Source organism: Calliphora vicina, chromosome 3 (genome assembly GCF_958450345.1).
Source record: "Calliphora vicina chromosome 3, idCalVici1.1, whole genome shotgun sequence".
Classification (NCBI taxonomy): domain Eukaryota; kingdom Metazoa; phylum Arthropoda; class Insecta; order Diptera; family Calliphoridae; genus Calliphora; species Calliphora vicina.
Genome location: NC_088782.1, coordinates 76,433,947 through 76,506,035, shown reverse-complemented (window position 1 = coordinate 76,506,035; position 72,089 = coordinate 76,433,947). Strand labels below are relative to the sequence as shown.

General features: G+C 30.9%; 2 pseudogenes; both read right to left on the bottom strand.

The window, feature by feature from the left end:
* The window catches only part of LOC135955544 (putative nuclease HARBI1), a 1,382-nt pseudogene extending 671 nt beyond the window's left edge, over positions 1 to 711 (bottom strand).
* Positions 712 to 39,251: 38,540 nt separating this feature from the next.
* On the bottom strand, positions 39,252 to 64,658 carry LOC135955543 (putative nuclease HARBI1; annotated as a pseudogene).
* Positions 64,659 to 72,089: the final 7,431 nt, after the last annotated feature.

The following is a 72,089-nucleotide window of genomic DNA, read 5'->3' as shown; positions in this document are numbered from 1 at the left end:
GATGGTCGCATATCTGGAAATATTTAGGTTACAAACATAAAAAGTAGCGTTATTAATGTCTACTTACTATCATTGAATTTAGACTATGAAAGCCTTTCCTGTTAAAAAACATATGCTCGTTGCGAGGTTTCTGCAATCCAAAATGGGTCCCATCAATACAGCCAATAACTGCCAAATAAATAAAAATTAATTTCTACACGTCCATGTTATTTTTACATACCACCTGGAATATTATATTTTGACATGAAGTTCTCTTTGCATTCGTCACTATTTCTGCAATTGAACTTTATAAATTTTGGACAAAGTTTTCGCTCCATTTCATCCACCACACGCTTTGTAATTTTACAGATGGAACTTTGACTAATGCCTATTAAAAAGTCATTCCCCACTGAATGTTGGAAACCTCCAGAAGCTAAAAGGGATAAGGTAGCAGCTAATTGTATTTTTGGTGGAACTGTGGTAGAAAGTTGCCCTTCAAATACTAATTCGTCAAGAAGAAAATTGAATGCTTCCTTCGATAGCCTAAATCGTTTTTTAAATCTATAAAAGAATTAGTAGTTTATATAGGTTTTTTTAATTTAAGATCACTTACTCATTATTTTGCAAACTTAAGGGGTCACTAGTATTCCGTATTTTTTTCCTAATAGCATTGATATTTTGATACTCATCAGAATCCGAGCTTGATGAATATAGGAAAAAAATTGGTTCCATATTTATATTTATCTTTATTTTGGTTTGTATTTTATTTTGGTTTAATTTTTTTGATTTTGAACAAACATATGACTTTTGTTTACATTTCGTTCAGTGTTGTAAAGCATACCACGAAAGTTTTTACAACACTGAAACAACAATTCGTTTCGTATCGAGTAACATCATTACAAAATTACGCACTATCGAAATTTACTTCGATTCGAATTTTATTTCCATCACGACTACGAGAATCACCCCCCTGATTTTCAAGCAAAAATACAACAAATCATATGTCTGCTACAAGAACAAAATATGTACATTAGCGGTATTCACTGTTAAGTGCGAATGGTCTAGCATCATTGCAAATGCAAAATTTTACCGTAATCCAATAACAAAATACACACAAAAACATTTACAATTTTGCATTGGCAATGATGCAATACCATTCGCACTTAATACTGAACTCCGCTATTGAATTACATGTATTTTGTTGTTGCAAGAGATAGGTTTTTGACAACAGATTAATAGTGCATTTACACCTACGCCATAAACATGTTATAAGTTGTTTATGGTGATACTCTAGTTTGAGAAACTTGCTTATCCATACAAAACAAAAACCGGTTTGTAACTAGCTTTTGAGATAAAATAGTTATAAACAACGAGTTTTTGCTAATGCAACTCTGTTTTTCAAAATTTTTCTGGCAACACTGGTAACATTTGACATTTGCTCAAAAATAAAAAAACAGTTTTCTTTAAAAAAAAGCCAAACTGTAAGAAAAAGGTTTAAAAAATTGATTAAAAAGTGTTTTTTATATAATACTAGATGCCCGGCCCGGCTTCGACCGGTAGCTATTTACTAATGTTAGTTCTTCAAGAAGTGAAAAGAAGACAATATATTAAAAATCAAAATTTTCGAATTTTTTTTCTTTACAAACCATCTCCTGAAAATTCGATTCGAATAAAAAAAAGTCAGCCAAATCGCTCCCGTTCTCGTTCTCACGTGATGTCATTATATACATGGACCATTTCATTTTTATATACATATGTATATAAATAGATGGACAACGAAAATGCAGGGTATGTTTATATGTACAGTAGCCCTATAAAGTCTACATACAGGAATTCAAATTAAATTTCTTTCGTTGAATGCTGTATTTGTAAGTTAAAAGTAGTGAAATATATTTGTTAAAAAAATAAATTCACACTAAAAAAAATTAAAACAACATCACTTAAGTCGGGTTTAGCAACATTTCCTATCATTTCCAAAATTTCACCGTTATTAAATTTTTTGATTCTGAGTCAAATAACGAAATTTTTTTTGGGTTTTTTTGGCTTTAATGTTTAAAATATTATGAAACTTAATAGTCCCGCCCACCCAAAAGTAGGCGTGACCGAGAATAAATTTTTCGTTATTTTACTCAGAATCAATAACTCTAATAACGGTGAACTTTTGGGCGTTATTTGAATTTTTTTTTTGCTAAAATCGACATAAGACATTTATTATTATATATCTCATACAAAAAAAACTGCTTTAAATTAAAGTAACATAATAATTTTTCCTGTATGTAGACTTTCTTGGGCTACTGTACATATATATGTACGAGCAGCAAGGTTTTTTCTTAACAACGTCCATATTTTTATTAAATTTCTTTATATTGAAGTCAGCTGTTTTATGACTTGTCAAAAATAAAACACTTAACTGTCTAAAATGCTGATGTAAACGGTATAGTTTATGAAAGTAGCTTATGATCATAAACTAGTTTGAAAATTACAAGTGTAAATGCACTATTAGGTTTTTGACAATTACGTCTCGTCTTTATGTTACTCTATGCTTCCAAGTTTAACCTATTAAAAACCCAAAATTTAGTTTTCCAAACTGTATATTATCAGTTATAAGTAGGTTGTTGCATTATTGGGTTCTAATCAGTGATGTTAATTTTTTTTTTTTAATGAAAAAAATTTAACACAATTTTTATTCCATCTCTTATCTCAATTCTCCACAACTCAAAAATTTAAAAAAAATTGTACTCAATTAAATTTTCTTTAAATTAAAATAATTTCAACATTTATTAAATTGAAAATTAAAAACAAATAATAATATTTAAACAAATTAAAATGTTCAATGTTACTGCCATGAATAAATTTTTAGCAACAAAGAATCAAATCAAAATTTTAAAATAAAAATATTATATATCAAAAACAACTTACATATTATACCCTCGATATGTACATATCAGCAGCATATTTAAAATAATATTTTTTTTTCAAAATTTTACAAAAATAGAATTAATTTAAGTTAAATTTAAATATTTTCGATCGAAAATCGAGACAAAATGAAAGTTAAATCTGTATCGATTTAATTTCGATTTGACTTGAAATCGAATTCGACTTCATTTTCCATTTTGTTCTAAGGAAATATAGATAATAAAGAGTGTGATAGAAAACGAAATTTGAATTTATTTCCGTTTTCAAATCCAGTAGTTGGTTAGCGATTTAAAAAAAATGCATTTCTGCTGAAATTTATTTGCATAAATTTTTATTAAAACATATGTATTTATTTAGAAATTTTCAGGGGAAAGCGCATGAACAGTCTACAAGAAAAAATGATCTTCAAATTTATAGAAACCCATCCTCAATTGGCCAAGGGTTTCAACTAAGGCGATAGAATCGAAATCGAGAAACTTTGGCAAATCCTTGCAGAAGAGTTCAAAGTAGTGGTTCACCATGAAAGAAACCAAAAGCAACGTTGCTGCCAACTGGATGGCCAAAGAAATCGATGTGAATATAAAATGTGGACCAATTTTATCTATTATCCACAAAGCTTTTTTATTAACGCGAAAACATTCTATAAAACTTAAAACATTTATTAGTGCAATATAATAATGGTAATAGTTATCTTTAACTTACACTTTTTCTGGCAAATCTAATGGGTTGGATGAGTCCCGCAACTTTTTTCTTTTAAAATTTTCATATATTCCTTTAATATAAAATTAATGAAATTAATATTAAAACAAATGTCATTTAAAAAAAGATTGTTTAAAAGCAAAACTTCAAAATGTTAAATAAAAAATTGTGGGTGTAATTACAACAAAAACGTTGAGTTGTTTTTTTTAAAGAGATGCATGAAATTGAAACAAATGTGAGAAATAAAATCGATACGATTTCCATCACACATAAAACGAATCGATTTGTATCACATACCTGATTAAAAGAAAAAAACACAACAAATCGAAATTACATTTATATTTAGAAATTACATTTATAATAAAAAAAAACAATTAATTAAATATTTTCCTATTACTATTTCGTCCCAATTAATTCATCCATTAAAACTTAAAGAATGTTGACAAGTCACTGCAGCATTTTACATGCGATTAATGTTCAAAATTTAAAAACGTTTTCAAAACTTAATGATGAATGTTTTATTTGTCATTGTTTATTTTGATATGACACAAATTTTCATTTAAATTAAATTTCAAGAATTATTAAATTTATTTAAAAAAAAAACTTCACAATATTTTCTTCATATTTAAAATTTTTTACAATTTTAAGTTTTTTATTTTATTTTGATTTTCTTTTATATAAAATTCTTTTATTCAAAAATATGCAAAGTTTTAAGTTTTATTTCATTTTAACTTTTTTTTTTTATAAATTTTCTTTAAATACGAAATATTTAAAATTTTACGTCTTTATTTTTTTTCCTTTTAAAATCAAATTGCATTTTTTCACAAATAATGCGTTTAAACTTTCACATTTTCTTATACCCTTCACCTTGGTGAGAATAGGGTGGGTCAATTGGTTCTAAAATCAAAATCGAGCTTCCGGTTTTTTACGAGAAGATTTGGAGCTCAAGACCTCTTTTGCTAGGAGACCTCGGGTATGTTCAATTTTAAAAATAATATTTCTTCGTTTGTAGTACTCGACGAGAAGATTCTATATATATGTAATTTTTTTGAAATCGGAACACAAACGAAGAAATATTATTATTTTTAAAATTGAACATACCCGAGGTCTCCTAGCAAAAGAGGTCTTGAACTCCAAATCTTCTCGTAAAAACCGGAAGCTCGATTTTGATTTTAGAACCATGGTTTCTTCTGAAAAAGTTCATAGAATTTTCCGTAGATTATGAATTTGCTATACGCTTTACCACGTTTTTTGGGCCCGAACAAATTGACCCACCCTAATATATAAGTTTGTCATTCCGTTTGTAATTTCTACATTTTTCATTTCCGACTCTATAAAGTATATATATTCTGGATCCTTATAGATAGCGGAGTCGATTAAGCCATGTCCGTCTGTCTGTCTGTTGAAATCAATATTCTGAAGGTCCCAGATATCTCCGGGATCCAAATCTTCAACAATTCTGTCACACATGCTTTCGAGAATTTTGCTATTTAAAATCAGCAAAATCCGTCCATAAATAACGGAGATATGAGCAAAAATCGGAGACAACCTCTGAAAATTTTATCAAAAAAACACAATTTATTGCATGCTTTGACAAAAAAGCAACAAAACGTATGTTTGGATGTGTATTGGATTCATTGTTTTTTTTGTGTTTTGTTTCTTTTGGCGTTGTTGTTGTTTTTTATACAACTAAACGTATGTTTGGTTGTGTGTTGGTTTTATTGTTTTGCGTATGTTGGTTTTGTTTTGACAAAAAAGCAACGAAACGTATGTTTGGATGTGTGTTGGTTTCATTGCCTTGCGTATTTTTTCTTTTGTTTTTTCTTTTGGTGTTTTGTTTCGTTTGGCGTTGTTGTTGTTTTTTATACAACAAAACGTATGTTTGGATGTGTGTTGGTTTTATTGCTTGGTTTTTTGGTGTTTTGTTTCGTTTGTAACTTCTACAATTTTTAAAAGTGTTCTTGATAAATTTAGGATGCTGTACGCTGTAAGTGGGCAATGTACATACATATATACTAATTATAAAAAATAAAAATGCATACACAACAAAGGTGAAGGGTATATAAGATTCGGCATAGCCGAATATAGCACTCTTACATGTTTTATATCATTTTCTTTCAATCATGTTTTTATTTAAATTTTCACTAAGTATCCTTGGTATAATATCATATTCTTTTAGTTAATATTCTTGAGTAATCCTTTTAAATTTCTCCTTTTTTTTCTAGTCAATTTTCTATTACTATTTATTTTATTTTCCGTTTCAATATTTAATTTTTATTTTATTCAAACATCAAAGACACTGTTTATGGGTCGAGTGTCCATAAATAAAATACACGGTTCTTTTATTTTTGTTTGTTTAATATGTTTCTATTTAACTTAAATTTTTATGTTGTTATTATACCCTTCATCATGAGTGGCAAGGGTATATATAAGTTTGCCATTCCGTTTGTAATTTCCACATTTTTCATTTGCGACCCCATAAAGTGTATATATTCTGGATCGTTATAGATAGCGGAATCGATATATCTATGTCCGTCTGTGTGTTGAAATCAACTTTCCGAAGCCCCCAAATAACTTACATACACGATTCATACATCAATATCTCCGAAATTCTTCCGGCTCGGTCACTATTTAAAATCGAGAAAATCGGTCCACAAATGGCTGAGATATAACTAGGACAACCTATATCTGGATTACTAAGTCATTAATATAGACAATATGGATATCTAATGATAGATATTTATTTTAAAGACCTTTGACGACGTATATAAGACCAAAGTAAGTTGGACATACAATGGGTCAAAATCGGAAATAAATATTTTTTAACCCGAATTTTTTTTTTCATCAAAAATTTTTTTTTGTCATAAATTTTTCAAAAAAAATTAATTAAAGAAATTAAAAAAAAAAATTTGAAAAAACGTGTTTTATGAACGCACCTTTTCAATTTTGTGCAAGTTTATACAGAAAATTTATATTTGATAAAAATGTCAAATAAAAATAAATTCAACAACAGCTTTAACATTTTGTTTTTTTTTTCAAATTTTATAACTTTTAATTTGAAAAATTTTGAATGAAAGTTAAATCTTTGGAACAAACTGTGATATACATACTAGTTTGGAAGATTTTGTTTATATTCTAGCTGTTGGTTAATGTTTTCATACACAATGCCATTTAATCCAGACTTGGGCGTTGCCAATTATTTTTCAATTACCAATTACATTACATGTAATTGGTAATTGAAAAATACAAATTACTAGCAATTAGTAATTGAAATTTGCCAATTACAAATCCAATTACATTTTGTAATTGGCAACCAACAAATACCAATTACAATTACAAGTAATTGATAATTGGCTTTTATCAATTACCAATTACTGTAATTAGTAATTGGTAAATGGCAATTACCAATTACATATAATTGGTAATTGGTAAAGTAATTGCAAGTAATTGATAAAAAAGTAATTCTAATTACATAAAAGGTAATTACATTTAAATTTTTTTTCTAAATTTCTAAACAACATTAAATAATAACACTGCTACAAAATAACACTTTTTATCAGAACTTGAAAATCGGCCTAATGGGGGTTGTTAGGGCTAAGTTAGGACATACTAAAACCGTTTTAAAAGATTTTGAAACACCCTCAAAATTTTGAGTTATTTTGAAAAAAACTGTTTAGGTTAGATCCTAGTACTTTAGTACCTAAAGGCAAAGAATTAAGATTTCATAAATTGTATATTTTATATAACACAGGCAACAAAATCGAAAAAAAATTAGAGGCTTTTAAAACCACTACACAATTTTGATGTATTGTGGTTCCAGTAGTTATGGTCCAAACTTTAAATTCTATGGAAAAGTTTTTTTTGTAAAATTGTGAATTTTTTTAGACGTTTCTCCACATAATTTATGATAACTCAAAAAGTATTAGTCCGATATTATAAAAATAAACTTAGAAACGTTTAAAGTTACATAACCTTTAATCCGCTATTTATTGCGTTTTAATCGGCTCAGTAGTTTAGGAGTTATTTATTTAGCAAATTAGTTTATTTTAAAAAAAATCGAAAACGGCAGAAATTGTTTAGATTTATTACCTTATCGCAAAGCCTCAATTAAGAGAATACACTTATTTTCAGAAAATTGTATTTTAAAATCGTCAATATTTTGATCGAGCTGAAAGTAATAACCCAGCAGTTAAGAAAGTAGTAAATCTATCCCTTATAGACTAATGTTTGATGACTTGATTTACTCCAATTGATATATTTTGGGTCATTTGACACGTATGTGCTATTTGTATTGCAGAGAGATGTCAATTAGTTACTTTATGCATCCCATGTAATCTAGCGTAAAGACAATTGTCACTTAAGTGCATCTAAGTAATCTAAGTATTGCATTCATCTCTATGTAATACAAAGGATCAATTAACCCTCCGCTAGTTATGTAACTAGTTGTCACCCTAAATGATAGGTAAAATTACTAGTCTCATAGAACTGCTGGGAAATGACTGCGGTAAAACTTTGTATCTATGTGAAGTTACAAAATCGTTCAATAACGAAATCTTTTAAAAATTGAAATTGCAAATTGTAATGAAACAATATAACTCTAAACTTTTTTGAAGCGAAATGTTTTGAAATGATAATTTTCAATTGTTCATAGAAATGAAGAAGTTAGTCGACAACGTTTGGAGTTATTTCTATAACAAATTCGACAAATACGCCCATTGACGAAAAAAATTCTATTTTTATTAAAAACTTGGATAATATGCACATAAATATGCAGTTTGAAATTAAATATAACTAAATAACCAAAAATATGCACTAACAAATCAATGCCATTTTACAGCAAAATATGCGATTCTAATAGATAATTAGTCTACATTTTATTTGGACGTTATAGAAAAAACATGCATTTACATATTAATCCGCACCCTAATAATAATATGTTTGGATTCTATTATTTTGTTTTTTATTTTTTGTATATTGTGTAATGTACGAGTTATTTAATAATTACATTTTTGGTAATAAATACTTTAAAAGTAATCATTACACATTTTTTATCAATTACTTTCTATTTCAATTAATTTTTACCCATTACATGTAATTTGTAATTGACAATAACCAAATACCAATTACATGTAATTAGTAATTGGCAATAACCAACTACCAATTATATGTAATTGGTAATTGGCATTCACCAATTACAAATTACATTTAATTGGCAATTGGCATTTGCCAATTACAAATTACTTATAATTGGTAATTGGTTATTGCCAATTACGAATTACACGTAATTGGTAATTGGTCCTGTAATTAATTACAAAATGTAATTGGTAGTGCCCAAGTCTGATTTAATCCAATCATTCTGTTCCAAAGTTATACAATTTTCACAATCACAAAATTTTTATACTACATATTTTATTTGATTTTTATTTCTTATAAATGAAAGTAAACAAAAGCAGCTGATTCATCAAATGCACAATAAATTCAAGTTTGCGAGTCTAAATTGTAGCTCAAACTTATCGGAGTTGTGCAACGAATTTCCATACATTTTTTGACAGTTCATTTGCGAGAGTGTAAAAATTCACAGATTGCACAGTTTACGAGACATTTAAGCGTTTACATGAGGACCCTTAATATTTTTTGTTTAAATAATATTTAACAAGGCGAATTTATACAAGGTGGAGTCAGTCAAACAGCTTATAATTTTTTTTTTCACTTTTTGGTTCTAACAACTGTCAAAGCTTGTTTTTATATTTAAATATCTACATATTCTAAGCTTATTAACCAAATATTTATTGTTTACATAAATAAGTAAAGCCCACACTATTCAATTATCTACACTATATTAAGTTTAAATACTTATTTGTTTAATTTTTCATTTTGGTGTTTGACATTTGTTAGTTAAGACCAATTGTTGTTTTTGTAGAATTGACACCCCCTTGTATGAATTCGCCTTGATATTTAATGTACAATAATTTGTTTTTGTTTTAGAGTCAATTTTTGTGCTATGTTTTTTGCTGAGTCTTGTTCACAGATGTTGTAGTTATCCACTCGCACTTGTTTATCGTTTAAAGATCAAAATTACAATGATTTTATATAGCCAAGGCGAATTTATGCAATAACACATTCAAAGGGTAAAATTGGCACACAATGATAAATTTTTAAGGTTTAAATTTTTAATTAAATTATTTAGTTTATTATTTACAGGAGTAAACAAAACCTTAAAATAAAATAACAATTCAATAAAAAACAAGTAAGAAAGTATGGTCGGTCAAGCCCGACCATATAATACCCTACACTAAGTAAATGAGCAAAATCATTTTTCTTTTAAAATTATATTTTCGAGTGATTTTCGGAAGTGGGCCTTATATGGGGGCTATGACCAATTATTTACCAATCACTATGAAATTAGGTCGTGTGATTTATGTCTATACGAAAGTTAGTTATGTTGAATTTTATGTCCATACCAAGATTTTTAAGAGACTTATGCACGTTAAAGAGATTTTCGGAAACGGGTCTATATGGGAGCTATGACCAATTATGGACCGATCACCATGAAATTAGGTCGTGTGACTTATGTCTATATGAAAGTTTACTATGTTGAATTTTGTGAGTATAGTATTTTTAAGCGATTTATGCACGTTAAAGTGATTTTCGGAAGCGGGTCTATATGGGAGTCTATTATGGACCGATCGTAACAAAATTTGGTGATTTTTGTATACATAAAACTTATTTGGAGCGCAATTTGTGGAGATACATTTATAAATTAAACATTTATGACCGATAAAATCCAATTTCGGCTGACTGTCCATGTAAACCTTGTGCGCAGAGTACCGGTCGCAATTTTGAAGATATTTGGATAAAATTTTGTACATATAATTGTTTTGGCCTAAGGACGAAGCCTATTGAAACTGGCAGAAATCGGTCCATTATTTCACCTAGCCCCCATACAAATATCCTCCCGAAATTGGACTTGATCGGTCATAAATGTTTAATTTATATACAGTGAGTGTCACTCAAAATCGTACAACATATTTTTTTTTAAATATTATGAAATTATACAGGCAATAATAGGTGATTATATAAAAAATTAAAAGTCATTTTATTAATTGGAACAAAAAGTATGTATTTCAACAAAAAAGTTAACAAAACCTCAATTCGTTAAAAAAATATTGATGAAAATTAAAGAACATCACAAAATTCATATTTCACTTAAATTCGTACAATTATATTAAATTATAATTAAAACTTTAAAAATTAAAAAAAATGTTAATATTAAATAATCCTAATACTTTGTAGGGTATCATTTGCTATTTTTTAGTGCCTTTAGGATTTTAAATGAAGCGTTGATATTCTGGGCACTGACAGTCTTACCCAATTTTTTTATTTGTGGATAAGGGCAATTAAAATTATACCCAATTTTCTGATAGGTAATAGCACACACAATATAAAAATAGCATTTTAAAATATTTCCAAAACGTCAACTTTCTAAAACTAATGAATAAAATTTGACTACGATAGTGTACGATTTTAAGTGACATTCACTGTAGGTATCTACACAAATTTTGCTCAATTTGTTATTAGCGAATTTAGATATTTTGAGTTTTTATATAAAAAGCGATTTTTGGTCAGAAATATAAGTGATCACAGATCGAGCTCCTTTTCTTGATTAAACGCTTATTGGCCATGTTATTAGCGAATTTAGATATTTTGAGTCTGGAATTTAATTGGAAATTTCATAGTAAAAAAAAATAAATTCATATTAAAAAATATAAATTATTATTTCATGTAAAATAAAAAGTATAAAATAAAAAAGTAAAAATACAAAATAAATGTTTATTAGTTTCCTCTCGGTAGAGGCGGAGGAGGGGCAGAATATTGCCGCTTCTTTATTGTTGCCTCAAGTGGTTGAGGTGTTTGTTGTTGTGGAGTTGGTGGTGCTTGTTGCTGTTGTTGAGGAGTTGGTGGTCTTGGAGTTTGTTGCTGTTGTTGTGGAGTTGGTGGTCTTTGCGTTTATTGCTTTGTTTGTGGTGGAGCTGCTGCTGTTCCTGGTGCTGCATGTTTAGGTGCTCGTTGAGACGCTGGCTTTTTTTTTGTAAATAGAGCCTGCGTTTGGCCTTCTTTTTTTAAGGACTGATGGCTTGACAGATGGAGCGTCTTGCTCCACCGTAATTTTAAATATTATAGGAATAATTATACTCTGAACATAAAAAAATTATAAAATCATAAAAAAAAATTTAATTATCGATTACTTACCATTTTTCTTGCTTTTCTCCTGAAAATAAAAGAAATTTTTTTAATATTAATCTGGTTTAAATTAATTTGGAATTTTAAATAATAATTATTTAGGCCTAGCCCAAATAATTTTTATTTAAAATTCAAAATTAAATTTATAAATTAAAAATATGACACTACTTTTTTTTTTATTTCGTTGTCTGTCATCAATGACAGGGTTGATCGAGTATTTTGTGGATACTCATATACCAGGGCTGGTTATCACACGAAGAGTGTGTATTTTTAAAAACAATTACTTGTGTGTGTACATTTTAATTCTATTAGTTTGTGTGGCAAGTGTTATAGTTTTATGTTGGCAACATCAATGAATTTTAGTAGGTCAATTAAGTCATTAATTACAAGTTTCGATAAAATTTGATACATATTGTTATGTTTTTGGAATAATTTAAATTGTAATCTGATTGCATTGTACAAGTAAAAATAACATGATTAGCATCTTCAACTACATTGTATGAATCACAGATGTCCGATGGTTCAATTGACATGCGTTTCAGAAATACTTTGGATTTAGTGTGTCCAGTTTAGCAGTTTAGCAGTTTGATTTTGTATGGGGGTAGATATAGATTATTAAAACATGGTTTTTTTGGTGGAATAGGGAAAATGCTGGCAAAAAAATTACCTGTTCTCTGCGACATTTTTCTGTAGTCATCAATCCATTCATCCCATAAGATATTATAAATTGATCTTGAGCAATATTTTAATGATGCAATTGTTGTTATATTCATCCCGGCGGTGCACACTGGTCGATCCCATAGGCCAAAAATAAAAAAACAAAGTGAAAAATTTTTCACCAAATGTGTCATCACTATTTCTTATAAAAACAAGGTTTTAAAATTTATAGTTGCCTTTGTTTTATTCCAACTATACTCTTCAGGAATAGCTTCAAAAGTGAGAGCATGTTGACAATTGGTTTTTGCAGAGTGAAAAATTGGAAAATTAAGCGCAACTTTAAATTAATTAAAACCATACAAAAAAATGTTTTTTTGAAATAAATCAAAATGAATATTGAATTGGAAGGTATTAACTAGGGTATTCAATCGATTAACCGTTAATCGGTTAACCGATTAATTTTGGACGGTTAACTGTTCGAATAATTTAAAATTGCCGATTTTCAAATAACAAATAAACCGATTAATTTGTGTCGATTAACCGATTAACCGAAATTCCTTTTTTTTACACTTCAACATATTTTTTTGCATTTATTTTTCCATTTCAATTCAAATACAAATTTCAAATTAAAATTAGATATTTTTTCGAACATCCAAGAAAAATTTTTAGTGAGAATAACAACTGACTGATTTACATGTATTTGAAACTTTCCCAGTCGGACTTTGAGTTAACTTAAAACTAACTAATGGCTAGCTAAAAACTAGTTCATTTCCCTTGTAAATCCCTATTCAGTTTTTCCATGTAGTGTCATCACAGCGAGTCAGTACTCACTCACTATGCATAAGATTCAGCTAACCACAAGCTAACTCATTATGAGTTAGCTTGTGGCACATAAAGTATGATTGCACTATAAGTTAGCTACGAATTGACTAATTAATGATTAGGTTTTACAAGTTAACTTATAGTTAATTTAAATAAGTCATTCTACATAAGTTTCAGCTAACCACAAGCTAACTCACAATGAGCTAGCTTGTGGTTAGCTGAAATTTTTTTTATCATTGTTTTATTTTATATTTTAATATTAATTTGGTTGGTTTTAATTTTTTTGCTGAATATATAGAAAAATCTAAGTACCCAGAAATTTTGGTTGAAATCGGTCAACCCGTTTCCGCAGTTTGTGTTAACATCAAAGTGTACACTTCTTTTTATATATTACTTTCGAGTGACTACGTTAATTTTCTACTTATCGTATAATTTAATAGATGCAGTTCGAGATAATGGAGAAGAAACCAGACAAAGTAATTAGAAATGTGCTGAAATTAATAAAAAGCGACATTTTTAAACCGATTGCGTATGTGGTCTTCCTCAAATTTCTAGACAAACTGATTAAAAATATAAACAAAACAAATATATACAGTTTTAACTGTCATGATCATGAAGAAAAAAAATATAGAACTTATTTTTTCTTATTTGCTTTTTACTCTCTTTAATGCTTGTTTATTTCTGCATCAGCTTTGAGTGGGTCAAAAGTTAGCTTAATACTTATCGAGATGAAGTCAGTTGTTATAATAAAATAGCTCATCTATGCACAATTTTGCAGTTATGTTGCTATTTAATCTCGCTACTCTCTTTAATGTTTGTTGATTTCTGCATCAGCTTTGAGGGAGTCAAAAGTTAGTTGAATACTTATCGAGAAGAAGTCAGATGTTTTAAAAAACAAATAGCTCATCTCTGCATCAATATTGAGTTACTTCAGAAGTTAGTTGTAAATGAGTTAGCAATAAGTCAACTTGATTTTGAGTCAGCTCATAAAAGTCCGACAGGGTTGTTTGCATTTACATGTACATGTACATAACTTAACGAAACTAAACTAAAATATCAAAAGTATTCAATATATAAAACAATCCAAAAAGGACACCAATGGTATAACGAAAGATTTGATATGCTAGAAAAAACTAAAAAAAAACTGAGATATTGGATATTCTTTATCATGCTTTCGATTTCTCCAACATCTACAACCAGCGCGAGAGTTTTTTCTAAGTAGTTTTATTAAATCTAAAGAAAAAAATCGTTTAAAAGGAAAAAATTAAATTATATTCTTTTTTAAAAAGATTATTTCAGAAGATCTCACTAAAATCCTAAAAAATCAAATGTGTATACAAAAAGGATCTAAATTATCATATTTGATATTATTTTTTGGTTGAATTGTTATGTTTTGTTTGTTTTTTTATGTTTTTGTACACAAAATTCGTTTTATTTTCAATTTAAAATTATAATAGACATTATTCGGTTAATCGAATAATTTTAAATTAACCGATTATTAACCGAATAAATCTAGAACCCGATTAATTATTTGCTCGATTAACCGATTAAACCAGAAACCCGATTAATTGAATACCCTAGTATTAACTTAATTTTAAGATAATTACAATGTGTTTAGCTTCTTGTGTATTTTTTATAAAATTAATATTTGCCCAGTGTCATTTTTAGTGTTCGTTCGACCATATATTTCAATTTCAACTAGAGTTTTAGTTGTGTTTCCCCCTGATGTCTCCAATGGGATTTTTTCTGGTTTATTAGTTAATATTCCAAGATTCTAAAATGGGAAATTTCAGCTGCATCCTTTTGCATCTCTTTGATTTATGTCCCATACACCAAAGCGGCCTCGTTGTTTTCGATGTCCAACTTTGAATTTTTGTGAGGTGTTTTGTTAGTTTATGTTCGCGTTGCTTTGTTATTGTTATGAATGTAAAGAATTGTGTTTGTTTTTTTCTTTTCCACGGACTTTTAATATTTTTACTTTATGAATTTGGTCCTTATTATAAATTGTTTTTGCAATAGTCACATCATACAATTGCAAACTTTCGCGCTCACATATTTTTGATATTTGGTGCTTAAAATGCTGAAAAAGCTCGAAAAGTGAAGGATGTCGTGAAAAACAATATTAAAAATGAGGGCTACACATTTGAAGAAAGTAATTTAGAAACACGCTTAAATTATAATTGCAAAAAAATTTCAAAATTTTGTCAAAAATGCAATCGTATAAAAACAAAAGTTCAAAATACATATTCTGATTGGCTTGCCTAAAAGGAGTCGATTTTATTAAACTCACATGAGCGGGCTGGCCACACCCAGATTTAGTTTGCAATTTTTTTAGTAAGAATTCTTATTGATTTTTAATTTTTTATCAATTTTAAAAAGTTTATAGTTTCACTTATATGGGGAGTGGGTGTGGCAGCTGTACAATTACGCCCATTTTTGAAAAAAATTTGTGTAATATCCTTATTATATATTGTACCAAAAATTATAAATGTACTATTATTTATTACCGAGATATGGAATTTTGATTAACTAGAATGTCATAACCTCGCACTGAGCGTTGTGGTGAATTTGGATGCTAAGGTATGGTAGGGGGTGGGTATGAGTCATCAAACACTCCCATTTTATCATTAAACAGTTCTGACATATTTATAAAGCCGTGACCGAAATTACAAGTTGATACCTAATTTTTGGCCGCCGACTCCATACAGCACCGACCACTGTGCGGTGGTAGCAGCTTTTGCGAAGTAGTCCGCTGTTTCATTTGGTTTAATGCCAACATGTGAGGGAGTCCAGATTAAACAGATTTCCGAAATAAAGGCATTATCGATTTTATTGAGAATTGTGTTAACTAACTCATTTTGGGACGTATTTTTTTTTTCAGAAGTAAACAAGCATTACGGCTGTCTGTAAGAATTGCAGCCTTATCCATACCTTCCTCAATTATAATGTCAATGGCTTTATCAATAGCGTGAAGTTCGCCCGTGAGTGATGAAACTTTCTTTTTTTAAATTCATAGTAAAAAAAATAAATTATTATTTCATGTAAATAAAAAAGTAAAAATACAAAATAAGTGTTTATTAGCTTCTTTATTGTTGTCTCAAATGGTTGAGGTGTTTGTTGTTGTGGAGTTGGTGGTGCTTGTTGCTGTTGTTGTGGAGTTGGTGGTCATGGTGTTTGTTGCTGTTGTTGTGGAGTTGGTGGTCTTTGCATTTATTGCTTTGTTTGTGGTGGAGCTGCTGCTGTTCCTGGTGCTGCATGTTTAGGTGCTCGTTGAGGCGCTGGCTTTTTTTTGTAAATAGAGCCTGCGTCTTGCTCCACCGTAATTTTAAATATTATAGGAATAATTATACTCTGAAAATAAAAAAATTATAAAATCATAAAAAAAAATTTAATTATCGATTACTTACCATTTTTCTTGCTTTTCTCCTGAAAATAAAAGAATTTTTTTTAATATTAATCTGGTTTAAATTAATTTGGAATTTAAATAATAATTATTTAGGCTTAGCCCAAATAATTTTTATTTAAAATTCAAAATTAAATTTATAAATTAAAAATATGACACTACTTACCAAGTTTTTCTTCTATAATGATGCCACAGATTTTTTCACAAGCTTAAATTTACCGTTATTGTTGCAGTGTTGTAAAACGTATAAATAATATATGTATGTTGGTACTACTGATTGCGATCGAAGTAAAAACGTGATGGCGACTTTTTGGAAAATGGCAGACTTGTACAGTCAGCGTCTAAAGAAAGTGTACAACTTGTTTTTACATTTAAAACATTTTATTTACATATTAAAAAACTATTTGTTCTCCAGTTCTAGTATATTTAACAAAACATTTAATTGTTCTCTTGCAATATATAAACAAAACTAGTTCAACTGCAACAAAAACAACAAAACCAAAAATACTCCATTTTTAACGCGTCAAAAGAAAGTGTACTGTTTAGGGAAATTAGAAGAAAAAACGTGTTTAGTATTTTATTTGACATCTTTTGGGTTTTAAAACAGTTTCAAGCCTCCACCGATGTTGGGATGTTGAACCACTCTTCCTGCAGGATTTCGTGTAGATAGTCATTGCTGGTAATATTTAATTTTCTGATTTGTCTGTCCAAATGCAACCACAGATGTTCAATGGGATTACTGTTCGGTGACTGTGGGGGTTGTTTCAGTTGTTTCGGTGTATGATACAACAACCATTCTTTAACAAGTTAAGAAGTATGCTTCGGATAGTTGTCCTGTTGGAAGATCCAGGTTCGGTCTAGATTTAATTTTCTAATGATGGGTTCCATATTTTCTATAAGAATGTTTAGGTAATCGGTTTTGCTCATCAAACTATCAATAAATATGAGTTTTCCCATGCCACTTGCCGCCATACACCCCCACACCATCACCTAACCACCACCATGCTTTACGGTGGATAGTAAATTTTTTGGTCGAACTCTTGATTTTTGCTTCTCCAAATTTTACTTCTTTTTTTACTTCCGAAAATCTCAAACTTGCTTTCGTCCGTAAACAGCACATTATTCCAAAACAATTTTCTTGGTTTTTATACCTGTTTGCGAATTCTCGAAGTCGCTCTTTATTTGGTTTGGAAATGTGGGGTTATTCTCTCGGAACTCCACCATATAGAGCATTTGGGTGTAGCGCTTGGCGAACCGTACTGTTACTAACTCTCACTCCAGACGAATCTGTTAATTCTTCGCATAATTTTACTGCACTTACTGTGAATACTTTCTTCACTGCTCTCACAATCGATCGTATTTCAAGGTTGTTAAGGCGTTTTGGTGTTCCGGCACGTTGCACGTTAATTTTTTTTACAGTATTATGGCTTCTTCCTATTATAGAGGAGATTTCACGTGACGATTTGCCTTCATTTTTAAATTTTATGACTTACTTTCTTGTTTCAATTGCAGTTTGTTTTCCCATTTTGGTTTTAAAGTTCTAGCGATCAAACAAGAAAAGCTACTATCTTAAAATCTCATGAGACTAGCAGCAAGATCCACAAAAAATTATAATCTAGGCAAAAATAAAGAATAACAATATTTTTTTTATGTAGCTAGAAAAATCTTATTGCAATTCTAAATATGTAACACTTTTTTCTGACGCGTTAAAAATGGAGTATTTTTGGTTTTGTTGTTACTGTTTTTGTTGCAGTTGAAATAGTTTAGTTTTTTGTTTATATATTGCAAGAGAACAATTAAGTGTTTTGTTAAATATACTAGAACTGGAGAAAAAATTGTTTTTTAATATGTAAATAAAACGTTTTAAATGTAAAAACAAGTTGTACACTTTCTTTTGACGCTGACTGTATATGTCCACACGAGAAAAATTTATGTTGGGACAAAAATTGTTTTCTAATGACTCGTCAACATAAATTTATAATAATTATTATAGAACCCTATGTCTATACCTGATAAATTTTTGTCATGATAAACGACCAAATAGTTAAAAAGATAACAAATTATCAGGTATAGTCCTTATTTATTAGTATTATTGCTACGTTACATCGAAATGTCTACAAGTTTATTGAGTGTTTACTAGGGTATTCAATCGGTCGGTTAACTGTTCGAATAATTCAAAATTGCCGATTTTCAAATAACGAATAAACCGATTAATTGGTGTCGGTTAATCGATTAACCTCGTTCCATGGAATATTAATTGCACGGAAAGCGTTTTTTAATCTATACCATGTATACTTTCATCTCTAATATAGGCAACCTCTTGGCACTGACCACATTCCATGGAATATTAAATTCTATATTTTTGTGACCACTCTGGAGGAACTCAATTTTCTCAGGAATGGAACCATCTCCCATATAGCTGTTCCCGTGGCACTGCCCACGTTCCATGGAATTTTAGTTTTTGTAAATTCCCATAACTTTTTTCATTTTCATTTCCGGCGTTGCTAAATATCGTTGCTATCTTGACACACTTGTTTTTAACCCGTTTAACAACAGCATCAGCTGTTATTCGCCGAGTAAAATAGTTCGTCACAAAGTAAAAAAATGTTTAAGTTACAAGATATTGGTAGAGATTTTGCCATTATTTAACAGTTATCAATAAAATAAGTACCAAAATATCGTAATTATGATATTAATCTTATCTTTTAAATTTTTCCACAACAAACAACTTTCTTTCTTTAGATGTCCCGGTTACTTTTATTGTTTACGTTTTTTAATTTATTTTTTTTAATTTTGTATGTCAGCTGTTCAGCGTTGCCACTTGTCTGCATTTTGTTGTATGTTGTATGAAAAGTTGGTTCAATTTAAAACATACTTTAATTTTGACTATGGTTGCAAATTAATAAAATAAGTGTTTAGTGTTTGACTATGATTATGGGCCATTATTTTTAATTTTTTTTTGTTAAACAATAAATAATACCATATTTTCAAATATTTGTCGGTGTTCTTTTTTATATGTAAGATAATTATAAAAATATAACGAAATCTTTTATAAAAAATCATATGCTCGAAATAAGCTGTGAGCCACTGTACTTTATGGGGTCGCAAATGAAAAATTTGGAAATTACAAACGGAATGACAAACTTATATATTCCCTTGCCACTCATGGTGAAGGGTATAAAAATAATCAGCTGTTTCATCGCAGTCACCTTTCTAATACCCCTTTCACACTAGGCCGAGGCGTATTAACAGGGTAAGTGCATAAAATCAGCTGTTTCTTAATTCGCTGTGGTTTAATGTACACTATATGTATGTCAAACTTTGTTTATGTTTACATTTGTTATTGTAAATAACATAGCAAGGCGTATTTAACAAGGTGACAGCAGTGGCGATTTGAAATAAATACAGGCGAATTCATTTATTTTTTATATATGGAGTTTGACATAATGGCGTTCCGGCGAATATTTTTTATATATGCAGTTTGACATTATCGCGTGCTAGTTCTGTAATCAGCTGTTCTCGTGAGGTCACCTTATTAGATTCGCCTTGTAACATAGTAATATTTTAATTCGCCTTGATTTTGACATTTACCCTACATTTTAACAAAAACAAAATGCCTGTTGTTTTTGCATTGTTGTATTTGTTGCGGGACGCACTCACCTTGTTAATACGCCTTGCACTAGGCAATTTAGTTGCGCAAGTTTCTTGTGTTTGTTGATACCAGAGGTAATGACGGGTTAAGGAGAAGAAAATTTTACATGCTGTTTTGTTGTTGGGCAAGAGACTTGTGCAACTCAATTGCCTAGTATGAAAGGGGTCTAAGTGTGACCTGGTAAGAATTTAAAGAATGTAAGTAAATAAGTGCAATAAGAATAAAAGGAAAGTGATAACTACACGGTGTGGCCAACAAAACATGAACATCTGTGAACAGGTACCAACAAATGTGTAATTTTGTGTTATACTTTGGTTTGCACATTCTTAATAATACAAAATGTCTAGTACTGTCTATGTAAAAATATTGTAATATTTAAATATGTACCTGTATATATTATAGGGCTTGTTTAATTATTATACTCACTACATTGATTTTGTCATTCCGTGCATCGAAATAAATATTCATCGCAAACCCACAAAACCATATATTCTGGGTCTTTATAAAATTCCAAGATGAACAAATTGTTCGTTTTTCGCCACAGTATAATTTAAAAGTACATGAACTAATATGTGAACAATTTTATGAGGAAATTTTGACTGCTCTACCAATATTCCTGAGAGGGCATTTGTATGGGGCTAAGTGAAATCATGGATCGATACCAAACAAACCTTATCAACTAGATTTCGTTTGGGCCCTATCATGTGTTTAACAGACAGACAGACGGACGTAAATAGCTAAATCATCTTAGAATCCTATAAGGACCCAGCATATCGATCTGTTACAAACGGAATGACAAAATTAATATTCAAAAATGTTTAACTTTTACTATCCAGGACCAAAGGCAAAATAAGCAAGAAAGAGAGCTATATTCGGCTGTGCCGAATCTTATATGCCCTTCACTTCAAAATACTAATTTTAAATAGTTTTAGGTAAACAAAATTAATCTTTTTTCCGAAGTTGTTTTTTTAATTTTTTGGAAATTGTTTTTTCGAATTGTATTTTAAATTTTTTTTTTGGTAAAAAAAAATTCGGTTTAAAAAATATTTTTTCCGTTTTTGACCCATTGTAGGTACTATGGTCTTATATACGTCGTTGCAAAGGAAACTTCTCGAAAGCATGTCTGACACAATTATTGGAGATTTGGATCCCGAAGATATCTGAGGTCTTCAGAAAATTGATTTCAACCGACGGACATCGCTTTATCGACTCCGCTCGGAAAAATATATTGTGGAATTTTTTGTTTGGAATTGTAATTGTTTATATCGTATATAATTTCCAACTTTCGCTGCAATATGTCAACTAATAATCCGTACCTTCATTTGAGCTCTATGCACTTTGTCTAACGTTTCTCAAAATTTGTTATCCCTTTCAAAAAATAAGATTTATCGAGATCATCAAGGTAGGAATTTTTATGAGATGATTTCATTGTTGGAGTAAAATCTCATTCCGCCGAGACATTTCTTCAGGTTTGGAAATAAGAAATAGTCACTCGGGGCTAAATCCGGAGTACAAGCCATTTTTTTTGCATTGGAAACTGCACATGTTGTACCGTTTGTGCATCCGATTGTGAGCAAACGTGCCAGCCATCTTGCGGAAAGCTTTCTCATACCCAAGTGATCAATCAAAATTGAAACCACTAAATCATGTGAGATGTCTATGGGTTCCACAATCTGTCGCACTTTCAATTTCCGATCGGCCAATACCATATCGAGACTTTTTTTCAATTGTTTCGGTTGGCATCCGGAACTTTCAGAATCTTCCGCGCTTGTATGGCCACAACGAAATTCAGTAAACCACTTTAAATTGATGGTTCAGAGCAAGGCATATTTAACCAGGTGACAGCGTTTTTTGCTCTACTCATGTTTTACCTTCTGAAATGTCAAAAACTTGTTTAAAAACATTTTTAAATTTGTTATAATAGTAAAACGATTATTTTATATTTAAAGAAGGATGTTTTTGTCACCGGTTTATGTGCGTAAAATACAGTGACTCAAAATCGGACAAGAGTTTTTCTGATATAAATGTGCTCTAAACATAAAAGGATGTAACAAAAAAAATTGCTATATATCTAAAAAATAACAAAAACTTAAATTTGCATAATTAAAACTGTAAACTTTTGCATAAAAACCAAAATAACTAAATTTTGTGTGCCAAACACAAAATCGGACAGAGTAAAATAGGTATTCAAAAGTGTGCGATAAATAATTAGTTGCATATCCTTTGTTGCCTCGAATGACCTGTAATTGCTTTTGAATCGATTTCACCATGTTTTGGCATACTTCCGGCTCTATTGTGGTCCATGCTTCATGTAAGGACTCTTTTATCTGAACTAACATGTTAAATTTTATTTGATGCACTCTCCTAGCTAATTCATCCAAAAGATGCTCAATTGCATTAAAGTATGGGCTCTGTGCAGGAGTTTCTATAAGTTTGGGACAGTTGTGTATCAACCAAAGATTGCAACACCTGATGTGAGCTTAGAATCGTAGTCTTGATACATGGAAAAGATGTTTTCTGTACCCACTTTTTCGCACTTCGCTCTAAATTTTGCTTCAAAATGTTGAGATAGACAAATTTGTCCATTTTGCCATCGATAAAATACAAATTGCATTCTCCGGAACTCAATATGCAGCTGCTTTTCGGTTTTTGTTCAAATTGTTTAAAAGTTCTAGAGTGTATGAAATCTATTTTTGTTAGGGGATTTTTATACAATCAATTCTCCGGGACATTAGTAGGGGTTTTAAATATTTATAAGCTAAAATATTCCTTTAAAGCTGTGTGTTGCTCTAGAGTTCCCTCTACACTTGATTTGAATGAAAGATATCTTGTTACTGTTAGAGTGGTTATCTAATTAAAAGAAATGTTAAATATTTTGAAATTTATATGTACATATATCCTTTTGGAGTTTCAACAAAAATATACCGCAATATTTCTCATCATGTCCTCAATTGAATTTTTCTAACTTCTAGCTTGATTTTAAGTTCACTAGGTGTATGAAATGACAAGCTCAAGAGTACATTACTAAGATCTGTCTCAAAATGATACAGAGATAGATGGAAATAAATTACAAATAAGTCACATTATTGTTTAATAGAAACATCCGTGGCATGATATGAATCATGTTACTACTTTTTCATATTGTACTTTATTGCAGGGCTGAAAAGTTACGAAAATAAGGTCCAAAACAAGAAAATTATACATGTTACGAGAGGGTTGAAAAGTTATGAAAAATGTAACCAAACGGCATCACTGGTGTGAGTAGACTGTGTAAATTTAGTAATGGCCAAAATGCACTGTGTATAGGAGTTGCCGATCGTGGATTTAGAAGGTAAAAATTATTGTTCTTGTATTGTTATAGTTACGCTGTCACCTGGTTAATACATCTTGATGCAGAGTTCCCATAGTATTTATCAAAAAATAATACTTAATGAGCAGACAAAATTAATTTTTCCCAATTTCTCCTCAAATCACGAGGTAGTCTGCTATCAATGGCTGTCAAATACAAACTAAATGACGCAGGTTGTTCAAATTTTGACAGGAGCCAACTGACAGATGCCTGTTGACAGGAGTAGTGTTGCCTAGGCTCTTAGGCTGACCTGGACATTCAAAAAGTCGCGGACTTATTGGCCCACCCTCGTGAATTTATGAATTCTCTAATTTAATCATTTTTGGTTTTAAATATTAGGGACAATCTTGTACCGATCAAACAAAAAAAGTGAAACCAATAATTTGCTAGAGAAATTAAGAATTTTACCGATTTTTAGTGAAATCCCAAATACTACAAAACGTAGATAAACGTTAGATATTGTATTAACTCAAAAACGTACAAAAATCCAGTTTAAACTAAAAGATAAACTAATTTTTATTCGAAACAAAATGATTTGGGCCATAGTTGCGGAGCAAACGCATCTATTGTTTGAATGTGTGAAATTAAAAATGTGGTGTGTTGGAAGGCTATAAAAACGTGTCGATTATTTTACAGTTCGGTAACAATTGAAATATTATACTTGGTAATAAATTAAAATAAAGTTATTTATTTGAAGGTCGATAAACTGTGTATACAAACACATCTTATCATTTGAATGTAAAGTAGCTGATGTCGCAGAAATGTTATATTTTTATCACCAAATGATTGAACGACTTACAGTGCTGGTGTACAATCTCGACCATCCGCTATGCGAATTTGGCTTTACAAATTACAACATGCTTTCAGATTGAAAATCTGATTAAAACTCTTAACGTTAAACTCTTTGCTATCATAGAAACCAAGTCAAATTCAGTATGATAAGTGTAATTTATCAGCATTTGTGTTGCCAAAATTAAGTAAACATCTTATCATGATAACAGCCATACGAAATATGTAGCGATGTTTTTCCAGACACAGGCAAAATACAGGTGATTGGCCCCTTTGGGTTTACAAGCACCTACCTATTCACTCGCCTTACTCATTATAAAGAGCGACCACTTAAGCATACGATAAGATTTATGGTGGCATGTCTGCATCGAATGTCCATTCGTCAGAATAGTTTAATCATTATTAAGTTGTTTATTTTTTAACGCTTATCAAATTACCAATAATTTGACGTTCAAGTGGAATTTTTTTTTTGCCGATTTAAGTAATTAAATTTTAATTGTTTTTATAGTTAAACATAATTCCCAGTAGGAGATATTACGTCTTGGTTGAAATTTTCACCTCATAAATATGGTTTTTATAGCAAAACCTGGTTCCGTTAAATTATTGAATTGAAAAATTGTTTTTTTACCAACAGTTTTCTTACCAACAAAAACTACACCATTTATTCATTGAAATTGAGAAAATTCCAAATGAAATTGGGAAAATTCTAAATAAAATTGAGAAACATTATATAAATTATTTTAAATAAAAAAAAAACTAAATTAACTATTATATCAGATGTGGAAAGATATGGTAGTCTGGATAGGGAGACCAATTTCAATTTATTTTGTCGTAGAAAACATGATTGGTCTCGTGTTGGATCCCGAACAGTGCTTTCGATACCTACTTCCCGTGGCCCCGACATCCACCTGATAGGTGCAATTGGTACCGTAGGCATTATTCACTGCCGAAAGCGCAAACGAATGGGTCAAAAGTGTTGATAGCAAGAGTTGGGTAATCAGTTATCTGAACTCGTTCTGGTATGTGACAATGCCCATTGCCACAGTCGTTTACGTGAAATTTTCGACAACTCTCCATCAACACTTTACCGATTGAGTCCCTATTCACCAATGCTTAACCCTATTGAAATAATTTGGTCCAAAATCACAAAAGTATTGTAAAGTCAAAAATGAATATACCAAAGTCATCTCCTGTTAATATAGGAGAGCAGATTATTTTATATCTTCAAGAATTAATTAACGATTCCAAGTCCTGTACAAATACTGGAGATATCAGTAGAGCTATACAACATACAACATCATTCCACCAAAGCGCTTTGGAATTGTCAGATATGCCTGTTGGTCAATAGGACTGTGTACATATGTTTTTTGTTTAATGTACATTTATTATTTATGTAGAGTAAAATAAAATTTTCTCAATTTCATTTGGAATTTTCTTAATTTCAATTAGAATTTTCACAATTTCATTTGGAATTTTCTCAATTTCAAATGGAAATTCTCAATTTCAGTTGAAATTTTCTCAATTTAAAATGGAAATTCTCAATTTCATTTGGAATTTTCTCAATTTAAAATGGAAATTCTCAATTTCATTTGAAATTTTCTCAATATCATGTATAATGATCTCAATTTCAATGAAAAAGATAGACAACAACTAGATAGGCAACTGAGAGCCAAAAACCTAAGTCTGTTGTCAAAAACCTAATTAATTTTTCTTTTAAATTAAACTAAGGTTAGATTCCGCACAACGAAATTTAAAAATTGATTTTGTTTGGATGGTGTAAATGATACGTAAACAAATTTTTCGAAACAAAAACAAAACATTAATAACAAAAATACGACATACAACGATACAACACTACGACACCAATTGTGAATTGGGCATATATTTTTTCGTTTGTTATCAATTACACTGTGTGACAAAACAAATGCCTGGGAAGTGTTGTCAAGTACAACAAGAATCTTCAAAATCTTGAATGATGGGTAAAAAACGGGCTTTCTTATAAGTCATTAACTTAGTTGAATATCAATTGATTTTAAGTTTCACAGCTGATTTAGAAATATGAATCCCATGCCTTTCGAATGGTATATGATATTTAAGTAACCTAGAGAAATATGTTTGTGAACAAATTAAAAAAAATATGTTTGCTGGAGAAATTCACACATATTTCTCAAGGTTACAAGGCCTCATTTTCTGCTTTCTAAATCCGTTGAGAAACTTAAAATCAGTTGATATCAACTAAGTAAGAAAACACGTTTTTTTACCCATAACTCTATACAATTAAAAAAGTATGGTCGTAATTAACTTTCACCATTTTATTTTCGTGACTGATTTTCGGAAGAAGGCCTTATATGGGTGCATTGACTAATTATGGACCGATCGTCACGGAATTAGCTCGTGTGATTTATGTCTATATGAATGTTATTTCTGTTGAATTTTATGTTTATACCAAAATGTTAAAAAGATTTATGCTCTTCAAAGGGATTTTCGGAAGCGGGACTTATATGGGAACTATGTCTAATTATGGACCGATCATAAATATAAAACTTATTTGGAGCGAAATTTCTGTTTATACATATATGAATTAAACATTTATGACCGATAAAGCCCAATATTGGGAGGCCATTTGTATGGGGGAAATAATGAAATAATAGACCGATTTTAGCCACTTTCATAAGGCTTCGTAGAAAAAATGTTATGTGTAAAATTTTATCGAAATATCTTCAAAATTGCGACCTGTACTTTGCGCACAAAGTTTATATGGACAGCCAGTCAGTCAGACGGAAATCGTTTAATCGACTTAATATTTGTCACACATGACAAATATTTGATGAAAAAGACGTAACCACTAAATAAAATACATTTGAATTCTTTTATTTATTTCAAAAGCTTATTTTACTTAGGTTGATTCAAAACAAAAAATTTAGTTTTATTTAATTTGATGCTGTTTGATACAAAACACTTGTAAGAGTAAACACGTCAAACAAATTTGTGCTAAAAAAAGTGGTTACGCTTTTTTGAGAAAATATTTGCCATGTGTGAACCTACCTTTAGCATCATTTTCGGTGGTCGGTGTTAGAATAATATCTTTGGACGTTACAAACATCAGCACAAACGCATAATATCCTCCCCATTATGTTGTTGTAGGGTATAAAAATACTCTAGTTGTACCATGATGTGCTTGCAGGAATTCCAATTTCATTATTTTTTTGTATCACTGTATTATAAGAATTTGAAATTAAGTAGCTGGTTTAATATTAAATTATAGTTGACATTAAATAATAGATAAAATGAAGTGGAAACAAAAATAATAAAACGACTACAGCAAAATTTTAGTCTGGTATTTTCAGGTGGTCAAATATTGTAGATAAGCAGTACACAGTGGGGAAATGAAAAAAAAAGTGGAAATAAATCTGTAACTTCTAAAACGATAGTCCGATTTTAATAAAATTTCCCACGACTATAGAGGAGGTGTTAGGTTAGGTTATAAAAACAGCCAGTATTAACCAGCTCACTTGGGTTCATGAATTGGTCATTTGTGATACCCTAAGGATCATGCTCAGGTCCTCAAGAGTTCCTTCACATGTCAGAAATGGGTTCAGTGCCGAACCAAGCTGACGCACGAATGAACGAATCCATATTCCTGACATCCAGAGTAGATAGATCGGACTACCTATTATCGTAGTCCGAGGCCCCGATAGAGCAGGGCAAAGGCAGATGAGATGTTCAACCGCTTTCTCCTCGTCTTCATCATGGCAACTTCTGCAGAAGTCATTGTATGGAGTGTTCAGTCTCCTAGCATGCGCACCAATCAAGCAGTGCCCAGTAAGCACTGATATCAGAGCTCGCAGCCTAGCCCGTGAGGGACATTGACCTATGATGGTAAAAAAAACCATTTGTCAGATTAGACCATCTGAGCTGAGCAGACTCAAATAATTTACGCTGTATGATTGACTTACAGAAATATCCGACGAAACCGACCAAAAGATCGATCTCATCAACTTGTAGACATGAGACTCTTTTGGTCAGTTCATCCGCAATAGCATTGCCAGGTACACCAGAGTGACCAGGTCTCGCCATCTCATTAAGAGATACCCGTCATTCATGTACCAATCTGGATGTCGAGTAGACGACAGATAGGGATTAGGAGGTGTAGCTGAGTTTTGAATTTGAATTTTAAAAACTAAGGTTGGGCGGAACCTCAAGGCCCCAAAGTGGAATATCTCGGGTATATGAAAAATTAAAAATTATGCAAAATTTTTGTTCTCGATCCGATTTAAAAATTTTTTATATGTGTAGGATCTACAACAACTATATCTTATCTTTTATAGTTAAAATTTCAGGTTTTTTAGCTACCTTAGTCAAGATTTTTGCTAAAAGCGAATCCAAATCTCTGCCGATTTTGTTCACATATTTTTAACAAAAAAATTTGAATTAGTACAAAATATTAAATCAAAAAATTGTCCGTACCCTATAAATAAATTTACTTATCTATTTATAAAATGCATATTATGAAGATGTAGGATGTCCTTAATATTGAATGTGGTGTCCTTTAGCGGCAATTACGCCTCTTAAGTGATTTTTCATCGATTAAGACAGTTTGTCTGTAGTTTCTGCACCAATATTCCACCATTCTTGAACGATGGTATCTTTCAGCATTTGCTTATTAGTTATTTTATGCTGGCGAATCAGTCTCTTGCACGACTGATAATCAAATAGCTTTCAAATTTTCTTCTAAAATATTCAAATAACTAAATTTGTCCATTGTCCTTTCCCCAAATATGAGATTTCCCACACTTCCAGCTGTCATTGCACCCCACATCATCACCGAGCCACCACCGAATATAAAACAACGTTCAGAATCTAAAAAAAAATGTCACTTACGACATTCGTATTTTGTATGTAACGGTATTTAATTTTAACCATTTTTGCAAAATTTAATTATAATGCCAGTATGATGATATCGGTATTGATTTGCAATTGATACCGGTAATCAGTACCTCGTTTCTGTAACTTGTGAGAAGTTTTCGCATCGAAAAAAATTTTAAAATTCTAGTAGTCATTCAGTTTTTAACAGGATGACTTAGGTAATGTTTAAACTGAATACATTAAAAGTACAGACACAGTAAACGATTTACTAATACTCGCCCTGTGTTTAACAAGAAGTTTATAAATGTTTCGAATGAAAAGTTTCTCACATACATTACAGAAACGAGGTACAGGTTATACAAAATTGGTATTATTTTTTGTACTGAACTTTAATACGAGTATAACATTTCTCTAATGGGAAATAGAAAATTAATTACCGTAGATATGAACCATTGGTATAACAGTTAATGTATTTCTTGCGAGCCGTAAAGTATGCAATGACTTTTAAAATAAATATTACTGTAAATTGCTAAAATTGTTTATTTCTATACCGATTAGTTGGTATAAGAATAAGAAATTTATGTAAATACATATTTTGAAATCTTATTTGCATAAGAAAATATCGGAGTACAACTTCAAGCATACCATCATTGTGTTCATTTTGAAGAAGATAAAATTATATGCTTTTAAATTTTTGGGTTTTATTATTTCGAACAAAAATAAGAGTTACTTTGGTATTTGTTTATTTGTTACCAAAACCAGAGATCGAAAATAACTCGTACATATACCAAAAAACCCAAATTGTGATTTAAATTTTTGTGATAAAAATAAATCACTGAAAATAACAGTTTTAAAATGATTTTTATTTAAATGGTTTGTTATGTCTTTTATTTGTTTTTGTTGTTTTTTAATGGTTTGATGTGAGATAAACAATTCAATTATTCTTGTTCTTAATAACTGTTACTTTCTCTTTTATTTACATACAATAATATATTGTTAGTAATTTTTAAAAAATTATGGAAATAATATGAAGAAATGAAGTCTGAGTAACAGAAATGAGATTTTTTTTTTAATTTGTTATTAATCTTTTGATAAATTTTATATATTTAAGCGTTGATTTGCATCAAATGCATTTTTGCGATTTATTTTTTATGTTCGAAAAAATATAATATATAAATCACTCATCCAGATTATTTGTGTTTGTTTATTTTCTGTTTCTCTCAACCCCAAACCTAAAATGGTCTCGAATAAATCACTCTCTCAGTGATATATCACAAAAAATTACTTTAAAATGGCTGCGAATGAGAATTTACCATTGAAATTAAAGTGAATCCGTTATTTTCGGTCTCTGACCAAAACAAATTCACCAATTGGTAAAAATACTTAATAACTGCCGAATTACAATAAATTACTAAATTACAAACGTTAATTGTGAATATGAAATCAATGCATTGATAGTTATAGAGAAAAACGGCTAGATATTGTAAGTGTCGAGAGGTCGTTTTCAGCATTAAGATTTGAAGGCTATTATAGTTGTAAAACTTAATTCTGTTAATTTTTGAATAAAACAATATTTGATTTTCATATAAAATGTTTAATAATGTCTGAATATAAATTTGTGTATGAATTATAAGCACATTTTATGTTCTTACTAGCATAGAGAAAAAACATAGAGCGGGAACTCTCCTGTCAAAGACCTAACTCAGTTGTCAAAAACCTAAGTGGTGAGAATTAGTAAAAAAAACTATGTGAAAACAAAAACAACACTCGTATGTGTAACTTTTTAATTTTTTTTTGAGTTTTTTTCGTGTTTTCGCTCTATGATTACTAGCTTTATCCGTTGCGCTTCGCTACCTCTAAAATTAAAAAAAATTAAATAAATATGCTGCCCAATTATGAATAACAATTCCCAGGGAATTTTGTCCCTATTCCCTTATTATAAATAAAATCTCCCCGGGAAATTTTTCCCTTTTCCCTTATTATAAACAAACTTCGAAAATGGAGAAATTTTCCCCTGGAAAAAAGTAGGTATTACGAATGTCAATTATAGGGAGAATGTGATAACAAATTTTAAAAATAATTCCGCCAATAAGGAGATTTTAGTGGACGAAGATGATTCAAATGAAATCCAGAAAGAGTGTCCATCAGCCACCGGCGAAAAAAATTAAAAAGTCACCAGTTGGACTGCTCCCACGTGTTTCCTCTGCCGAAATCCTTGCAGAGGAAATCGGTATTCAAAGGAATATGCTGGAACTCATGAAAGAGCAGCAACAAACCACCAAAAAAATTTATCGTTCCATAGACCAACTTTACGATTTGAAAAAAGAGGAGTTACAAGAACAAACGCGACATAATCTCGTGATGGAAAAATAGTGAAGTTCAGGACAAAATTGAAAAGAACAGAAGACTGTTAGAGTTGCAAAACCTTAAATATAACATAAATCAATAAGAGATAACATGTGATACAGTAGTTTTGACTTATCTGCCTTTCACTTAAGAGCATTTTGCATATAAGTGCACAAAACTTGTGTTTTGTATATTTATTTATCAAACTCCATATAAATTCGTTAATTTAAGTGCATTGTTCATACCTGCACATTTAAGATAAGTGCATAATACTTTTGGAAGCTATAACTGGTTTTCATGAAAAAAAATTAATTTAGCTGCCTAATACAAAATTAAATCAAAATTAAGGAAAATACGATTTTGAAAAAATTAGAAGTTTGCAACTTCTTAATAATTTGCAACGTAGCTAAAATAACAAATTTGTCGTTATGTTTAGACGGAAAAATCACAAAGCTTCATGTAAATTATTTGCCGTTAGCTGCTTTTTTGGGCAGTAAACTTAAATGCACTTACCATCATCAATGAGCACTTAAGTGTATTAAGGTTAACTGCATTTGTATCTTACCTGCACAAAATATAGTGCAAAGTTGGTTGTGCAGGTAAGTCAAAGTTACTGTAGTAGATATAAGGTGAACTGTAGCTGTGAATTAGTTTTGTTTTTGTTCTTTTGAAATATTTTTTTTGTTTTTTTAAGTTATTTTATTTGTTTAAGAATGTTTTTAGTTTTATAAAATGTACCTGTAAGTCCCGGTCCATACTGTGAACCATTTGCTGCAAAACATTTTTAAATTCTCCTTTGAAACTGCATTCGTGTCCACACAGTGAAGTTTTTGCTTTTCTGTTTTTGACATTTCTGTACAGAACGAATATGAACGAATAAATGTGGATGACATACCAACAAAAACTTCATGTACATGAAACAGAGTACCCCTTTCCATTCCTCTTTCCCCTTTCATCAACAAACTCAAATGTTTTGCAGCAAATGTTTCACAGTATGGATGGGGACTAAATATGAAATTTTTTTGTTTTTAAAGTTTTAAAATATTATTTTTGTTTTGTTTATTTTTTCTTTTGAGTTTTTTTAAAAATAAAATGTTTTTTGTTTTTTTAATAAATATACAATTATATTGTACAAAAGCATACATACATACATACATACATACATACATACATACATACATACATACATACATACATACATACATACATACATACATACATACATACATACATACATACATACATACATACATACATACATACATACATACATACATACATACATACATACATACATACATACATACATACATACATACATACATACATACATACATACATACATACATACATACATACATACATACATACATACATACATACATACATACATACATACATACATACATACATACATACATACATACATACATACATACATACATACATACATACATACATACATACATACATACATACATACATACATACATACATACATACATACATACATACATACATACATACATACATACATACATACATACATACATACATACATACATACATACATACATACATACATACATACATACATACATACATACATACATACATACATACATACATACATACATACATACATACATACATACATACATACATACATACATACATACATACATACATACATACATACATACATACATACATACATACATACATACATACATACATTTTTCAATTTTTTTTTTTTTTTTTTTTTTGGACTAGTGATAGCGCACTATCAACTAGTGGCCCCACGATCTTCATTAACACCATCCTGGAACTACGTTAATATTTCATCAAGACGGGTAATTAGCAGTCGCTCCTCAATCGTTTTAAATTTCATTCCTACATCCTCCTTCACATTAGGAGGTTCGGAAATATTTACGCCATCTTAACCACTGTTTTACATTCTTCTTCGTATTTTTTCCTGTTCGCGAAGTTCAATAATAATACTCCGTACGAAGTTGCACACACATTCCCAATTATACGCTGAAGATAACATTACTGGAATAATATTTTCCACACGTAGACTGCTCCCTGTTGCTTGTTCCACATTTACTCTCGCAGCACTAAACCTCGGGCAATTGAAAAATACATGTTCGGCGTCTTCCTTTACATCGTCACCACATACTGGGCAATCCGCGTCGACATCATGTCTAAATTTATGTAGATACGATTTGAAGCAGCCATGTCCACTTAAAAATTGTGTTAGATAGTAGTTTAAATCACCATGTTTCCTCTCTAACCATATATTTATATTTGGGATCAGTCTATGGGTCCACCTACCTTTGGTAGATGTTGTCCACCTCGTTTGCCATTCAGAAATGCTCGTGCTTCTTGCTGTGTTCCTCGTAGTTGTAACATCTGCAACACCTATTGAAGGTCCACGGGCATCATGCCGGCAATGACGAAAGCTGCTTCATCCGACACCGTTCGAAAGGCACAACACACCCGAAGTGCGGCTAATCTATAAACCGTATTTATTTTCTTTCTATAGGTCTTAATCCTTGTAGAACCCGCCCATATTGGAGCGGCATAGAGGATAACGCTCTTCACAACTCCTGCAAGTATTCTTCTCCGTAGGTATTTAGGACCTCTTGTATTGGGCATTATGCGACACAATGCTGTACACGTTTTCCTGGCTTTTGTTTCGACATATTCCAGGTGCTTCTTAAACGATAAGCGATTATCAATCATTACTCCTAGATATTTAAGGCACTTCTTGGTTACGATTTCGCATCTACCAACATTCAGGGTAATATGTTCGATGGTTTTCCGTCCAGTAATCAATACGGCCTCAGTTTTGTGTTCGGCCAATGTTAACCCCATTCTGCTTAACCATGACTGGACCAATTTGATGCTACTGTTGGTAACACTCACCACCTCCTGTGTATATTTTGCCACAACTACAAGAGCTATGTCGTCCGCAAAACCTACTAATTTTGCTCTCTCCGGAAGGTTCAGTCTTAGTACCCCGTCGTACATCACATTCCACAGTAGTGGTCCAAGAACAGAGCCCTGTGGCACCCCTCCGGTAACCTCGTATTCCTTCCTACCCTCGTTTGTATCATATACGAGTATTCTGTTTCGAAAATAGTCCTTAATTATAGCCAATAAGTATTTCGGTATATTCAGGAAGTCCAAAGTATCCACAATCCTCTCCCAGTTTGCAGTATTAAATGCATTTTTAACATCTAGCGTTACAACCACACAATACTCTTTTGATCCATGTGTCCAGCTTTCGCCTGCAATAGCCTCTTTAGCCGTGTCAACTACAACCTTTATCGCGTCTATTGTTGATCTGCGCTTACGGAAACCATATTGGGTATCTGACAGGCCAGCGGATGTCTCGATGCAAACGTCCAGTCTGTTGCAAATTATGCTCTCCAACAACTTTCCAAATGTATCTATCATACATAATGGTCTATATGATGAAGGGTCATCTAATGGTTTGTTGTCTTTGGGTAACAATACCAACCTTTGTCTTTTCCACCTTGAAGGGAACGATCCATATTTTAGGCAGTCGTTTAGCATACCGAGTACTTGATTTGGGCAACACATGACAACCTCCTTCAATACCAAGTTTGATATGCCATCAAGTCCTGGTGCTTTCTTTTCATCAAATCTTGAGACAGCTTTTATTATCTCGTCACTGGTAACAGATGGGAAACTAAAAACATCTCGATTGACGTTGTTCTCCCAATATGCAATATCTTGCCGCGGAAATAATTGTTTAACAATTCTATCAAGTATAGCTGGTTCTCTAGGTGAAAATTTATTCAGGCAATTCAACTTCTTTGTCACAATTTTATAAGCCATTCCAAATGGGTTATTTTCAACATCATCATTAAGATCATTGAAACATAATCTTTTACTTCGACGTATGGCCAATTTCAGTGCCCTTCTCTTAAATTTGAACTCTCGATGGTGCTGCTCGTTTCCCGGTCTACCACGCGTTCTTACATATGTTCTTCTGGCTCGGATACAGTCTCTTCTCATTTGGGCGATTTCCTCGTTCCACCAATACACTGGGGGTTTATTTCCTCCTTTTCCTCTTTTCCTCATCGAAACATTACATGCATGTGTCACCTGGCCAATTAGCTGATCCGCCATATCTTCTGGAGTACCATTCAGAATCGTACCTTCCATATATGCTTTGAGCAGATCCTTATCTAGGGAATTTGGTTTCCAGCCCGTGTGTCCTACATTGAGAGGGTTTGTAAATGTTGGTGTCGTTGGTTCATCTTCTATTTCCATGATTATAGCATGATGATCACTGTGTGTATATTGATCACTAATATACCACTTTATTCTGCCAAAGATGTCTCCACTTGCAAACGCTATATCTATTATAGAGCCTCCACTATTTCTATAAAAAGTCTGCTCATTTCCAGAGTTTAAAACCATCACATCAAGTGCTGCGAATGATTCTAACAATATCCGGCCTCGTGTATTAGTACTCCGGCACCCCCATTCCGTGGCCCAAGCATTAAAGTCACCTGCTATTAATAATGGTCTTCTATTGCTAGCGTCAGAAGTCAGGTTATCGACGATACTTTGGAATTCCGTAAGTGAATATCTCGGTGGGATATAACAGCTATATATTGTTATTCCAGAAACTAAGGCCCGAACAAATCCGAGTTGTTGAGTTGTCCTTGCACTATGTAACACCTTATTTTCAATGGACCAAATTGCAGATGAATTGGAACTATCAGATATCCAACTTGGTGTATCGAAATTTCTGTAGGGTTCGCTAAGAACAGCGATATCTACCTTTAACTCGCGTACACTTTGTTCTAGCAGATCTTGGGCTGCTTGACAATGGTTTAGGTTAATCTGCATCAATTTCATTTTCGTACCAAGAGCTTCTGCAGCGCTTCTCTGTAGTGGGGACAGATAAATGCTCCAGTAACATGGTCGCTATTATTGGTGGTATTGCTACAAAGTAGACACATTGGTTGTTTTTCACATGTCTTGATCTTGTGACCATTTTCGCCACATCGTAGGCAATGATTTGTATAGTCATTTGGGCTCTTACAATTTGCGGCTGTATGACCATAATCCAAGCACTTAAAGCATCTTCTAGGTTTGATCTTCTCTCGTATTCGACATACGACCTATCCAATGCGTATCTTTGCTGTCTTTATAAGCCTAGCTGCTAATGCCGCGCTCAACCCAACTGTGGCAATTTGAGTACCTCCATATGCCCTTCTCAACGATTTTATTGCAGTAAACTGCAAAGTTTCGAACTCCCCTTCCTGCCCCACAAGAGCTTCGTAAACCTCTTCTTTGGATGTAACCTCATCTATGTCTCTAATCTCAATATCAACCTCGTGCGACAATGACCTTACTTCTGCGGATGTACCAAGTACTTCTTTAACAGTGTGTCGGAATTCAACCGTACTTTGGTGTGCCGATTTATTAAGCTCTAGTAGCAATTCACCTTTCGCAGTCTTCCTGATATTTTTGACATTTTGGCCAAAAGTCTCCAATTTTGGATCACTCTTTACTTTCCTGAGTATGTCCGCATAAGATGTTTCTCCACATGTGTGTATAATAAGGGCATCTGGTCGGACAGGCTTCCGTCGGATCTCCTTCATTCTTCTATTTGACTTGGGGGGAACTTTGACCCATTTAGAGTTTGCCTCATTTATCGCTTCTTGGTCAACTATTACGATACTTGATGTACTAGGTATATCAGCTGTACTTGGTATAGCATATCTAGCCTGCTTCTGTGGAATACCTTCTTTTTTCTTCTTCGGTTTGTTTCCTTTTGGACTGAGAGGGTCCCTTCTCCTTTTTGGGGTTCCAGATGGTATGATTAAACTCACGTCCTGTTCGGTCTGTGTATCCTTGTCAGCAGAAACTACTTCGCCAAGGTTTTCGGATACCTTACCCAGATCATCCACAACTTGTATATAAGTTGCCTGTATCCTACGTGCATATGAAACTATTTCCTTGTGTACATTAGTACGTCCTTTTAGGAAATTCAATAGCTGGTTTATTTCGTCACCTAGTTTTGCAACATTCTTATTTCCAGAGCCGTTATCCTGTTGGTTCTTTGCGCCTATAGTAGGTGTCTTAACCGGGCATCTTCCAAGTGGAGTGTCTACTCCCTTATCCTCTATTGTAATCGCTGTTCCATTTATCACTGTTGAGGGTGGTGATCGCGTTATCACGGAACTTCTTTCAAAAGGATTTCCTACATTTCTATCGTCTGCTCTCCTCACTATGCCGTCTTGTTGTTGTTGATTATTTTCATTGCTCATGTTAATAGGGTCCCAACTCAAGGCCGCTATCTCCACTCGTTGTGCAGTCACGTTTAGATCCCATGGGTCCCTTTGCAAGCAGTGAGGTCCATGAGAGGGTTGACGAAAGGACCTTATGGGACCTTCCGTCAGAGCCAGATCCGTGTAAGTCGGGAATTTACATCCGATCCTGCACCGCCAACTAAATGGTGACGAGCTTTGAACGTACCCCGAGACTCGCCAGGTTTTAAAGGGACGGAGGCAGCTGAAGCATTAGCCTGGAAGCCATTTCTGCAAGATTTCACCCTTGCATACTCAGGTTCCAGAATACCACAGCCGTCAGCCCAGTGTTGCGCCAATTCATGTTCGTTTTCCAGAAATACCATAAGAAAGACCGTACTGGGCTTGGTCTTAATGCCTTTCGGCAGAGAATCTCGTAGATATGCCATGTTAGGATGGCCTTCGCGGGGTTATCCATTAACGGAATTTAGAGTGGGGAAACCACGGTATTCCCTCGCCCTGTCACAGGCCTTCATCGAGCTCATGTACCATTTTAGTACGCTCTCCATACCTGCCAAAACTAGGGTACGCGGGGTCGTTAATCCCGTTATCCTCTCCTGAGGATACCCTTGCGGGGACATGCATACATACATACATACATACATACATACATACATACATACATACATACATACATACATACATACATACATACATACATACATACATACATACATACATACATACATACATACATACATACATACATACATACATACATACATACATACATACATACATACATACATACATACATACATACATACATACATACATACATACATACATACATACATACATACATACATACATACATACATACATACATACATACATACATACATACATACATACATACATACATACATACATACATATATACATACATACATACATACATACATACATACATACATACATACATACATACATACATACATACATACATACATACATACATACATACATACATACATACATACATACATACATACATACATACATACATACATACATACATACATACATACATACATACATACATACATACATACATACATACATACATACATACATACATACATACATACATACATACATACATACATACATACATACATACATACATACATACATACATACATATGTGGCGAGTATTTCTTTACGTAAATTAAATTATAAATTATTTCCAATATTATTCCTAATATTTTGGGCTGCAGACAAATACTGCTGTGAGGCTGAGGACACCACATCACTCACTTGTATAGACAAATTATCTAACTTGTCCATATCATTTTCAAATTGCAATTGTATTGCATTTAAAATACATATGTATATGCAGGTGTTATGTAATAAAGGTCTGCACATACGGATGCCAGATTCAGATTCGCAAAAAGCTGGACATTGGGCTTTAAAAAGCTGGACAAATCAAAAAAAACTGGACATTATAAAAATGACTGAAGTTATTCCAAAAAACCGTTTTCAGTGATGTTCGTCAACATAACGAACAGTAATTCAGTCAGTTTTTTCCGATTTTAATTTTTTAATGGGTTTAGAAAAAACTGATTACACTTAATTCACGTTTCAGGTTATATTATAAACTTCCAAAAAAATCGTAAAAAATAAATGTTGAGAAAATGTAAATTTTTTTTACCTCGAAATTTATTTTTTTGATATTGTGCCATCAAAACGAATATCAAAAACGATATTATTTCGTTTTTGGGCTTTGTCCAGTTCCATAGAGATTTGTAAACAATTTTTAAAATCTGTACAAGATTCCTCTAAATTTGTATTAATATTTCAGCTCTAACCAGGTCCAATGTCATTCGGGATCCTTCTTTAGTATAGAGATTGTTTAAAATAGGAAAAACTCTTTCACAAAAAGCGTTGCTTACTGGTATTGAAAATACGAATCATACAACTTTTCTAAAATTCTCGAATACATTATTTTCACCTTTGTAATAGAACCATATCATTTGACAAATCTCTTGACATTTGTTTATAAGCTTCACGAAGGACCAGTAATCGATACATAGCTTATCGTTATCTATTCCTTCAGATATTTCAAGCTTTTTGTAAATCTTCCCAAGAAAATAGGACATAGGTGTGATCACCAAAGTCGTAACGATTTTATAACTAAATACCTAACTGCTGTTACAAAGTCTTCTAATTCCGTCTTAAAAGTATTATGTTCATTAATCCAAATGTTTTTTCAAAATGCTGTTAACTTTGGTGCCAAAAACTATGTTATATATTTTACATTTGAGGCTATTCATAAGTACGGTCATTATATCGTTCAACTCTAAAACTGTACAAGGGTCATTCTCAAGAGTTGTAAATTCCTGCATTATGTTTTGCATAAAATATAAAAATGCTTCTGATAATCCTTCACGTTTACGTTCTTCTTCATTCTCATCATTATCAGAAATTCCATATGACATGTATTCCCATAAAACTTTTTGGCATTTATTTTGTTCCTTTCTTCAAAAAATACATATACGTTTTTGCATATGTTATTACTGTGTACTAACTAATTAGTAGTAAGTAAATTTTCATTTATGGATATTATTGTCCAAAATTTCTATTTAGCTGGACAAATTCAATTTTAGCTTGAAACTGGACAGGCATCAAAAAAAGGTGGACAATCCAGCCAAGTCCAGCCCGACTGGCAACCCTATCTGCACAACATTATTTGCTAAACAAATACTGTTATTCAAAGTGTCGCTAAAAAAGAGTACTCTTTTTTTGAGTACAACAAAATCATCGAGAAACTATTAGTTGTTATTCGACTATGTTCGGTGCATGGCGTAATGATTATAAGGTGTATGCGTTACGGCAACAAATACAACAATACAAAAACAAATAACTTTTATAGTGTCAAAAACAGCTGATTAATGTATACAAACTACAGCAAAAAAAAATTTGACAAGATGAAAGTTGTAAACAAAGTAAATTAATAAAGTAGCGACAGTACTACAACAAATACAACATTTACAAAAACCACAAGCAATTTTGTTTTTGGTTTAAGGTCTGAGCTGTCAAAGTTGCCTGTTGTTGTTTTTGCTTTTGGGCTTGTTGTATTTTTCGCCACAACAACCACAAGTGAATTGACAGTTCAGACTGAATAAAAAAAATAGTCAGCTGTTCTACTGAGTCTACTTTATTAATTTACTTTGGTTGTAAACAAGCTCGAGCAAAAAATAATCAGCTGTTTGTTTAATGTCACCTTGTATATCATTACAATGTTCGGTGCTTGCAAATGCATGTACCACTTTCTTTCTTATTTGAAAGTACAAAGATCTTTCATGTAGAGCCGCGATCGGCAGACACATGAATGAAATAAACAGGATTGCGACCAGTGTTGCCAAAACGGCGGTTTTTCAGCTAGATCTGGAGGTATTTTTTCGTCGTTAGCGGGTATTTTTCTGAAAAAACCGCTAAGTGGTTTTTCTAGCTGCAAAATATTTTCATTTGGCGGTTTTCAGCGTTTTTTATGTCTGGTATTTACTTAAACAAAACTACAATAATGCCATGTTTCCACGGCAGTCTGAATTACTTAATTCGCGTTTTGAATTACGATTGCGAATCAACCTGTTTACACGACAACATTCGTAATTCAGTTTGACATTTATTTATTTCTTCTTGTTTTTTTTCTTCTGTTTACATGTTTTGTTTTTTTGTTTATTTGTTTATTTTGTTTGTTTGGTGCGAATTTTAAATTTGTAATTTGGCTATGGATAAAAAAGGTAAGTAAAAACATAAAATTGTAGCATTATTAATTAATCAAATATAATTTAATTATTATTTTCATTATTAGAAAAAAGAAAAAGTGCAAGCAAGTGGAACCAGGGCAGCCAGCGGGCTTTATTAGAGGTGTGGGCTGAAAGAATGGCAGAGCTGCTACTTCTACAAATAAATTTAACTTTAATCAGCCTTTTTATTACTTTTAATTTATTTATTTAATACAAAAATCTTTTTCTTTATTTTGTTTTGACATTTTTGTTTTTGTTATTCGATAAAAATTAGAGATGACAGTCATTCGTTCGTAATTCATAAGGTAATTCAAACTGAATTACGTACGAACAAGGTAATTCGCAGTTGAAATTTTGTATGGCGAACAGCGTTGCCGTTTTGGGCTTTTCCTACCAAATTTGGTAGGATTTTTTTCGTTTGGTAGGAAGGTAGTTTAAATTGATTTTTGGTAGGTTGGATCAAAAAGTATTTATTTACAAGATAGATTTATCGCATTATTAGAGATGCAGTTTCAATTTTCCAACTTATAACTAGGGTTTTTAATTTCCCGACCTTTTTTGATTCCCGGGAATCGGGAAATTTTTTTCTACATTCCCGGGTACCCGGCTATTCCCGAAATATATAATGATACTGTAAATTAGGAATATTATAGCCAAATTTCATATAAAAACTTAGGGCCTCATTTTATAAAACGAAACGACAAACGTTAAACAAATTTTGTATGGAAAATATTCAAGTTTCAAACCCTTTTGTCAGTATTCTTCATACAAATTGCTTACGTTTCTGAACGCTTCGTTTTACAAAATGAGGACCTTAGTGTTATAATTATTAAATATTAGAGCTTCGAATTAATTAATAAAATTTGAACTTAATTCACTAAAATCTTAATCCGTAATTAAAAAAAGCCTTTTATTCCATAAATCCATTCCTAATATTTCATTTTTTATATTCATTCCAAAGTCTTTGTTTAAACTGAATTAATTTTAAAGTTAATAAATAAAAGAATTTATTCAAACCATGATTGATTAAATTTTCGTTAAATCAAATCATTTACAAAATTAATTGAAAACATTGTCTTAAACCTTTTTGTACTAGATTTTAATTGAAGAAAAATTTATTCATTTAATAAATTTTTGAAGCTATTTTGTTATGGATTTGAAGAAGAAATTTAAAGAAATTAGAATGATTCAATAAGAAATTAATTTTATAAATAATGAATTCTCTTTTTAAATTTTCATACGATAAACTCCAAATAAATAATAATAATAAGCGGAATTAAATTTAAAGTTAATTAATAACAGAATTTATTCAAACTTTGAATGATTAAATTTTTGTTAAATCAAATCATTTACAAAATTAATTGCAAAAAATTTTCTTAAGCCTTTTTGTACTAGATTTGAATTGAAGAAAAATTTAATCAATTAATAAATTTGAGAAGCTATTTTGTTATGGATTTGAAGAAGAAATTTAAAGAAATTAGAATGATTCAATAAGAAATAAATTCTATAAATAATGAATTCACTTTTTAAATTTTCATACGAAAAACCACAAATAAATAATAATAGTAAGCGATCTATTAATGCCGAGATATAAGCAAAAAACTGTAAAAAAACTTTTCACTGTTTGTTGGCGAAAAAAATTAAGTTCTTAGTTGTTTTCAATGTATTTTCGTCAGTTTTTAATTCCCGGGATTCCCGACTATAAATCCCGGGAATCGGGTAGTGAAAAATTGGCAAAATTCCCGGGAAATTTGTAGCGGGATAAAAACCCTACACATAACGTTCCTTTAAAAAACTTGATCGGATTAGTAACAGACGGTGCTAACGTTATGGCTGGTGACGTTACTTACTAATGAAACTGACTTGTTTTACATTAAGTGCACATGTCACTCACTCCAACTCTGCTCCAGTTATGCATATATACTTTTTTCTCTCATAGTCCCAAAAGAATTAACGAGCTTAAAGAATTTCAGGAATACTGTTCTGTAAAATCTCATAAAATATTAGGTGTTTGCCAAACAAGATGGTTATCTTTAGAAGGTGTTATTGCAAGAATTATAGAACAATGGGACAGTTTAAAATTGTATTTTATATCTCGTTTTTATGACGTAAATGGTATAAGAGCAGCAGAACTGGCAGAAAGTATGTCTAATAAAATCAAAACTTATTTTTTATTCTTGACATACATACATATGTACAGTGAGCGTCAATATAAAGTATACAATTTTTGTTTTTTTTTAAAAAATATTAATGGGCTTAAAACTAGAAAAAAATAAAAACAATATTCTAACAACAACTTAAGATAAACATTAAAAACCAAAAAGACTTCATATTTAACGCGTCAATATTAAGTATACAGCCGTGTTGTTTTTGTAAAAAAACGCAGTGGATAGCAGCGGGGAGCAAAAAAATTAACCGTTATATTTTGTTACTTGTTTCAGTTCGTCATTAAGAAATATTCTGATCACACGTGCTTGTAACCAAACTTTTTTTTGTGGAAATATTTTTTTTTTTTTCATAAAAATGGGTAAACAAACCTCCTTGGACATGCGTGAACTTGTTATAAAATTACACAAGGAAGGAAAAACTTTAAGAGAAATTGGCAATTTAATCAGCAGAAATCACAACACCGTAAAAAAAATTATAGATAAATACAAAAAAAATGGAAAATTGCAGAATATTGATCATCATCGAAGACCACGACGGCTTAATAATACCCAAATTCGAAGTATAGTGCGAACGGTGAAGGCGAATCCCTTTGAAAGTGCTGTGAAAATAGCGAAAAATATGTCAGAATTATCAGGCGTAAGCGTAAGTGCCAGTACAGTACGTAGGGCCCTGCGTGAAAATGGCATCTATGGTCGAATCCCCAGAATGAAACCATACATTACAGAGACCAACCAAAAGCGACGCCTTGAATATGCAAAAAAATATGAAAATAAAGATTTTTCTTTCTGGAGCAATGTCCTTTTTAGCGACGAAAGCAAATTTGAGAAATTTGGCAAAAAAAAAAGCTTTAAAAATTTGGAGAACCAAAAACCAGGCATACGCAGAACAAAATTTGATTCCGACCGTTAAGCATGGTGGTGGCTCGGTAATGGTGTGGGGTTGTATGGCCGCAGGTGGAGTCGGAAACTTAGTGTTCATAGAGGGGACAATGAATAAGGACGACTACCTTAAGATTCTAAGGGATAATTTGGCACCCAGCGTTGAAAAATTAGGCTTGGGCCAATCTTGGGTCTTTCAACAAGACAATGATCCGAAGCATACTGCTAAGCTGGTGAAGGAATGGTTACTGTACCGCACCCCAAAACACCTCGATCACCCCCCCAGTCACCGGATCTGAATCCTATTGAACATTTGTGGGAACATCTTGACAAACAAATCCGGAAAAGAACCATAACCAGTCAGGATATGTTAAGATCAGTTTTGGTCGAAGAGTGGCAAAAAATTTCTTCAGAAGTTACAACGAATCTCGTAAATTCTATGCCGAGACGCTTACATCCCGTTATAAAAGCAAAAGGGAAGCAGACAAAGTACTAAAAACTTTTTTTTTTTATAAAATATATTTTTTGTATACTTAATATTGACGCGTTAAATATGAAGTCTTTTTGGTTTTTAATGTTTATCTTAAGTTGTTGTTGGAATATTGTTTTTATTTTTTTCTAGTTTTAAGCCCATTAATATTTTTTTAAAAAAAACTAACATTAAAACAAATAAGATGTAATATAAGAAAAAATAAATAAATAAAAAAATTTTATACTTTATATTGACGCTCACTGTATATGATTTTAAAAAAAATGGTAGGTTTAAAACGATTTTGGTAGTTTTTTGACAAAAATTTGGTAGGAATAAGATTTGTTCAGTGGCAACGCTGATGGCGAATCATGTAATTCAGTTCGTAATTGGGGGTTGAATGACGAATGAGAGCGTGAATGACGAATAATGCCGTCGTGTGAACATGGTATAAGTGTATGCCAAGTTTTCTTTGTATTGTTTTTGTGGTTTATCGATAAATAGTGTTTTGCACATATCTAAGACAAAATCTAACGGCATTTTTTTAGTTTTTTCTTTTTTATTATTATTCTTAGAAGCAAGTGAACTAAAACGGTGGTAAAAAAGAAAAGTTTTTAAAAAAAATTAATTTGTTGAAATAAACAGAAAAACTAAAATATCAAAACTATTTTTTATAAACAAATATACACATCGGTAAGAAAAAATATAAATATATATTTACAATAAATTTAAACAGCTTATTGTTTCTTATTTTACTGAAATTTTTAATGCAGCATAATGGGGAAACCAACCTATAGTCAGAAATTTAGAAAAGAATGGAAGTCAAATCCGCAACTTAAAGATTGGATAAGTGAATCTGACAATACATCCAAGGCTTTTTGTCGGTACTGCAATTGTAATTTGCAATGCAAATATACAGATTGAATTGCTCACGCATCTACAAATAAACACAGAACCGCAAAAGGTGGATTTAACCAACAAAATAAAATACCTTACCAATCATCATGCCGAAAAGTTCAAATGCATAAAGCTTCATTAGCAATGTATTTTTGCCAACACGGACCTATAACTCCTGTCGATCATTTGACGTCGCTTTTAAAGACCCAATTTGAGGATTCTTCTACCTGCCAAAAAATCCGGCTACATAGAACAAAGTGTTCAAAAATTGTTCGAAATGTTTTGTCGGTACACTTTAAGGAAGACCTTAAAACAGATATTGCAACTTCACGTTTCAGTCTTCTTTTAGATGAATCAACTGATATTGATAGTTAAACTTCTTGGTAAGTTTATTCAAATTTTAAATATTAATTTATTTTAACTCACAATAACTTTATTGTAGGTATTGTAATTATATATTACAGTTTAAAACAACAAAAAATAGTCTCAACTTTTTTATCGCTTGTTGAACTCTCTGGTTCAGATTCAGAATCAATAGTTCAAAGCTTAAAAAATGTATTAGAAAAGTTTCACCTAAATATGGAGAAATTAATTGGTATTGGCACAGATAATGCGAACGTTATGGTTGGTCGTAATAAAAGTGTATATGCAGAACTTAAAAAAGAAAATCCAAACTTAATTTTAATTAGATGTGTTTGTCATTCTGTACAACTCGCCATAAACCATGCAAGTGCAACACTTCCCAGAAATCTAGAGTTTTAAGTTCAGCAAACCTACAATTGGTTTTCCAAAAGCTCTGCAAGAAAGTCATCGTATAAAAACTTATACAAGGCCATTAATGATGACAAGGTATGTTCTAAATAAATTTTATTTATATATTCTTTAAACTATTATCTATTGTATGAACCTTTAAATATTACTCGTATTTGCGATACTCGATGGCTATCTATAAATGTAGCAGTCAAAAGAATTCTTAGCCAATGGTTAGAGTTAGAAACACATTTTGGTATCGCCCGTCTCTCAGAAAGATGCTATTCAGCTGAAACGCTTTATAATATGTATAAAGATCCAGTAAATTTTATCTACCTTTCCTTTGAAATCCTATTCTTTCGGACATGAATGTTGTCAACATGAGTTTTCAAAGCAATAGTTCAGATCCTACTAAGCGCCTTAATGACTTAAACGTAGCAATAAATTCATTAAAAACTAAAATATGCGATACTGAAAGACAATTTCAAATCGAAGATTTTGAAAATTACATTAAGCCAAATAGTTATTTGGGTTATCAATTTGAAACTGAAATGCGAAAATACAAACGCAATGGAATTATTACGTCTGAAAAGGAATCAGAAATAAGACAACGATGTGTACATTTTTGTATATCGCTGTTGAAGCAATTGATTCAAAGGTAAAACTTATTTTTTTTGCTTCTATATCTAATCTTTATCAAACTTTCAGATTACCAGAAAACCGAGACATTTTGTCAAAAAAAATCAAAAAAAGATGTTATTCCATGTTTGGAACAATTTGGATGTAGTCCAGAAAAAATTGAACAAATTTAAATGCAGCTCAGTAACATAAACATTATTAATTGGAAAAATCTTTCAAATACTACATCGTTTTGGTTTGAGGTTTTGCAGTAGCAGGATTCAGCTGGAAATAATATTTTCAAAGAACTAGCTGATTTTGCTTTGCAAATCCTTTTATGCCATGGTCAAATGCGGAAGTGGAGCGAGTTTTTAGTCAGCTTAATATTGTAAAATCAAAATTAAGAAATCGTTTGCAATATGAGATGGTTAATGGCATTTTGACAGTAAAGTAAGTTATTTTGTAATATTTATAATATTAATATGTTTTAATAAATATTAATTTTTTTAGGTATGGCCTTCGTCGCCATGAAAAGTGCTGCTATGATTATGAAGTCCCAAGAAAGTTTTTAGATTTAATTGGTACCTCTGAAATATACGATAATTCTGCAAATGATAATTTGGAATGGATAGATCTTAATTAATTTTTTGGCACACATTTTAATTTAAAATTTAATTATTTTTGGTTTTAAAGCAGTTTTGCTTGATAAATCGTTAATTTAAAATTTAGCGGTTTAAATCAGCGGTTTTATTTAAAGATTTACTGGTTTCTGGCGTTATTTTAGGTGCAATCTGGTGGTGCAATCATACCTAAGAATAGTTTAACGGTATCCTACGAAGACAAAAACTCATATACAAGTATATATGGACATATTTTAAGTAAAAATGAGCTTTTATTTTAATATTTATCAAAATATGTTAATTTTATTCCTACATTTCTTGTTCTATTGGCCTGAGACACGTTAATGGCCTGGCGAATTTTTAATAACTTTAAAATTTTTTGACCGATTTCTGTTTTTTATGTCTCATTAGAACGACAATTACGTACACATTTTGATTCTTTTAAATTAAATTACAAAAGTAATTTTTTAATGGCAAAATTTTTACAAAAACTGAAAAAATGCATGTTTTCCCCTTGTAAATGCATCTCAAAACTTCAGAGGGCTTGCGGCACGTCTTAACCCCAACCGATTTACCTAAAATTTTTTCAGGATGATTTTTTTTACTAATGTTCACCAAACTGGAGAGTGAGAATGGCCAAAATCCAACTTTCATTTATTAAGGGCCACCCTAATGATTACTGGACACAAAATGCTGATCTGTGCGTAATTTCATTTTGATATCGATATGTTTTATATATTTTTTAAGGTTAATATCTTTTTCGGAAATGGGCCTTATAGGGGAGCTATGACCAATTATCGGCCAATCTGCATATAATTTGGTACGGTGATTTTTATGTATATGAGTATTATTTTTTATCGAATTTTAGCATGATAAAGGTATTTATAAGATATTTATGAGTACTGAACTGATTTTCGGAAGTGGACCTTATATGGGATCTATGGTCAAATATGGACCGATATTCACAAAATCCTGTAGTATGATTTCTAAATATAAATTACGGATCTGTGTAAAATTTTGTTTTGTTATTTTTTAGATATTTGTGCAGGTTATTGTGTTTTTCGGAAGTGGTCCTTATATGGGAGCTATAACCAATTATCGGCTTATCTTCACAGAATTAGGTACAGCGATTTTGGTATATATGGGGACTATTTATGACGAATGTCCACTTAATAGCTATATTTATAAGACATTTATGCTTATTTAAGTGATTTTCGGAAGTGAACTATATATGAGGGCTATGGTCAAATATGAGCCGATCCACAAAAAATTTTATGGTGTGTGTTTTTTAAGCACGAAATTTTTCCTGAATTTTGTGTGGATACTACATTTTGGTAGGCATTTACAGACCATAGAACCATATTTCGGGAAGAAATTTGTATGGGGGCTAGGAGAAATCATGGACCGATTCCTATAATTTTTACCAGAGTTAGTCCTTTTAACATAAAAATAACGTGTGTAAAATTTGATGGTATTATCTGCAATATATTTGCACAAATAACAAAAACAATATTAAAATTATCATGTTTCTTTTAGGTTGTCTCACATTTTGTTTCATAACTCTGATACCACTGAACCGATTTTGCTGATTTTCAATACCAAACTGCTTAGGAGAACTATAAACATTTTTCTTGCAAGCTTACCAATTTTGTTTGTCTATTTTGGACGTGAGCGTGTTTTACACAGACAGACAGACGGACATAGCTCAATCATAATATATATACTTTGTTGGGTCTCAGATGAATATTTCTCAATGTTACACACGGAATGACAAACTTATATATACCCTCATTCACCACTTATGGTGGTGGAAGGTATAAAAAGGCAGTGGAACTTTGTTTCGAATGCCAAAAAATTATGAAAAAAGAAGACGGTGGAGTGAAATTTGTGGGAAAATGTTCTCTGCAAGTGCCCTTATATGTGAGGACCACTTCTTGACTTCCAGCATGATTCGTTCGGGAAATAAAGTTTTGCTTTTGCCACATGCTGAGCCTATTGTTCAGAAAATACAAGAGAAAGGCTTTTAGAACCCGAAATTTCATTTTCAGAGTAAGTAACTAACTAAAAATAAATACATTTTTACTAAATACATATGTACTTTTTTTTGTAGAACGCAATACATTGTCCAGCCCAATGAAGCAATAGTGCCACATTCAGCTGAGGGCCAAGAAAATGTAAATTTGTTCTTCACATTGGAGGAACTTTCAACAACAGCAATGCCCCCCGAAGATGACCATAAACACCAAAAAACCCAAACAGAGTAAGTGCATAAGATGTATTCGCGTTTAATATATTTTGCGTTAATATGCGCTATTTACATATACTTAATAGAAGCTTCGTTATGGTGCAATTGTCATAAAATATTTTACCGAGATTTGTATGTATTTGAGTCTTATTTTGGTTGAATTTTATTTCAATAACGTAATTTAGAAGATTTTAACAGGTTTATAGTTATTCTTGGAAATGGGGGCTATGGCAAATATGGACCGATATTCACAAAATCCAGTAAAACCATTTTTGGATAAAAATAACTGGCCTGTATACTATTTTGTTTCGATATCTATATTTTCAAGATATTTTTAAGTAGGATGTGTTTTTTCGGGAGCTATGACCAAAATTACATGCCGATTTTCATGAGATTCTGTACAGTAATATGAATTTTGAATACATATTACTGATCTGTGTAAAATTTTGGTTCAATAGCAATATTTGTTAGGTATTTATGAAAGTTAATGTGTTTTTTTTTAATTATTGGTTTAAATGAATCTTTTTTCAGTCTGTCAGATTTTGCAATGTAAGATACAAAAAATAAGAGGATTCATGAACTGGAATCCGAAAATAAAAATTTAAAAATAGAGCTGGAACAGGCCAATGCTGCTATTGATGCAATGCGCAGCATATTTACGGAAGGACAAATAAGGACGTTGATGTCACCCGGATGCATTAATTGGAAATGGAAAGACATTTCGAATGCCATTTGTTTGCATGCTTCAGGGCCGAGGGCGTACAATCACCTGTAAAAGAAGGGTTATCCGCTACCTTCCTTGTCTACTCTTCAACGTTGGTGTTCGAAGGTCAACGTAAATGAAGGTATTTTAACTGCGTCTATTGATTTCATGAGCCAAACCAACGACTTAACACCCGAAGACAAAATTTGTGTTTTGGCTTTTCATGAAATGAAGGTAGCGGAAACCTTCGAGTATAACCCTGTTGGAGATGTGGTAAAAAAACCGGCAAACTAAGTGCAGGTAATTATGGCTCGTGGTCTTAAGAAATCATGGAAGCAGCCAGTCTTCTATGACTACGATTGTAGAATGACTGAAGACCTCTTAAGCAACGTGATATGCCAACTTCAAAATGCAGGTTTTCCAGTGGTGGCCATTGTCTGCGACATGGGACCAACCAACCGTAAGTTGTGGCGAGATTTAGGTATTACAACAGGTAAGAAATATATATAAAAACACCAAAGAATACCTAACATTCTTAAAATACACCACTCACAACTACGGGAACGAACTAATAAAACGTGGCCATTTTTATGCTAAACTTCTATGGAAGGAACTCGGACTTAAAGCGAAGCTTTATCTAAAAAATGGTAATTTAATTAATGACATTATTATTCGCCTTAAATGCTATAAGAAGATGTTACACCCATGGCATGGAGCTTTACAAGATTTAATATAAACTTTAATTTTTACAAATAATAAATTTTTTTTATAATTTTTAATATTAAGTTCGTTGTTTGCATGCAATATAAAGTTACATACGATTTAAGCCTGTGTTTAACTAACTCTAACTATTTTGTAGTATTAGATTTGGCATTTATCACTTCATAAAAATAATTTTTCACTAACATTTTAGAAAAACCTTGGTTCCCTAATCCTGCGTGTCCAGATGATAAAGTGTTTACGTTTGTCGATGCACCGCACTTATTAAAATTAGTTCGCAACCATTTTCTGGACACTGGGTTGGTTTTTAAAAACGAATTGTTGAGTTCCCGTCTGATATGTCAATTACGTTTAAATTAACAAATGAACACCTGTCGGTGAAAGGAGCAGGTAAATAAATAATGTACTTAAAACAAATTATAAATACAATTTTAGATATACTTTCAGGAAGGCAAAAAGTTAAGCTTGCAGCACAACTCTTCTCCAAGGCTACCGAGACAGCTGATTTTGTTCAGCTTATAAATGATTGGTTTGATGTATTCAACTCTAGATTAGCTGATTTTAATTACCCTAGCAAGGTTAGTATATTTATTTAATGTAACAGACTTAATTAACTTTTAATATTTAAACAAAATTTCGTTTCAGGAACCGTATGGGCTTGCGTGGGAGTCCCAAAAAGAGGTTCTAAATAAAATAAATGAAGTAATGGCATCTCCAATTATACCTGGAAGAAAAAATTTTGAGCCCTTTCAAAAAGGTATTCTAATGACGAACACTGCATTGGTAATGCTCCATGATTATGTAAAAAGGTATGACATGAAGTACATAATCACAAGCCGACTCAATCAAGCCGTCCTAGAGCACTTCTTTGGTGCGATAAGAAGTAAAGGTGGTTTAAATGACCATCCGTTGCCCAGAGACTTCAAATTCAGACTTCGAAAATACATCTTGGGTATGTTTGAATCACAAATAAAATAATTATAAATTAAATTGCATATGCACAATACATATATATGGAAAAGGAAATGTGGAAGTTGATACCACCGAATGGCACAATACTTCAACCAACATTAATGTTCCAAAAACACAACTATCAGAAGATAGTGCAACGTAAGACATTGGTTGTGTTGAAGAGGTTTCCCCTGAGCTTAGTGAATTTGACGACCTTGATGAAACAAATTTAAATGATATTAGTATTCTTCAAGAGGATGCTTTGGATTATGTGGCTGGATACATCATAAAAAAACTTAATCTTGAAGAATGCGAATATCATGGAAATTCGTTTACTTGTTCGATCAAATTTCTAAAGGATTTTAAAAAAGCCAAAAGATAGTTTCCTGGCCGAAGTTATAAAGATGGAAATGATATTTCACAAAGTATACGGAAATGAAATATCACACATCCGTTTTTTACAACAACATCTTGTGGAGCAAAGCCAATCCGTTCAACTACAGGAACATATAAAAAAATATTTTTATAAATGTCGGATTCATTTCCGGATACGTCACCTAAGCAAAAGGCTCAAACTTCAAAAAGCAAAACAAAAAATAATGGGATATAAGAAACTGCTTAAAATAAATATTAAATATCCCTTATTGAACACGAAAGTATTAAAATATTTAAACAAAGTTATGAAATTTAGTTTTTATTTTCTCAAATTTTAAGTTTTATAATTAAAAATAATGTTTTTCTTTTCTATTGTCACTTTTAGCGAAGAAAATTCCTCTAAAAAACACTGCGTTCCATGAATCACAGTTGTTGAAAAGTCTATAAAGGAAACACCAGAAGTCGCAGAACTTTGCAATAAATGTACGAAGCTTGTAAAATATTTTAAAAAATCTGGAATTAATTCCAATTTACATTCTACCTTGAAAAGTTTTTGCCCTAGACGGTGGAATACTTTTTTTTATTTGCTTAAATGGGTGGAGAATAATTGGGCAGATATAACTTTCATCATGCAGGAAAAAAATGAAATGGAGAGAATTCATAACATTAATCTGAATTCTATTAATATGGTCATAAAAGTATTATGTAGATTTGAAGAAACTTCAAAAAAGTTGGAAGGAGAAAATTATTGTACTTTACAGTGGGTATATACTATGTATTTATATTCATCGACTGAAAAAAATGTGTACCGCCAACAGTGATGATCCGGATATAATAAAAACATTAAAAGAAAAGTTAATTTATCACTGAAATTAAACAGTACTTAAAAATACAAAGATATATCACAAAATTGCAATTTTTCTATTTTCACCTACAAACAATTTATTACAGTTTGAAGAAAGTGAGAAATTTATTATCAAATCAGAGTGCAAAAACCTAATGAGAAGCTTCGTTGAGAACTTAGTTGGACATAATGATATGCCTTCTAAGTCCCAAATATTGTCTTTCAATTCAGAACTTCTTCATAACGTCATGGACAATCCAGTACCATTAAACTCTGAAGATAAAATTCATCATGAAATTTGTCTTTATGAAACCACAGATGTGGAGTTCCATGACAATTTTAATATTTTGCAGTGGTGGAATTCTCATAAAGCGGAGTTCCCTTACTTATATAGAGTGAGCTGTAAATTACTAGCCACTCCAGCAAGCTGTGCTGCTTCAGAAAGGACATTTTCAATGGACCGAAATTTAATTTCAGAAATTTAAATTGTGTATTTCTGTGTGTCTGGGACCCACACAGAATGTTAAATAATCTTCCTTTTTAGAGGGGAACTGATGGGCTAAGAGTAGATCTTAGAAAGGAGATTATAATTACAATCACTCATATGAGTGATTATAATTGTAGGGATTTGGGGAAAAAGAAATAAATAAAACAGTTTTGAGTTGGGTATTTTTCTTTTTCTTTTTATATTATACATATTTCTTTTTTTATTAAAACATATTCACCTTTTTGTTGTTTTAAAGCTGGTTTACAATTTGATGATTAATTGATTTAGGTAAGTATTTTAAGGTAAGTATTTTAACAATTTTAGGTTAAACAAGTAAGAGTGCTATATTCGGCTATGCCGAATTTTATATACCCTTCACCTTTGTTGTGGATGCATTATTATTTTTTATAATTAGTATATATGTATGTACATTGCCCACTTTCAGCGTACAGCATCCTAAATTTATCAAGAACACAAAAAACAACAACAACGCCAAACGAAACAAAACACCAAAAGAAAAAACAAAATACGCAAGGCAATGAAACCAACACACATCCAAACATACGTTTAATTGTATAAAAAACAACAACAACGCCAAAAGAAACAAAATACGCAAAGCATGCACATTAAAACATACGATTTGTTGATTTTTTGTCAAAAAAACCAACACACAACCAAACAAACGTTTAGTTGTATAAAAAACAACAACAACGCCAAAAGAAACAAAACACAAAAAAAAACAAAATACGCAAAGAATGCACATCCAAAAACATACGTTTTGTTGCTTTTTTGTCAAAAAAACCAACACACAACCAAACAAACGTTTAGTTGTATAAAAAACAACAACAACGCCAAAAGAAACAAAAAACAAAAAAAAAAACAAATACACAAAGCTTGCACACCCAAGCATACGTTTTGTTGTTTTTTTGTCAAAGCATGCAATACATTGTGTTTTTTGATGAAATTTTCAGAGGTTGTCTCGGATTTTTGCTCATATCTCCGTTATTTATGGACGGATTTTGCTGATTTTAAATAGCAAAATTCTCGAAAGTATGTCTGACAGAATTGTTGAAGATTTGGATCCCGGAGATATCTGGGGCCTTCAGAAAATTGATTTCAACAGACAGACAGACAGACAGACAGACGGACAGACAGACAGACAGACAGACGGACATGGCTTAATCGACTCCGCTATCTATAAGGATCCAGAATATATATACTTTATAGGGTCGGAAATGAAAAATGTAGAAATTACAAACGGAATGACAAACTTATATATACCCTTCTCACGAAGCTGAAGGGTATAAAAAGGTAAGTTTATTTATTTTAAGTTTAAGTAAAATGCGAAGTTGATCTTATTGTGTCTGTTGCCAAGCCAGAAATGAAGGAGTTCAATTTTAATTTTAGCTAACAAGAACTATCTTCGGTTACAGATAGCCGAAGATATTTGGAAAAAATCCGTAAGTACTAAAAGGTGTTACGTTTTATATTCATTGGTAACGACCTCTGTACTTCAATATACTTAAAAATAATGTAATTTACATGCTTATGAATTAGGGTGTACAATTCTTTTCATCTTTTCTTAAATTTAACAATTTTGTTTATATAAAAATAATGACCCATAATCATAGTCAGAAATAAAGTATATTTTAATAGAAATAAAGTCGACTTTACTTAAGAGTGAACTTTAGGTCTATCATAGACAAGTTAAAGTATATTTTTGACGTTAAAGTCGACTGTAAATATAAAACAAGCTGAAGCTGTTATTAACTCATTTAACAACAGCATCAGCTGTTCTTCGCCATGTAAAACAGTTCTGCAAAAAGTAAATAAAAATGAAAAAATAATAAAAATGAAAATACTTTGATTTTTATTTACACATTTGGTAACAAATGATTGACCATAAATAGCCCGTAAGATTGGAATCTTAAAAACTAAAATTGTCAACATCATTGGTCATAAATAGAAAACTAGAAAATTAACTATCGGAGGGCCCGCCGAAGAGAGGAGGTGAAACGAAAAATAACATCATGACGACAAAAATAAGTATGGAAAGTTTCTTCGAGAAAATTAGGAACAAATACAACATTCATACTAGCAGCTTACTGAAGAAATATAGCAGAGAGATGGAGAGATTGGCTAAATTGATGGAGAGAACAACATTTTTACAAGAATGCAGACACATGGGAATCATACCAACACATGTAAGAAACAGTACAAGAACATTAAAACAATTAGTTACAACAAAAACATCACGGATAGACATAGAGAAAATAGAGACAAACTTACACGCAAAGTTATTGAACATAGAGATAAAAGATACACATACAAACACAACATATACAAGATCAGAGATCAGAAAGATTGAAAAGGAGATGAAAAATACACTTGACAAAATGGAACTTACGAAATTCAAGAACCAACAGTGGGATAAATTTTACAATATCAGATCGAGGATAAAACTTACACATTCAATGAAGATGACGAAATTGAAACACGAGAAGTTTGAGAAACTGAACCTCGTATACAATGACGACTGGTTTATTAACCACACGAGTATAGAGTTTGAAATGGAACATAAATGGTTATTATCACTGGGGAACAAGTTTGCAATACCAGTAGATAGAAAGAATTTCACACCTATACCGCTTATAGCTGACATGGAACAATGGGTTCAGGGTATAAAAGATGATACAGAAAAGGACATAACGCGATCGAAAATAGCGAACAGAATTGCATACTTCAAAAGGAATCTTAGGAATACGGAGAAAGATAAATTTATACTGAGTATATACGAGGTCACCAGGAACTTCATTAAGAAACACGAGAAGGACATAATTATAACTACGGCAGACAAGGGGAATAAAACTGTGATATTATATAGGAGAGATTATATGGAGAAAATGTACCAATTATTAGATGACAAGAGCACATACAGGAAAATTGAAATTGACCCAACAACTAGTCTTCAGAAAAGGAACAATAACTTAATTACACAATTGGGAAAAGATGGGTACATTACCAGATACGAGAAATTCAACATGACGACACAAGCGGCAGCAGCACCTGAGTTATATGGACTGCCAAAGATACACAAAGACGGAATACCACTTCGACCGATATCTGCATCCATGAAGGTACCGTGTTACAGTCTTTCGAAGTATATTGGAACAATTTTGAGGAATATTGTGTCGCCCAAATACAATATACAAAATTCAGTAGAATTAAAACGAAAACTGGAAAGCGTCTCATTGGAAAATGACGATATTATGGTCTCTTTCGACGTGGTATCATTATTCACTAATATACCGATTCACTTGGCTATAAGGAATATACTTGACAAATGGAAAACACTTAAGGAACACACGGCAATACCAAGGCAAACATTTTTGAAAATTCTTCAGTTTTGTTTAACTGATAATAACTATCTCACTTTTGACAATAAATTTTACCATCAAACATATGGTATGCCAATGGGAAACCCCCTATCGCCAACAATTGCAAATATTGTACTTGACACACTACTGGACGATGTAATTGACGAATTAAGGGCTAATAATATAGAGATTAAGTTTATCACTAAGTATGTGGATGACTTGTTTGCGATTATAAGGAAATCGGACGAAGAGAAGATATTAAAAACAATGAACGTTTATCACAATAAGATACAATTTACAATAGAACGCGAGAAGAATATGTCAATACCGTATCTGGACATCAATATCATCAAGGATAATGGAAGAATAAGGACAAATTGGTACAAATTGGTAGAATGGTTAACTTCAACTCTACACAACCATTGAAAATGAAGATAAGTACAGCGACGAATTTAATAAGGAAAGTATTACAGATAAGTGATGTTGAATACAGGAAAACCAATATTAATAGAATAAGAAAAATACTTACAAAGAATAGTTACCCAACATATATGACGAACAATTTAATCAACAAAGTACTAAAATATGAAAAACAGCAGAAAAATCCAAACACTGAGGAGGAAAAAGTTTTTTACAGTGTACCATTTATTCCCAAACTAACGGAGACAAAAACAATGAAGAGAATGATCACAGAGAAAACAACAACAATAGCTTACAAATCAAATATGACACTGAGGCATCTATTTACAAACAACAAAACAAAAATTGACAAACTTAAGAGTGATAATGTGGTCTATGAGATAAAATGTGACGGTAATGAAAGGGAGAGATGTAACTTGGTTTACATTGGTACGACAAAGAGAATGTTGGGGACGAGAGTTAATGAACACAAAACAGATATTGAAAAAGGAAAAATAACGACGGCATTATCTCTGCACGTAAAGGAGTGCAATCATAAGATGGATTTTGACAATATTAAGATATTGGACAGAGAACAAAAAGAGAACAAACGATACACTCTTGAAAGCTTAAGAATACAACAAAAAATACACAATACAATGAACACGAAAGAGGACAAGGATAATACAAAACTGCAATATTCCGCTGCAATATTTAATTATTAAATCAGTTGAAGTTCTGTGATATTAGTATTAAGTTTGACTTATAGTATATGTTTGTGTTGTAATGATTATTTATTTATTTATTAATTCTGTGTCGTGAAGTCCAGTTTTTTAAATAATAAGTTAATTGACAATGTAAACAATAGAATTTCGTAAGTTGAACTGTGATATCTTAAGTTTTTCAATGATTTATAATAAAATATTTATATGTTTTTGTCGCTAGAATTCAACAATAAAAGAAAACCCCTGAAGAAGTTTGAAACAAACAAACGAAACGTTGGGTAAATAATAATAAAAATGAAAATACTTTGATTTTTATTTACACATTTGGTAACAAATGATTGACCATAAATAGCCCGTAAGATTGGAATCTTAAAAACTAAAATTGTCAACATCATTGGTCATAAATAGAAAACTAGTAAAAAAAATAAGTTACAAGAATTTGGCAGAGATTTTGCAATTATTGAACAGTTATCAATAAAATTAGTACCAAAATATTCTAAATATGATATTAATCTTATCTTTTCCATTTTTCCACCACAAAAAACTTTTTTTCGTTAGTTGTCCCGGTTACTTTTATTGTTTACCTTTTTTGGTTTTTGTTTTAATTTTCTATGTCAGCTGTTAAGCGGTGCCACTTGTCTGTATTTTGTTGTATATTGTATGAAAACATTTTCTACATTTGAGGTGGCACTAGGGTTGCCAGATAACAAAAGTCAAATAGCTGGACGATATACAAAGTTTACCTGGATTTTTAAAAACTAACTGGACAAAAAAAATTAAAAAATGAATACCATAAAAACAAAGAAACGTAAAATTCAGTGTATGTAATATTACATATAAAACATAGATATCGCTCATTTTCTGCAACAACGTCATAATTCAAAAAAAATTGTTTCGAGGAAAACGTCTTTGAGTGTTTTATGACATTTTACTATTTCTAAAATAAATTTTCAACAAATCATGCGATTTCAGAAATAAAACCTGATTTAAATAGTAGATATTAATATCTTTCTAATCTATATTTAACCCAAATTTTTACTTGTCAAATATACGAGAAAACATGAATTTTAATTTTGATGTTTACAACAAAAAAACACTCACACAAAAAATAATTGACTTTTATGAAAACTGGTAAAACTATATGAAAAACTATAGAGCGGCGCGCGGCGCATATTTTATGCAACTATATATACTATTTATAGACTATTTAAAATACTAAAAATCCTTGCTAATTGGTATGGAAAAAAAGAACGTATCAATTTGTATACATTTTTGAAGTTATTTTTATCGCATTAATATTGACCATATCTTTTCAATTAGAATATCTTTTGGCAAAGGCTTGTCGTCAATTATATTTGATATTTCTAAAACTTTCGGAAGCTCTGATAAGTTATCCGACAATAAAAGAGATAGTTTCAAATTTAAAAAATAAATTTTGTTGTAAAGAAGTTCGCCTCTAAAATCATATCGATGCTCTAATAAGGTTGGCTACAGATTTGAAATTGTGTAAAGATAATGATAACGGTAATTTGGATTATCATTTCTTAACCCTTTAATGCATATTGTTGCCAATTGTCTACATTCCAGTTCCACTTAATTTTAGACGAATATAAGCTTGATACTAATTCAGATTCTAATTCCGAAAAATCAAATGGAGTACGAAAAGTTTCAACTAAAGATATTCTGAATCAAACTAAAGCTAAAGGAAATATAATAAATAAAAATCAACAAAATATTTGATACTTTATAGAAAAATAAAAGTAAAAATCATGCATTTAAGGGTTAAAAAGTGATTTGCTTCTAATTTGAACGTTTTTGCTTCGTGAGATGAAATCTTTTGTAATGTTGTTACAATTTTGCTTCCATAAAACTCACATTTTAACCGATTTTGAAGGCTATTAAAAATATTACTCATTGTACTGTACAGTTCTATAATAGTACTGAAATCAATTTCTAGCGATAACATTGCTGAATGAAACTCATGCATTACGCTATGCATAAAATACTAATATGCCTCATATATATCCATATATTCTTCATCATCATTGATTAGACCGATTAATATATTCTTGGCCAGCAGTAAAGAGGTATTTTTTCAAAACGCTTGTCGAAAAGTTACATGCCAATTTGTTTCTCATGGTATAGCAGATAATTGGCATGTAAGTTTTCGACAAGCGTTTTGAAAAAATACCTCTTTACTGCTGGCCAAGAATATATTAATCGGTCTATTGCAACTGACTTATATATTTGCAAGCACAATTGCATAACTATAAAATTTTTTCCTGAACAAAATATTAATTAATAAAAAAAATAGTTTTCAAAATTAAAGAAATTATTTTTTAACTGGACAAATTGTATTTTAGCTGGAAACTGGACAAGACTCAAAAAAACTGGACAATCCAGGCCATTCCAGGCCGTCTGGCAACCCTAGGTGGCACCCAGTTAAAGTCGGTTCAATTTAAAACATACCTTAATTTTGACTATAGTTGGGAAATAATATAAAGCGGGTTTTTAATTTAAAGTAGTTTTTAAAAAGAACCGACTTTAGTGTTTGACTATGATTATGGGCCAATGAGTTCAATTTTGGTTAAGATTTTAATTAAAATTTAAAATTCATATTTATTTATTGTTCAAATATGGGTATGAACAAATTGAAACGAAATATCTTCTATTAATATAAATTTTATATTGATCTAAATGATTTTTTATATTTATCAAATCTTTTCAAAGTATCAAATAGAAAATAAATTTGTGTATACATTATTGTTCGAAACATAATCATCTTTGTCTGACAGTACAATCAAAGTGATATATTTTACACTTTAGAAGATTTAAGCAAAATAACATTATTAATTTATATAATATTTGTGTTATGACCTCTATTATGTTATGCACAACAAACATTTATAATTTTCGCTGCCTTTTTTGGAGCGTAGTGCAGCTCTCTAGCGCCAATTGTGCACCTCCATCTATTTTTGAGGACACCATTGGTACGCTCAATTACACTTTACATGAATTTCATTAAATTTCATTGCGGCCGATTCCTCCTCTGGAATTCTATGAGGTGTAAGAAGCCACGGTTCCAGAGGATATCCTGCGTCGCCTATTAAGAAAAAATATACGTAGTTAATTCATGAATATTAGTTATCATTTGAAACCTTACCAAGCAGCCAATAATTGTTGCAGCCTCTCAGATATTCCTGCTCAAGATGTACTCACAATTCGCTGGTATTCCAAATAAATGAATCATGGCAAGCACCAGGATGGGAAGCATCAACGTATAGAATCCTCAGCTCATGATTAATTTTTTTTATTAAATATTAGTTATTGATCTTTCTGAAAGCACTTACCAGCATTATATTTAAACTGTAGTACCCCTTCCTGTTATAGTATAAATGCTTATTATTAGAGGGGGCTATAATACGGACGTGCGTGCCATCAACGCATCCCATAACACTAGGAATGCCATGCTTCACATACATTGCCAAAGCTATTTTATGTTTCTCTTCTTCAGCTTTAGGGAAAGTTATCCAATTTGTGCATAGATGCTCTTCAAATATGTCTATGACTTCAGTTAGCACTTTGCTTACACTACATTGAGACAGGGACACGTCGCACAGTGCTTTGTCCCCATATGGGACAAAAATAGAAGGAGTTGTCGTAGAGCTTTGAAATTTGGTATGCCAATATAAAATACCTTAGTTAAGAAAAAATTAAATTTTTTGAAAAAATTCGTTAAATTGGCATTCTTCCTTCTAGATTAGGTCTGCTGTGTCCCTCCTTCTTAATCGAAGGTGGCCACGGTTATCTAATATGTTGCGGGCCAGCGGGTTTGGGTGAACTTTTTTTTAAATATTTTTGTACATTTTTCGAGATTTCAGTTTTTACAATGGGCACGTTTAGATCTTTGTGTATATTCGCGTTTTTGATATACCAGGGGGCAACTGTAATCATTCTTAGAAACTTGTTTTGGCGTCTTTGAATCTTTTCTACATTTGACGCTGAAGCCGTGCCCCATAACTGTATGCCATAACACCATATCGGTTTTATTATCATGTTATAAAGTAGAAGTTTACAACCTAAACTAAGCGTAGAGCTTCTGCCAATAAGCCAATTAATTTGAATTGATTTCAATTTCATTTGAGTCAACTTTGCATCTATATAACTTTTCCATGTAAGGCGACGATCGAGATGTATTCCGAGGTATTTCACTTCCGATTGTTGAATTATTGTCTGGTTATTGATATGAATAGGGGGGCATGATTCTCTACGCAATGTAAATGTTATGTGTGTGCATTTTTGCTCGTTGACTTTAATTTTCCATTGTTTTAACCATTTTTCTAATTCAAAAATGTGGTTTTGTATGTAACGAGACGCTTGTTGATGCATTAAACACATTCAAGACAACAGGCTACACGACTACACGAACACAAATTCTGCTGGTTACAGTTGTAGTCGTGTGGCAGCTACTGAATTATTTTAAAGACGACAGCTACAAAGTAAACAGCTGATTAATAATTCAGTGGTGCCACTTTAATAAAAAATAACCGTACAAAATTCCAAAGTAATTAAGACTGAAACAATTATTTTGAGTAAAAATATATATATGGTTATAATTAATTATGTACCTGTTATTAATTTATTTCAATATGGTTATCAGAAACTTCTCTTAATTAAGTAAAAAAAATATATTTTTTAAGCACTAATTTGATTTACATACATTTTTTTATTATATTAGCAACACTATTTCTGTTTTGTAGTTGACAAAAATAGAAATTAGCCTAATTCGGCTACATCGGCATGAGTAGTCGTGTGGCCGTGTAGCTGTGCTGTCGTTAAAATAATCGTCTCCATATAAACGTGTGCATTTTATTTTTGACAGATTGAAGTTCGTAGCCTGCTGTCTTGAATGTGTTTAATGCATGAGGGTTTTCATGAATGCTTAGAATAGGAGTATCATCAGCAAATGTTGATGTATGAGTGCGATTGTTAGTTGGCATATCAGACGTATATATTAAGTGCCTTGGGGGTCTCCAGCTTCAATGGGTTGTGCAGTACTTAAAAAGTTTCTCACCATATTTACAAGTCTATGGTGCTAAAAATCGTGTGATTGCCATTTTGGAAGAACCCATTTTTCTATGGAACCACTCACACGATTTTTAGCACGATTGTCTCATTATGTTCCACGTTTGTACGTTTGCCGTAATAAATCAGCAACGACATTTTTGGGCCATTTTGAAGAAAATCATTCTTCTCTAGAACCAATCACACGATTTTTAGCACGATTGGCTCATTTTGTTCCAAAAACGGTCTACTTTCATAATATATACGGCTTGAACCAAGCCACTACCCATATTATTTATAATTGTGTATTTTTACTTCCCGATTTTCTTAATTAGACGCTGAGTTAAAAATACCCATTAATTGGGTATTTTTACCTCCCGGTTTTTTAAATTCCCAAAATCGACGCTATCTTGGCTCACGTAAAAGCCGGAATCTTTTGAAAAATTCATTATCCTGCATGTCTGCCAGGTAGTTAAGCCTGGCATGATAAACTCTTTCAGCATTCACGTGGAACTCCTGTTCTTCGAGTTCATCCTCCATCAAATTAATATTAATTCCTCTATTAAACTTTTTTTTATAAAATCTATTTAATTTCGTTTACAAAAACTATGAACTGCAGTCAGCTGTTGAATTTATCTGTACGATAAATAAATAATTGGCAGATGAGGTCGGGTTAGCTTTGCGACAGAATAGAAGCAAATGAGACATTGAGAAAACCAAATTTCTTTAATCTGCAGTTTTTCGTTGGGAAAAAAGATAATCACCTAATGAGAAAACGGCCCTAAATCTTTATTATGACCCGAAAGAACAATCTCTGACATTACTTTTTCATTAAAATATAGCACCACGCTGTAGGTGGTCCATTCGGAAAGTAATAATGCCTGAGATTAAAGCATAAATTCGAGCTTGTCGGCTTCAATTGAATGGGGTAATGTTATTATATTCTGAATAAATTTTGTCAAAATAGAAAAAGTTACTTTAGAATTTTTTGTCAATTCATCGGCCTGCTTCTCAATTTCATTCTCTATACCGTCAATAATTTCTTCAGATTCTTCAATATTTTCATTGGTCTATTGCAAACATGCTTTTTTAAACAGGAATTTGTCAGTTTCATGGCACTCGGCATTTCCCGTATTTATGAGTTCATTGTTTTTGGCTGTTAATAAATATTTCATTAAGATATAAACATATTTATATAAATAAACGTGTATTTACCTAGTAAATATTTTCGAAACCTATAAAAAAAAATTGTATGGGACTTGGGTGGTCGTCAAAGCCGCCTCTACCTCTCATGTTACTAAAAAAGTTTTCAACAATATCCTGGTTGAGGCGGCTTGTTATAATATACTCTAAAAAAGTTTTCAACAATATCCTGATTGAGGCGGCTTGTTATAATATACTCAATAGAATGTTTTCTATTCAAATATTGGTATAATCCTTGAATAGATTTATTTGTGATTATAACATCTTTTTGAAATTGAATAATAGATTTTTTTCCAGGTATAATTACTGCACTCATTAATGAGGTCATTGTATTAAGTATATTGTTTTGTACATCAATGTTTTTCCCATACGGTTGTTTTGTGGGCAAGAAATTGGCTGTTTTTAATTTAGAATTTGTTATATCGAACCAATCGTTAACTAAATCAAAAAAAATCGGCGGTGTTTATAGCGTTATACACATCAACACCGAGAGAATAACAACGACGGGTAGCACTAGCCATCGAATGAGAAAATAACTTTGTCGCGTGTTTAACTTTTTGTTTGCTACATTGCTTTAAATTAAGGTACTCATGAGACACTCTATGAGTTATTGACAGGTCTGATTTCGAACAATTTAAAACTTGAACGATTGATTCAGGAGTAACCAATGTATTGTTAAACAAAATATATGCTTCAAAAGAGTGATTTGTATCAGGTTAAATAGATAAAATCAGGTATACATATTTTTTAAATAATATACCTGTTTCATGAAAATGATTCCTTATCAATTTAATAAGATGTGGAGGGTCAGCAAATACAAAAAAGGCTCTTCTGGGTTTGTTGGATTTTCAAACCAGTGTTTAGCTTAAAATAAAATTACAATATTTGGATTGTAAATAAATTTTGTAATAAAAATGAAGAACTAAACAAAAAATTCATATGTATATTTCACCTTCATTTCGTCAAAACAAATAACACAAATCTTTTCAATAGGCGGAATATCTTCACGAAACTGAAGTTTTCTTGCCCATCTGTTTAACGTGTTTACCGAAGGCAGCGGAAAATTGTCATTGTATAGCTTACGATAAACCCTAGGGTCAGTGGAATGAAGCGAAATTCCGTACGATATATCTTCCCAGTTCCAGTGTATTCTCTTATTTGGATTTAAAAAAAAAAATCATATTTTTTTCAATTAAAATAATATGCTATTGACTAAAACATTTATTTGAAATTACATTACATATTCAGACAAATTTTTTAACTTCAACTAATAAAATTTTTATTGAATTCGAGATATTCCCAGACATTTTTTTGTTTGAATCTATAAACAATTTATTAAAAAATCTTCCTTAATTTCAAACAAATATATTAACAGAAGCAAATAAAATATTTACTGACTTTTATATACATAATCAAACAATTTTTTTATTGAGTTTATAAAAGATTTGTTTAAAACTATATCTCGATTTCATAAAAAAATTTTTTTGAATAAACGAAAAAATTATTTGAATGAATAAAATATTTATTGACTTATACGGACAAAAATAAACCAATTTTCTTTTGAATCTACTAGACTTGTTTAAAATTATGTCTCGGTTTCATACAACAATTTTAATGAATCAGCGGAAAATGCAATTTAAAGTTAATTAAACATATTAGAGAGCCAACTAATTTTAACCCAAATCATATAAAAATTGTTTCAATATCCATTTGTATAAAAAAAAACTATACATATATTGATGTATTTTAAATTTATTGATAAATAACAAAAATTATATTTTATTTACATATGTGCTTAAATTTTTAGTTGTAAAATGTCATGTTTTATGGTCGACACCCTGGCACACTTTTTTGTAATAGGTAAATCATATAAAAATGATTGAATAAAGTTATAAAAAACGTCAGATTCTTCGGGATATTGAAGGTTGAACAAAAAGAATATTTTAAATAAAGCATCAAGTGCGACACTTATTTTTTAAATTTATTATTGAAATAAAATGTTTTTTTTTTAAATTATTCTTTTTATAATGTTCACTAGTTTAACTTCACTTATCTTCAACTTTACTGATCAACTCTTTAACTTGAAATAAAATTGACACTTGTTACAAACCTTTTGATGAGTTCTACTCGTTATACACACTTTTTTACAGTTACATTCTTTAAAATGTTTTGCAAAAAAAAAAACTGGACACAATATGTGATGCACGCGACAAACATTAAATGCATGCTTTTGACATACCTTTTCATAAGTTGTGTTCGTCCACGGCGATAAATGCAAATATAAACAAATATCAACAAGAGAATAAAAAGGCACACGCCACACACTTTACTCAGAATATAAAAACTTTGTTAGGGAATTAGATCAAGTTGCGCATGGTAACATTAAAAACACCCTTATTTGTTGTTTTATCTCATGCTCATTCGCTCTTCGTCTATTTTATTTTTTAACAACAAAACACATCATGTACAAAATCTCTTCTTGTGTACAGTGTGCAATGTAAGAATTCGTTCAGAAATAAACATATGGGGCATTTCATGTCAAGTGAACCAACTTTTGAAATCGATGTCTTCCGATCGGGATGAAATTTGCACCAAGGTTAGCTCTATTGGATAGTAACTCAGACACAATTTTTCAACAACATCGGTCGAGAACTCTCTGAGTTATAGGGGGTAAAATTTTGACAATTTGGTCAAACAGGGGTTTTTTCTTATCCATGTAACTTATTACCTATTGTTCTTAGCAAAATGTGTCCCAAATAGTATAGATAGCTATTTCTTCGATCTTTCGAAAAAAAATATTTAAAAAAAAAAATAAAAAATTTTTAATATTTTTTTTCCGAAATCAAAAACTTTTTTGACGTTTTTTTAAAATTTTTTCTCTTTTTTTTTTTTTTTTTTTTTTTCTTAAAATAAAGTTTAGATATTTTCCTTGAACACCTACTTGGTCGCTTAGTGGGATGCGAGTGGGATATCTATCAAAATAAATATTTTGTAACTCAAAACATAAAATTTTTGACTTTTTTTGCAAAATCAAAAACTTTGTTGACTTTTTTTTTTCAAAATGGACCCTTTTTTAATCTTTTTTTTTAGGTCAAACAAAAGCTTAGATATTATCCTTGAAGACCCTTTTGGTCACTTAGTGGGATGCGAGTGGGATATCTATCAAAATAAATATTTTTTAACTCAAGACTTACAATTTTTGACTTTTTTTTTTGCAAATACGATTTTTTTTCCAAATGGGCCCTTTTTTTTAAATTTTTTTTGTAGTCAAATGAAAGCTTAGGTCCATTCCTTTAAGATATTTTTAGTCCCTTAGTGGGATGCGAGTGGGATATCTATCAAAATAAATATTTTGTAACGCAAGACATACAATTTTTTAATTTTTTTTTGCAAAATCAAAATTTTTTTCCTTTTTTAATTTTTTTTTTTGCTCAAAAGAAAGCCTAGGTCCATTCCTTTAAGATATTTTTAGTCCCTTAGTGGGATGCGAGTGGGATATCTAACCTTGGTGCAAATTTCATCCCGATCGGAAGACATCGATTTCAAAAGTTGGTTCACTTGACATGAAATGCCCCATATATATTTTTTTGAATTTAAATTTTCATTATTTCGTTAATATAAATTATTTTTCTATCTAAATAGCAGTTTTTCTTATAATTGAATGACTTTTTATATTTTGATTTGTTATTTTTATGACCAAAATCATAGTTATGAGAATATATATTATATATTAGATGTACGAGTACAGACTTTGCACACTTTATGTGCCCTTTTTTTGTTCGTTTTTTTTTATATGAATAAGAAATAGTGTTGTTTACTATTAAATATATTTTAAACAAAACGCCAATTTAAATACTATTTTTTTTATTTCATACTAAAACGGATGATTTTGCAAAACTTAAAACCATAAATTATTTTCTTATTTATGTTGTCAACATTGTTTGTACTAAAATAAAAATCAAACAAAAACATTAATAGAAACTACAATAAATTAATTTCAAACAAGCGATTGTTTGAAAAAAAAATTGCAATAATTCTTTCTGTGTAGCAGTATTATCACACTTTGCCTTTGTTAAACAGTTGAGCCTTTCTATGTTGCAAGAACTCATAGGAGCTTTATTGTGGTTTTAAGTTTTAAAGATTAACAGCCATATGCATAAACATTTACAAAAGGTTTATAAACCAATTATAGGAAAATTTTCATAAAGTTGTATTCATAAACGATTAATAGCTTAAAATACATTTGATAAACAATTGTTAAATGTAAAAATTTTATAGTAGGTTCGACCCTTCTTTAAACCTACTTTAAGGAATTCTTTTTGCTTTTTATCTTAAAAAACAGGATTTTAAAGATAAATTTGGAATAATAGATGATACTATTGCAATTGCTAAACACAATTTCCACTCCGCTGGCGATTAAGTTCCATTTTAATAGTATATGATTTTGTTTATGAGGTTCACAAGTGAGTTTGATTGGCATTTTTGTCATTTACTTTTAACCTGCAATGCCATATAGTAATAAAATGTGTAAACATTGTGGAAGAAGGTCCACAGAATCTAATATACCCACTCAGGAATTAAAACTATGTGTTTCCACATAGAAATTCATTAAATTTTGTTAAAATTTTACAAAATGTCAATAAAAATAAATTAATAAAACAAATTATACAACAGTGATGTTTATTTTATCACAGAATATTCATCATTCGAATACTTTAAATAATAATTGAAATAAACTATATAAAAACGTTTGTACATTAATACATTTTAGCTTAATATAAATTTACTAGAAGCAGATATACATTTTTTTATCTAAAAATTGTTATCTTCAAAAATGTATTATTACTAAAAACAATTAATGAAAAAAAAAATAACGAATATTTTATCCTAATTGAAAGCAACACTAACATCAAAAAAGGGGAAATAAATGAGAAGCATTGCCAGCTTACCTAGCGTTTACACATGCAAGTAACAGTTCGAAAAACACAATACATTCACACTTTTGCACTAACACAAGCACACATGCAGCCACTTACAGCTCACTGCCTAGTGAATTTCGATGGACAGTGATTTTTTGACACTTACTGCAATAAAGTGTCAAAAACACAAACAGAGTTGCCTAACTAAAAAAATTTAAAAAAAATTACTGGATTGTGGTAAAATAATTATTATATTTTTAACTTATTTTATGTATATTTGTAAAAAAAATTGTTTTTTCTCTTCAAATATGAATAAAGAACGCTATTAAATTAATTTAAGAGCACTAATCTCATTAAAGTAATAATAATAATTATTTATAACAATTATTTCCCTACAAATATATGTATGTGGTATCCTAGGCAACTCTTAATAATAATGTGTTTACGTTTTGACGACATTTTTAAAATGAACTTTTACTTGCATGTGTAAACGCTCAAGCAACTTGTAGACATTTCGATGTATTTTCGACATTTTCGATAATAATACGTATTCTCAACTTTCCTCAATCTACTTGCATGTGTAAACGCACCGTTAGACAAAAATCAGTACATTAAAAAGATTGTATCAAAAGGTACTGATTTAACTTCAACGCTATTTTTGTTGTAACTGTTGGTTGAAATTTCACCTTAAAATATAAAAATTAACAATACTTGATGAAATTAACGTTCCTTAAATCAAGTATTTTATAAAATTAACTAGTGACACAAAATTAACTAGTGATACAAAAATTGTCAAAAAACGTACATTGAAGTTAAAAAGCAGTACAATTGAGTAAAAAGAAGTACAATTGTTTATTTTCAAAATTTATTTAATTCAATAAAAAACAACTAACAAAAAATAGTTCACAATGAAGTACATAAAAAAAGAGATCATAACTATTTGTATTTAATATAAAAAAATTAACTTAAAATTTAATTTAAATCAGTTTTTGTGATTTTAAATCACATATATATTTCAGACTAGACTAAAATCAATGTATGTATATTATGATAGTATTATTGGATTTTTAAAAACTCAAAAACATATTTTCATTGTTTAATACTTCAAAATTAATTTACAAAATATAATTTTAATAATATATAATATAATAATATATTTTTGAAAATTATTGACTTTAAAATTTACTGATACATTTAAATAAATTATAAATATTTATCACTTTTTTGTATATGATTTACAATTTCATTTTTACCTTTTTCGGTTTTTAAAAAATTGAAAAACTCAGTACAACTGTATTCAAAGTTTGTTTTTATTATTAACTCGCTTTTCAAATTTTCTATTAAAAGTTTATTTCGTTCCTTCCTCCAAAAATTAAACATTACACTAAAAATTCGTTCACTGGCTGCATTAGAATGAGGAATTGAAAAGACGAAGCAACAAATCTTTTCAAAATTAGGAAATGATCCACTATTTAAGAATTGTTTCCATTTTTCTTTTGCAGATTTTTCTTTTTCAATGTTTTCAGCAAATGTTTTTAATGATATAAATTCGTCAAAAAGTTGATCTAAATCAATATGTTTGATTGAAAATTATGTAATTATTTCCACAAATTCATGAAAAGAAATGTTTGAATTAAGATGGAAAATTTAAAGTTTTTCAAACTTATTATTTTCTAAATTGAAACGACCTTTTATATAAGTACTTATATTCGATAAAAACTCTGCTGCTCGTTTTTTAAAATGACAAATCTCTTGCTGATTATTGCAACTGTTACATATACGAAATTTTCATCCTGCTGTTCAAATTTGTCGTTTATTGAAACATATCAATTATTACAAGGCTATTATT